This window comes from Ricinus communis, chromosome 2 (assembly GCF_019578655.1).
Source record: "Ricinus communis isolate WT05 ecotype wild-type chromosome 2, ASM1957865v1, whole genome shotgun sequence".
NCBI classification, from domain to species: Eukaryota; Viridiplantae; Streptophyta; class Magnoliopsida; order Malpighiales; family Euphorbiaceae; genus Ricinus; species Ricinus communis.
The window spans coordinates 16,151,369-16,223,457 of record NC_063257.1 but is presented as its reverse complement, the minus strand read 5'-3'; the positions used below and the strand labels follow the sequence as shown (position 1 = coordinate 16,223,457).

Below are 72,089 nucleotides of genomic sequence, written 5' to 3'. Positions count from 1 at the left end.
AGAAATGAAGAGGTGGTAAATTGGTGTAAAAATAGGCAATTTTACAATTTAATCCTCTTTCTTTCTAACTTTCCAATTTAGTCCAAACTCATTACTTTTCAATTAAATCAATATGTAACTAAATAATTTATTTATCTACTACATAATATAATAAAATAGGTCATACATAATCATGATGCAAATGAAATATTTAATGACATGCTAATGAATATTAATTATTAATAAAAATAAATAAATAAATTTGGTTGTGACAATTCCTACCCACTTAGAAAATCTTTTCCTAGAAATTAACTAATCGCCAACAGACGTGCCAAATAAGCTCGGGTATTTATCCATCATATGCTTCTCTACTTCCCAAGTTGCTTCCTTAGATGAATGTTGACTCCATTTCACCTTTACCATAGGAATTTCCTTGTTTCTTAATTTTCTAACCTGTCGGTCTAATATCTGAATCGGTTCTTCAACATATGTGAGTTTCTCAGAAACTTCAATTTCTGGTATCTTGATAACATGGCTAGGATCAGATCGATATCGTCGAAGCATAGAAACATGGAAAACATTATGTACTTGAGCTAACTCTGGGGGTAATGCAAGTCTATAGGCTAAAGGACCAACCCGCTCTAAAATCTCATACGGCCCGATAAATCGAGGACTTAGTTTACCTTGTTTACCAAATCGAAGGATACCCCTCCACGGTGATACTCTCAAGAAAACCTTATCCCCAACTTCATACTCAATTTCCCTTCTGTGTTTATCTGCATAGCTTTTTGTCTATCTTGTGCGGCCTTGATACACTGCTTCGCAACTTGTATCTTGTCTACTGTTTCTTGAAGAATTTCAGGACCTTCCAATTGTCTCAACCCTTCTACATCCCAACATAAAGGGCTTCTACATTTTCTCCCATATAATGCCTAGTATGGTGGCATACCAATACTAGAATGAAAACTATTATTATAAGTAAATTCCATAAGTGGTACCTGTTCATCCCAATTTCTGCTATACTCTAATGCACAAGCCCGTAACATGTCTTCAAAAGTTTGAATGGTTCTCTCAGATTGCCCATCTATTTGTGGATGAAAAGCAGTACTGAAATGCAATTTAGTTCCCATTGCCACTTATAAGCTCTTCTAGAAATGAGATGTAAACTGAGGATCCCTGTCTGAAACAATGGAGATAGGTACACCATGCAACCTAACAATTTCTTTCACATACAAGTTGGCTAGTGATAAGCATCATACTACACATGTTTTCATGCCCGATTGTTTACATTTTTATGCATGATTATCCCGTTTTATGCTAGAATCACCTGTCTTTTGTTTCCTTTCTCGTTTCAGGTAATTTTCGAAGGACATCATTAGTAATCGAGGTACATACATGTGATTACGGACCAAAATCCATCAAATTGGGCGAGGAGTAGCACCCAGAGGGTTGAGCATGGCCTGAACTCCGGCAATGCTGAATTGCCAAGAAGCTATCCCCAATTGTGCCATTTCAGCACCACTTCCAAAGCCACCACGGCCTCCAGCACGGCCTGTGGTGGATCAGCACAGGCTTGGGCACGGCCTGTGGTGGCTCAGCACAACTGACTCCACAGATTCAGCACAGCCTAGACTCCGGCCGTGCTGAATCATCATAGCCTGGACTCCGGCCGTGCTGAATCAACTATATAGGCGATTTTGAATTCCAATTTTAGGGGACGATTTTTGGACTCAATTCCAAGACACACACTTAATCAATTATTTCCTATACCTCAATTATAGACCTTGAGAGATCAATTTTTCATCAATTGAAGGGGGGATTCCACTTGTTCCAACATCGAATTGAAGATCAAGACAAACTTTGGGAGCACTCAAGAGGCAACTAGGGTTTGAGATTTTGAATTTGCAAATTTAGGGTTTCTCATTCAGCTTGAAAGAGAAGGGTGTACATGCCTTTAATTTATTTTTCCTTATTTTGTTCCCTAATTGCTTTAACCATGAACATGAGTAGCTAGATCTTTTGAATCCATTAGGGTTCACCTATATTGATGGATTATGCTTAATTGTTAGTTTTTATAATTGTCATTCTTGCAATCTTCTTGCTATTCAGTAATAAAAGTTTGATTCAGTTAATTTGAGACGTTGGATTAATTGTTTATTAGGTTGTTTCTTGACATTGAGAAATGCTTGTTACAACTGGACATTGAATAGTAAGGACTGGTAGTTAACACTTAGAGATAAGGTTGATTTACTCGCCGGATTAAGAACTAACAACTCTTAATAGTTTTAAATCATACTTAATGCTAATCTGTAGTAATCCAATAGGAAGAGATTCCATTAGGTTAGTGTAGGTTTAGGAATCCAGTAAGCTCGAGAGAGGAACCGGGATTCAATTCAGGATTTAGGCACGGGTAAGTGAGATCAGCAATCCATAAAATCCATCTTTAGAATTCCATCACTTAGGCTCCCTTTTGGGTTTGTTTCTCTCTTTACAATTGTCTTTTGATTGTCCATTGTTGTCCTTCATTTACTTAATTGCACTCATAACCATTAGCTGGTATGTTAGAACTTTCACACCCTATTTCAGACTAGATAACATAGCAAGCAGTAGTAACTCTAGGTTCACCCGATCTCCAGGGATACGACCTTGATACTCACTAGTGCTAGGCTGCATCGGTAGGTTCACTGCCTTAGGTGTAGGTTACATAAAGAGCCCATCAGCTAGCTTATCCAATGAATCATTCTGTTGAATAGGTAAAAAGTGTGCTGATTTTGTTAAGCTATCAACTATTACCCAAATAGCATCATTTCTCCTAAAAGTGCGAGGCAAACCAATAACAAAGTCCATAGTAATTCTTTCCCATTTCCACTCAGGTATAATTAAAGATTGTAATCTACCTGCAGGTTATTGATGTTATGCTTTCACTTGTTGACAAGTTAGGCATTTAGCTACATATTCTGCAACTTCCCTCTTCATGCCTGACCACCAATAATGTGGCTTCAAATTGTTATACATTTTTGTACTCCCTGGGTGCATTGAATAAGGAGAATTGTGAGCCTCCTAAAGAATCTTTGTTTCAATGCGGCTACATTAGGTACATATACTCTGGTTTTCATAACCCACATTCCATCATCTCGCTCAATTAGTTCATTTGTCTTACCATCTTGCACCTTCTTCTGTAACTTCTTTAAGTATGCATCACTACCTTGTGCATGTTTGATCTCATCTAGTATCTAGGGACTAGTCTTCATTGTAGTCAATAATACCCCATTCTTTATAGAAAAATGCATATCCATAGCTCTTAGTAAAATTAAGGAACTCATCTAATATGAAATCATACCTGCAACCCTTTCCAAAGTCTTCCTACTAAGTGCATCTGCCACAACATTTGCTTTTCCTGCGTGATAATCAATGGTACAGTCATAATCCTTCAACAATTCCATCATCTTTGTTGCCTGAGGTTCAACTCTTTCTGTGTAGGTATGTACTTTAAGCTTTTGTGGTCAGTGAATATTCGAAATGTCTCTCCATAAAGATAATGTCTCCAAGTTTTCAAAGCATGTATAATTGCAACCAATTCTAAATCATGTGTAGGATAATTTTGTTCATGAGGTCTAAGTTGTCTAGAAGCATAAGCAATAACCCTTCCATTCTGCATCAATACATAACCCAAACCATTAAGTGAAGCATCTGTATAGACTACATATTCCCCTCCTTGTATAGGTAATGTAAGTATAGGTGCTGTAATCAATCTATTTTTCAACTCCTCAAAACTAGCTTGACATTTATCATTCCACTGAAAAGTCACTTGTTTCTTTAACAGATTAGTCAATGGCTTTGCTAAAATGGAGAAGTTCCTCACAAATCTTTTATAGTACCCAGCCAATCCCAGAAAACTACGAACTTCTGAAATATTTCTTGGTGATTCCCACTCCTGAATAGCCTTCACCTTAGATGGGTCCGGTTGAACACCTTGTGCAGATACAATATGCCCCCAAAAATGCAATGTTATTCATCCAGAACTCACATTTACTGAACTTACCATATAACTGCTTTTCTCTCAAAGTTTATAATACTGTTCTTAAATGATGTTCATGCTCTTCAAAATTACTGGAGTATATCAGAATATCATCAATGAAGACTATCACAAATTGATCAAGATACGGTTGAAAAATATTATTCATCAAAGGCATGAATGTCGCAGGTGCATTGGTCAAACTAAATGGCATAACAACAAATTCATAATGACCATATCGTGTCCGAAATGCCATTTTAGGTATAGAAGTCTCTCTAACCTTTAATTGCCAATACCCAGATCTCAAATCAATTTTAGAGAATACAGCTGCCCCTTTGAGTTGATCAAGCAAATCATCAATGCGAGGTAAAGGATATTTGTTCTTGATAGTAACTTGGTTCAACTTCCTATAATCAATGCAAAGTCTCATACTTCCATCCTTTTTCTTCACAAACAACACTCGATCTCCCCACGGTGATATACTAGGTCGAATATAACCTTTCTCCAATAAATCCTCAAGTTGCTTTTTCAATTCCTGTAATTCTGCTGGTGCCATTCTGTAAGGTGCTATAGAAATAGGAGCAACTCCTAGAATAGTTTCAATTTCAAAATCCACTTCTCGTTGAGGTGGCAATCCAGGTAATTCTTCTAGAAATACATCTGGGAATTCTTTGACTATTGGTACCTCTGAAACCCCTGGACTAACAATTCCAAAGGTTCACCACATTCACAAGATAAGCATCACACCCAAATTTCATTAAATGAAAAGCAGTAGCAGCAGAAATCAAACATGTAGGCACAATTTTCCTGTCACCCGTGAACACTGTTTTTATTTCCCCATCTATAACCATTTTACTTCCTTCGTTAAACAGTAAACTATGACATGATTTCTAGATAACCAATCCATTCCCAATATCACATCAAAATCTCGCAAATTGATCACAATTAGGTCTACTGACATATTTGTACCACAAATCATCACAGAACAAGCCCGAACTATAGTATTCACCATTATTACTCCTCCAACAGGCATCGAAACACAAATATCATGTCCTAAAGATTCAATGGCACAATGCATTTTCAATGCAAAATCACATGAAATGAATGAACATGTAGATCTGGGGTCAACTAACACATATGCATCATGCCTACAAAAGGAATTATACCAGTTATTATCTCTAGAGAAGTAGTTGCTTCCTGCCTCGTAACAGCATACACTCTTGCCTGCAGTAAGGATTGGTTCGCATCTTCAATATGGGCATATGTCACTGCATTTCTACCTCCCCTACCTCTTCCACGACCAGTCGTTGTAGGTACTACATTATCCTCAACACTACTTTGTCCTCCTGAATGGTAGGTACTCGATGCTCCTCTACCTACTACACACTCATTGGCATAATGCCTAGGTTTCCCACATCTATAACAAACCTGCACTCTCGGTCCCTAACACTCTCCTGAATGGGTCCTTCCACAAGTGCCACAAACAGGTCTATATCCTCTACCAGTAAACCCAGAATTACCTCGCATGTTCGCTGATCCATCACTTCTACCCAAAGTTATACTACTTGGCCCTCTAAACTGATAACTGCCCCTTCCTCTAAAACCTCCTCGCTGACTTCCTGATCCTTCCCTAGGTATGAATGAGGCACCTCTAGAGAAAGATGGAGTAAATGTCCCAATTATCTTCTTTTTCTTTGCTTCTAATATATTTCTTTCTAAGAATAATTCTTCTGCTCTTGTTGCAGCTTCCAATAAAGCAATAAAGGTAGGTGGTTGCACTGCCAACTTTTCACGTATCTCCAATCTCAAACCCCTCTCAAATCTATTTCACTTCAGTTCATCAGTTGCCATTTCCTCTGGTGCATACCTAGATAACCTTGTAAATTGTAATTCATAGTCGGCAATAGACATCTCATTTTTTTTCAATTCAAGGAATTCAAGTTTCTTCCTCTCTTGATATATTGGTGGCATATACTTCATCTTGAACTCCTTTAAGAATTCTTCCCATGTCATTGTCAATGGTTGTGTCCGGCTACTTGGGACTGTCTCCCACCAGTTTCTAGCATCCTCAAGAAATACTGAGGTTGCATACCTCACTTTCATTTGGGTCGTCGGTTAGGTATTAAATTGTGTAAACACACCTTTAATAGACTTTAGCCATTCCTCTGCTACAATTGGATCAGTTGTCCCCTCAAACTCTTTCCCCCCATGCTTTCTTAGCTTTCGAAAGTTTGCATCCAATGCAGGTATGTTTAGTGGAGGTGGTGGTTGTTGTTGAGCTAATCTTCTTAACTCTTCAGCTATTTGTTGAGCATACCCTTCAGCTCTTCCTTGTGACTATTCATTTTCATGCATCTGTTCTTGTTCAATATGATGTGCATGAATTGACTCATGTGAACCTACTGGGCCAGTGGAGTGCTCATTCATGCCTATATCATTAACAAACTTTACAACAATAAATGGTTTGTGCATAATTACTATATGCTTGCATGTTATGCTCTTAATCCCCCCTATTCTCATCAATTCAATCACACAAGCATTTAACACATTGGAACATATTAAAAATTCCAACTCACTTTAACATATCACAATACATACACACCTTTATATAACATAACATAAACACAAATATAAGTACTCATACATATGTCCCAACGGTCTAATCCCCGCTCTGACACCAAAAACTGTAGCACCCAAACTCAAACATCCAATTGTATAGCAATATATATATAATTAACTTTATAAACATAATTTACTACTTAGTTACAATATACATTCATACAATTTAAGTGGCATGACATACTTAATATATATAAGGAATATTTATACATTACTTTAATTCACACAAGTACCCAAAATGCCCTAATGCTTGAGATAACTCCTCTGGCCCACCTGATAATATTGATTGATGCAAAGAGAGCAATGCACAGCTAAGGCTATCTACAACTGCACTAACCTGAAAAAAATTGCTAAGGAATGAGCTAGCAACTCAATAAGCATTTAATTTACTAAACTATAGTACATTAGGCTAGAATAATCAAGTCTTTATCAATACAGAAAATTATACCAACACTCAACTGACAATCACAAAATCAACCATTTCAATCATTCTCATAAACAAATAATTTCATCTCACATAATGCAAATAATCTCAAACTCAACCAAGTCAAATAATTCAATTCCACATTATTTCTATCAAATTAGGATCAGATGACTCATCCTCACATTTTCTCACATTTTCAAATTTCAGTAACCACTTGACAAGACTATCCGCCCGGCTCAATCTTGCCATCTCAAATACTCGGGTAGCTATCCGCCCGGCTCAGCTTTCCCGATCACACAATATCCATTCAAGAGTCATCAATCCTTAATCACAGTCAATTCATTTCACAACACATCACAATCAATTCACTTTACAACAAGCCAAAAACATAACCAATATCAACTCAGTCAACCAAGAAATTATCAAGTAATCAAACAGCAGTTCCAACTCAATATACACAAAGTTTAGTCTATTAAATACTTACAAAAATTTATAGGATAACAAAGTAATCCTATTATTTTTCTCTTACCACTTCCTTGCCTTTGGATGAACCTATTCACATATTGAATACAAATACAATTCAATCACAAGACATAAATATACATATCTTTACTATCAATAAAACATCACATTTCAACAAAATAACATATATTCTAGATATTAATATGATGTATGAGATGAATGACAACAAATCATCATATTTGTTGATGAAGGTGGCTTGTAGGTACTGACTTAGAAATTACACTAAAACTTATGTACAATTAATAAAACTCTCATCTTTTCCAGAATTACACTTTCATTTTTATAGAAACCATAGCAGAAAGAATCACTTCAAAATCATTGGTATAGAAATAGTTATGGCATTTTCTATACAGCTGTTCTAATTTCCATCTAAACAGAACAACAAAAAGTTTCCTATTAAATGACCAGTCAAAAGAATAAATTTTCTGATGAAACTCTGCAGATATAAAGTTAACATTCTAAAGTTTCTATAGACACTAATCTTACTCAATTTAGACTTCTCTAGCTCAAGTTGTTAAACACAAAATTAGCAACAAGTTTCTGAATCCTAAGTCCGATTTCTGCTTAAAACAGTTTCGAGCAGGCCATATTAAGTTCAACATATCTCAAGTTATACTCAACCAAAACTTATGAAATTTTTCAGACATATACTAGATATATAAATGAACAACTTTCATGTTTAACTCTTTGCTTGGTTCAGCCTCTAAATGCCTCAAAATGGCAGCACAAAAACCAAGTCACCTGCTGAACCAAAAACAGAGCAGCAACAAATCGAACCTTATAAGTTCATACACACTCAACGATCTGCAAAACCATTTTACAGAGATATTCCTGAAACATATACCTAGAACTTTCATGTAATTTTCGAGATTAAGCCTCTAAGGTCACGAAATCAGAGGTGAAAAATTCTGCCCAGAAATTTCAGCTTTAAGATCACAAGTAATGGCATGTTCACTCTTGATTAAACAATTCCAAAACACATAATCATCAACAATTTCATATCATTAATCCTAATTTACAGTCAAAATCAAGAAATTAAAATTACTCACCTTTGTTTCCCTTGATTAAGAAAGCCCAAACCTTTCAAACTTAAAAGAAGAATTAGATTCTCACTTACTAAAAGTTTGTAGAGTTTGATTAGGAAATCAAGGCTTGAAGAAGAAAAGGAGAAGAATGAGAGACACAAAGAAGAAGAGGAAATAGGAAATGCATGTGTAGAAATGAAGAAATGAAGAGGTGGTAAATTGGTGTAAAAATAGGTAATTTTACAATTTAATCCTCTTTCTTTCTAACTTTCCAATTTAGTCCAAACTCATTACTTTTTAATTAAATCAATATGTAACTAAATAATTTATTTATCTACCACATAATATTATAAAATAGGTCATACATAATCATGATGCAAATGACATGTTTAATAACATGCTAATGAATATTAATTATTAATAAAAATAAATAAATAAATTTGGTTGTGACAAAGAATGTCTAGTTCTTATTCCAGTAAGTTATTACACTTATCTCTAAGATGCAAATCACTTAATCACATAAGCAGTTGTCTAAACTCAATTGAATTTCTCAATTATAGAGGAGTTTTCTAATTGATTCAACAATGAAGAAGAAAAAATAGATTTTATTATACTTGAATGAAAACTACAATCATAAATCAACAATTCAATCAATTAAGCATAAAACAAGCCTAGCATACTAAAGATCAACCCCAAATGGGTTTAATAAGATTAGTTATGTATGTTCATGATTAAGCTAATACAAAAATCAAATACAAAGTAAACAAGAATCAAAAAGAACATGTACACCCTTTTCTCAAATGGTGGAAATGCTATCCCCTCTTGAATAACTCTAAATCCAATCTCTACAGCTCAAGATCTCCTTCTTCTTTCCTTTGAATTTTCAATCCAATCCTCAAGAACAGCTATATGGATGATGTTGAAGTGGAATTCATTTTCATTTTTCTCTTCTTGATCATTTGGAAGGTTGCTCTCAAAGTCTGTCTTGAATACCCCAAAGTTCTCTTTTTCTAGAACCCCCTTTCTCTTTCTTTTTCTTTTCTTTTAAATTAGGCTTTGGGATCCAACACGGCTTGGATTTGGGCCCTGCTAACTAGCACGGCCAGGATCCATGCCGTGTTGGGCTAAAATTATACATCTGGCCTTCTTTCAGCGCGGCTTGGATTTAGGTCATGCTGCTCAGCACAAGCATGCTCCTAGGTCGTGTTACTCTTAGAAACCGTATTGTAAATTATTTCTTCTCGCCATGGGTAAGGAATTTCAACATGCTCTCTGACCCTAACTGTGCTTCTCAACACGGGCATGTTGAACAATCTAACGCGCTCGATTTATCTGTTTCTTCTCGATTTTGGTCTGATTTCTCCCTAACTTTGATGGTGTACCTAGAAAAACACTTGAGACACAAAGGAAACTAAAACAGGGTGATTCTAATATAAAAACACATAATTTGCCCCAAAAATACTCAAAATCAAGCATGCAAACATGTGTAATATCAAGGATATCACATATGCCTCATAAGGGATTACTCTATGCATTCGGTGTTTAAAAGGTAGTCATCAATCCCTCAAAGAAATTATATTCAACTTACTTACCATAGGCTTTCTCATAAATCCCATCTTCACTATTGCAAACAATTAACTATCACAATCAAAGGGTCTTCACAAGGGTTGTAATGGGCTTAGGTTTAGGTATGGAAATTTGAAAGTAAGGTGTAAATAATTTCTAGACTTTTGCAATGCCTTACCCACAATTTCAGCTCAAGAAGGACTAAATGCTAAACAAAGATAATTAAATTCACTATAGTTCCCAAGTCTCTAAAACAAGATGCTCAAATATATATGGATGGCATTATATTTGGTGCTGCTAATGAATGCTTGTGTGATGAGTTTTCTAAGTGTATGCAAAGTGAGTTTAAGACAAGCATGATGGGGGAGCTTAAGTACTTTCTTGAACTTCAAATCAAGCAAAATGATGAAGGGATCTTCATCAATCAGACGAAGTACACCAAGGAGTTGCTTAAGAAGTTTGGCATGAAAGGAGCAAAGCCAAGCAAGACTCCCATGAGCACAATGATCAAACTTGACAAGGACGAAAGTGGTAAATCAATTTGTGAGAAGAAACACCAGTAGTAGATCAGATATTACGTTTGTTATGTGCTTATGTGCTCATTTTCAATCTTGTTTTAAAGAATCTCATTTGCATGTGGTGAAAAGAATTTTAAAATATCTTGTTGGCACATTGCAATTAGGTCTTTAGTATCCTATGGGAAATGCATTTGATTTCATTAGTTATTCGGATGCGGATTATGCCGATTGCATTTTAGATAGGAAAAGTACCTCCGTAACTTACCAATTCTTAGGAAATTTCCTTATTTCTTGGTTTAGCAAGAAACAAAATTTGGTTGCCTTGTCAACGGCCGAAGCTGAATATGCAGCCACCGGTTGTTGTTGCACTCAAATTTTATAGATTCAACAACTTGTAGACTTTGGAGTCTCTCTTGATCATATTCCCATCAAATGTGATAATACTAGTGCCATATTCATTATTCTAGAACCAAGCATATAGATATTAGGCATCATTTTTTGCGTGATCATGTGCAGAATGGTGATGTTGTATTAGAATTTATTGATACAACACATCAACTTGTAGATATTTTTACAAAGCCCCTCAATGAAGAGCGTATGAACTTCATGAAAAGGGAAATTGGCATTGATTGATGGAAATTTATTGTCAATTATATTTGCTCTTATTTTTTCCTTGAGTTATTTGCTTAAGATATGAATCTTAAGGGTTTGTTTATTTTTTGTATGAAGCACTCTATGTGGTATATTTTTTAGCATATATTAATTCCTAAGAAGCCTAATTTATGCTCAAATACGTTTGGAATATGTTTTGAAACTTTTAAAAAAATTTCTATTTCTGTTTGTTTCACGGTTGGGAACAATTCTTCCCACCCGTGAAAGACAACTTCACAGCCGTGAATCAAGTTTTCAACTTAAAATATCGATTTTGGCAGAAGCAGTCATGGGTAAGCGTCCCACTAGTGTATTTTAGTCTTCACAGGCACGAATGCTGTGTTTTCTACAAACAACGTTCTAACCATATTCTACTCCTAATTAATGTTCTCTTTCAGAAACTCCTTCAATTTTAACAGTTATCACTTCCAATATTCAAAACCCATTGCTATCTCTCTCTATATTCAAACCCAAATCCCTCTTTTTCTCTTTATTTTCATCTCTAAATCCCTAAATCTCAACATCTCCTCCATGGCAAGTTATGTCAAGATGTGGTCCAACAAGAAAGGAAAATCCTCCGGAAGTAGTGATTACTTGTCCTTCATCCCCAATAAAGAACATAAGAAAAGGTATGCTTACTTGAAGTCTTAGAATGTCACCTCTAGACAATTTTGTTGGGCTACCTTAGCCAAACAAGGCTTGAAAGAAAAGATGGTAGAAACACTCTCTAGGAATGGGTGGATGACCGTTGTGAACATTAAAGAGGAAACCTATAGAGAACTCACCTTAGGATTTCTTTCTTTTCTTGAACTCAAACCCAATGGAGAGATGACTTTCAAATTAGAAGTGCAAGAGAAATCTCTAATCGCTTCCCATTTTGCCACCATTTCAGCATTACCATTTGAGGGAGCACTTTATGAGAGGGAAATAGTTGAGTTTACCCTAGGTCAAGCTTGGCAATCCCTCACCGCAGGTGGGAATTGGGATGTGAAAACCGCAAAAGCCTCCTCTCTTGTTGAACCTACCCATAAAAATATCTCCATAGGTTTATATCCTATTCTATTTGTGCTAAAGGTAAAAGTAACAGTTTGATTAGAAAAACTGAATTGTTTTTCCTTTGGTGTATGGAGAATAATAAGCAAGTGGTTTATAGTAAATGGTTGGTGGATCAATTCTAATCCATTACCTAAAAGAAGGTAGGAGAAATTGGGATAGGGGGCTTCGTGACTAGAATAGCTCTTTTCCTTGAGTGCTTTCATCCGGAAGAGGGTGCCTTTCGTCCTATTAAGCTAGGTGACAATGTCTTCTTTGACCTTTCTGGTTTGGTTAAGATAGAGGTCATCAAGGAAGTGGCTCCAAATGAGTTTTAGTTTCTTAATGCAAATGGGGAGCATATTTGGGAAAAGCAAGACTCAGAGAATTTTAGGCAAAGACGTGAGGAGTCCTCTCAGAAGCGCCCCTAGAAGCCATGGAGTGGGTGATTCTTCTTCCTCTTCTTTTGGTTCTTGGGTTCAACAAATTATGTCTCATTTTGACGCCAAATTTCATGCCAAGTTTGGTGAATTTGATGCTCGGTTTGAACGCTTGGAAGGCAAATACAACTCTCTTCAAGCCGATATCAAGTTTATCAAAGACCAAATCCTTAGTCCTCCTTGACTTCTTTTTCTATCTTATTCTTTAGCACATTTCAAACTTTTTATGTTTGTAGTTTTTAGTACTCTCGGGAATATTTCTTGTGTACTTTCCTTTTTGGCCTTAGTTCTTTTTGTTGATGCTAATGGGGGAGAAGTAGTGAACATATTTTATTTTATTTTCTTTGTTATCTTTTATTCATTTCCTTGTTAATCAATGAATTATCTATTTATGCTTAAGCTATATTTTTGGGTTGATTATCATTGAATGAATGTCTTTTATTGTGATTCTTAATTGTGGTTTCATTTATCCCATGCTTAAATCGGTGAATGTAAAAATTATGGGCATAAACTCCTTTTTATTGGGGGAGAAATTAACCTTTTTAAATGATTGTTTGTCATTATTAAAAAGGAGGAGAATGTTGAATCTTTAGGGTTATTAATCATATTTTAATTGTTACTAACAATTAAAAATATTTAATTTTATGGTTGAGTGTTTATATGCACCTTTCTTACCGTGAAGAAAAGTTTCCAGCCATGAAGAATTCTGGCCTCAAATAGCAAAAAGGGCAATAGCGTTTAGGGCATCCTTTCTAGTTGTGAAAACAAGGATTCACGACCATGAAGAAATGTTCATGCCAGTGAAAAATTCCTTCCTCCCAAAACTTGAAGAAACCATAGAAGGAGTCATGGCCAGCATTCCCAGCCATGAAGATGGAAATTCACGGCCATGACCAAATCTTCCCAACCGTGAAGAAAAAGTTCACTCCCGTGAAAGATGGCAACTCTCCAAAACTTCAAGAAATCACAGTAGAGTTCGCAGCTAAAATTTCCAGCCGTGAAACTTGTGTTCCCAACGATGAACAAAAGTTTCAACCGTGAAGAATTGTTCACAGGCATGACGGGTTCTAGCTTTTCAAATCTATTTTTCGCGCTGATGCTTCATGGCTTTGAAGAATTGTTCCTCATGAAGCTGCATTTATGAAGGTTGTTGAAATGACTATTTTTACATTTAATCAGGCGTCTTTATTTCACCTAGGTCAAGCAAGAGCATTTATTTTGAGCCCCATTGTGCATTTACTCTCAACAACTTCAAATCTTCATCTTTTTTATTTTATATTAAAACTTCAAGCTTGGGATTGAATCTTTGGATAGTTATGTATTTAATTCTTGTATTCAAAGCTCAAAAAGAAAGAGTGAGTATTTAGGTAAGGGATAAAAAGCTCCTATAATTAATATTGAAAATCTTTAGAGTGGGTTAGAGTGTTAGCCTAGCAAACCACTTGGATTAGAGTGTAAGCCTTTGGAAAATAACTTGGATTTGTTCTTAGCCTTGTAAAAGAATACAAATAGAGTTAGGTTGTAATTCTATTTGATAGTGGAAATCTCAATAGGATTCTTGAGGAGTGGATATAGACAAGAGTTGGTTGAACCACTATAAATTCTTGGTGTTGTGAGTTATGCTTGATTTCCATTCTTAGTTTAATTTGTTTTTTGGTTTTTGATTCAACCAATTTACCCCTTCTTGGTTGCCACTAGAATTACAGATCCATATACCAAGTGACTTGCAAGTGTTTGTCAATCCAGTCACAACATTCTTTTAATTCCAAATGCAAGTGTTCATATACAATTTGTATAACAAATAACCATTGAATCGTAAAAACCACACTTGACTTGTATCTCAATGTTTATAAACATAATTAATAAATAATTCATCCATATAGGTATAAATGATATCCTTGATATTACACATGTTCGCATGCTTGATTTTGAGTGGTTTTTAGGGAAAATTATGTGTTTTTGTATTAGAATCACCCTATTTTAGTTTGCTTTGTGTCTCAGGTGTTTTTCTAGGTACATTATCAAAGTTAGAGAGAAATTGGACCAACATCGGAAAGAAACTGATGAATCGGACGCGTTAGATGTTTAATACGCCCGTGTTGAGAAGCACAGTTAGGGTCAGAGGGCGTGCTGAAATTCCTTACCCATGGCGAGAATAAATAATCTGCAACACGGTTCTCGAGAGTAAAACGGCCTAGGAGCATACCCGTGCTGAGTAGCACGGCCTAAATCCAAGCCGTGCTGAAGAAGGCTAGATGTACAATTTTAGCCCAACACGGCATGGATCCAAGCCGTGTTGGTCAGCATGACTCAAATCCAAGCCGTGTTGGATCCCGAAGCTTGGTTTAAAAGAAAAGAAAAAGAAAGAAAAAAGGGGATTCTAGAAAGAGAACTTTGGGGCATTCAAGACAGACTTTGAGAGAAACCTTCTAGACGATCAAGAAGAGGAAAACGGAGACGAATTCTACTTCAGCATCATCCAGATAGCTATTCTTAGGATTGGATTGAAGACTCAAAGGAAAGAAGGAGGAGATCATGAGCTGTAGAGATTGGATTCAGAGTTATTCAAGAGGGGATAGCATTTCCACCATTTGAGAAAAGGGCGTACATGTTCTTTTTTATTCTTGTTTAATTTATATTTAATTCTTATTTTAGTTTAATCATGAACATGTGTAACTAATCTTATTAAACCCATTTGGGGTTGATCTTTATCTATGCTAGGCTTATTTTATGCTTAATTGATTGAATTGTTGATTTGAAATTGTAGTTTTCATTCAAGTATAAAATCTATTGTTTCTTCTTTATTGTTGAATCAATTTGAAAACTCCTTTGTAATTGAGAAATTCAATTGAGTTTGGACAACTGCTTGTGTGATTAAGTGATTTGCATCTTAGAGTGATATGCTATTATGTAGCTACAATCTAAGGCAGTGAACCTATCGATGCAATCTAGCACTCATGGCGAGTATCAAGGTCGTATTCCTAGGGAAAGTGAAAGCCCAGAGTTACTTCTTTGTTCTCTGTTATATTAGCCTAAAATGAATGATGAATAATTTCTAAACTAACTAATAACTATAAGCTAAGTTCTAAGGGAGATGCAGGAATGAATGGATAAATGAAACAACCAAGACAAGAAAGCAAACCCAAAGGGAACCTAAACTAGTTGGGAATCAAATAAAAGATAACAGATTGATGAGTCCAATTATGCTACCCGTGGACGAATTCTTAACTGAATTCGGTTTCTCTCTCGAGCTCACTCAATTTTTAAACTCAAGAACCTAAAGTTGGAATCTCTTCCTAACAATTGATTCTTAAATTAGCATTAAGCTTTAATCCGCCTCTATTAAGCTTTGTTAATTCTTAATCCGGCTAGTTAATTATCCTTATCTCTAAGTGATTATTAACCAGTTCTTGCTATTCAAAATTCCAATCGCCAAATGGATTTCCCAATCACATAAAGCAATCTAAACATCACAATTCACAACGTCTCATGAATAATGCATCATCTTATTAATACTGAAAGCAAGAAGGATACAAAACTAAACTCAAATAATCCAACAATTTAGTACTAAGCCAACATAGTAAAGAAATCCCAATGGATTTAATCAATCTAGCTAAATATGTTCATCTTTAAAACAACTAGGAAATCAATTATAATGAAAGAATAACAAAAATGGAACATATACACCCTTTTCTCTCAAATCGGATGAACAGCTCCAAATCTGAATCAGCACTACGATCGGTCTTCCCAATTGCCTCTCGAATTGCTTCACTACTCTTTTGCATTCGAAACCTTGCGATTCTGGGATTCTTCCTCTCTGCAACTCTCTACCAAACTTAGTACTATGCAAAAACTGAACCAGCCGCCAGGGCTCTCTCCTTGCCTCTTGCTTAGCTAACCCTAAAAAAATAGTTTTCCTTATATATTTGTCTCAGCACGGCCGTGGTCAAGGCCGTGCTGAACATTCGGATCTCACCAGTTAGGGTTTCTTCATGGCCATGCCCCCGCCAGTGCTGAGCCACCATGGACCGTGCTGGAGGTCGTGGTGGCTACGGAAACCGTGCCTAAAATGCCATGTTTTGAAGAGTAAAAGCTCATGGTTGTTCACGGCCAGAGTCCAGGACGTGCTGATCAGCATGGCCTTGACCTGGGTCGTGCTCAATGTATGCACAGCGAGCTCTTGTCCGATCTTGATGAATTCCCATCCATTTTCGCATGTATTGATCTAAAATTGCTAAAATACTAATGATAGTCCTATAAATTCTCCTAAAATGCAAAAGAACACAAAACACGAGTGTTCTCGTAATAAAAGCATAATAATTTCTAAGAAAATATACAATAATATGCAAGCATATATGTGTAAAACTATGCACATCATAGAGATAAGTGTAATAACTTACTGGAATAAAAACTAGACATTCTTATTAGTGGTAATTTAGAGATTAATGCTATTCTAAAATCAATTGTTAGGAATAGATTCCAACTTTAGATCTTTAGGATTAGGAATTGGTTAACTCGAGAGAGGCCAATTCATTTAAGAAATTATCCATAGACCGCAATCCATAATCAGTTAATTCATAAATTATTATTTTTAAGCTGGCTAGCTAAAAGGATCCCCAATTGGGTTAACTCATCTCATTATCTTTTTCAAACTTTCATTCTCTTTGTTAAAATTTAGTTTTCATTTGTATTCTCAATCACTTTTAGTTAATGATCTTCATCATCTTTTGATCGGTTAGATAATAGAAATAGCGTAGTAGCAGTAGCTTCTCAGTTCCTGTGGGATACGACATTGATACTTGCCATAGCTAGATTACATTCAATAGGTGCACTTGCATGTAGATTGTTAGTTGTGTTTAGCCAGCATCAATAAATAATTATCAATTACACATCCATAACATAATCCAATCATACAAATAAATAATAGAATTCAATTTATGCTTATACTCACCTTTGATGTCAAAACATCTAATGTTTGAACTCCCTCTTGAGCTTTCTTAATGTGTTGAGGACCTAAAATATGATAAATATTTAATTAAGAATCTGCCTACAATGATAGTCCTACAACATATCTAAAATCTAGCTCAAATAACTACTAGACAATATATGGTAAGTTTTCAAAATCTACCATGTTTCTATACAACTATAACTTGAATAAGTCTTACAAAAATGACTACTGAATAAAAAGTACATATCCAATTGCAGAACTGGTTTACAAAGAGTTACATAACTAAGAAATGAACGATTTTAATGTCTCACACTTTGTCTAATTCGGCCTCTAAGGGCATGAAAATAAATGAGCAACTTCAGACTAACTGCAGACCTAGGAACATGAATCAATCCTACTCAAGGAAGAATATATCTTTATACATATCAAATTTTGCAAAACTTTTTATAAGCATATAGATAAAATTTAAATCTACAACTTTCATGTCTTGCAATTTTTCAAATTCCTTCATTAAGATTATGAAGACTGAGGTGTAAAATTATCCTTAATAATAGGTTATTAACAATCCCCAAAACCCATATTTACACCATGATCGCTTATAAAGCTAGTCACTCCATTTCTTGAAAAATCAAACTAATTATGAAGGTTTGACATGTCATAGGAGAGGAATTTTATAAGAAAATAAAATAATATCATTTACCTTTGTGAAGATTAGAAAACCCTAGAATTTCTTCTCTTCTTCCTCTTTTCTTTTCTCTCTTTCTTTGCTATCCTTTTTCTTTTTCCTAAAAATTTAGCCCTTCTTCACGTCTCTAATCCATATTTCTTTATCTTATCTATAATTCTAGAGACTTCCACTTACTTATCCCAACTAATAAGAGAAAGTTTATTTTTATCCTTCTACTTATTATTTCTTCCCTCATGTTCCCTTACTAATTCTAATGTACCCTTGAAACATTTAATACATTCTAAAACATCCTTATTTATGACATAAACTCATACATACTAAACTTGAAAATTGTTATGCAACTATACCAATACTATGTGGATATTCAAGTTCTTAAATGTAATTATAAAAAATATTATCATTTTATTAACCAAATGCACTTATGAAAATGATTATTCATAAAATGCATATGCTCATATCGAGTTTCGAGCGAATAAAGATAGGGATGTTATCTCCCCCTCTTATGAAGAATCTCATCCTCGAAAATCAATACCTGTAAATAAATATGGATATTGTTGTTTCATATTCTCTTCAGTTTCTCATGTAGCTTCTTCTTCTAAGTGATTTCTCCATAGTACCTTAATTAAAGGAATTTCTCCATAGTACCTTAATTAAAGGAATTTCTTAGTTTCGTGACTGCTTTGTCATATAGCCAATAATCTTTATCAATTCTTCTACATAACTCATATCATCAGCAATTTCTATTGCATGGTCTTTATGTATGTGCGTACGATCAAACCGATATCTTTTGAGCATACTTACATGAAATACATCATGAATTTAGGCCATCTCCTGCGGTAATGCTAACTTGTAAGCCAACATACCAATCTTTTCAAGAATTTCATATGGCCCTTTTATCGAGACTCAGTTTACCCTTTTTGCCAAATCGAATCACTCATTTCCATAGTGAAACTCGAAGGAACACTTTATCTCCCACTTCATATTCCATTTCACTCCTGTGTTGGTCTGCATAGCTCCTTTGCCTATCTTGTGTTGCTTTAAGTCTACCTCTTATTACTTTCACTTTGTCCACAGTCTCTTGCACTAATTCTGGCCATGCTAAGATATACATCCCTTCTTCATCCCAAGTGCTTCATATGGTTCCATCTATATACTATGATAGTGATTGTTATAAGCAAATTCAATCAAAGCAATATATTCATCCCACACATCTTTAAACTCTGTGACACAAGCTCGAAGCATGTCTTCAAGTGTTTGAATTGTTCTTTCTAATTATCCATCTGTCTAAGAGTGAAAAGCAATACTGAAATTCAACTTGGTACCTATGGCTGTTGTAAACTCACCCAAAATCTAGAGGTAAACCGTGGATCTCTATCTAATACAATGGACCAACACTCCATGTAATCTAACAATGTCATTCACATACTTCTTAGCTAAGTATTCAAGTGAATTACTCCATCTAATAGGCAAAAAGTGAGTTGACTTTGTTAATCGATTCATGATAACCCCTATAGCATCATTCTTTCTTAGAGTTCTTGGTAGCCCATATATAAAATCCATAGTTATTCTTTCCCATTTCCATTTCAGTATTGATAATGGTTGTAACTTCCCAGTTGGCACTTGATGCTCTATTTTGATTTATTGACATGTCAAATATTTTAAAATAGATTCTACGACCTTTTTCTTCATTCTAGGCCACCAAAAATGAGGTTGCAAAGTATTATACATTTTGGTCATTCCCAGATGTATAACATGTGGGGCAGTATGTGCCTCCTCCAAAATTTCTTTATGCAAGTTATCAACATCAAGTAAACAAATTGAAGATCTCATTTTCAATATATTATTTTGAATCTCAAACTCTATGCTTTCTCTTGTTTAACTTTCTCAATCCTTTCCTACAACTGTGCATCCCTGCCCTGTGCTTTTTTAACCCTATCATGCAACATTGGTCTAACTTGAAAAGTAACAATTGGAACTCCATTTTCTTGCACTTAACTTCACATTCATAGCTCGTAACTCGACTAAATAGGATAGTGAAGATACTTACAATGAGCTAAACTACTCCTTGACTTTCTGGTCAAAGCATCAGCTACCACATTTGCCTTTCCTGAATGATACTCAATGGTGCAGTCATAATCTTTCAAGAGTTCTAACCACCGCCTCTGCCTCATTTTTAATTCTTTCTGACTCAACAAGTACTTCGAACTATTATGATTTGTAAATATCTGAAAAGTTTCTCCATACAAGTAATGCCTCCATATTGTCAAAGAAAACCCAATAGCAGCAAGTTCTAAATCATGCACTAGATATGATAACTCATGAGGCTTCAGTTGTCTAGATGCATAAGCAATTACCTTACCATGTTGCATTAACACACAACCTAAACCTTGATGAGAGGCATCACTATGAATTACAAATCCCCTATTGTCTACAGGAATAGCTAACATTGGGGCAAATGTCAGTCTACCTTTCAGTTCATCAAAACTTTTAATGCTACATTTTTCTGAAGTAACTGTCACAGGAGTAGCTATAAGTAAAAAACCTTCAATAAATCGATAATAGTACTCGGCTAATCCTAAAAAACTTCTTACTTCTGCAATATTCTTTGGATTTTTGGACTTTACTATAGCTTCTATTTTATTTGGATCTACCACTAAGCCCTGTCTAGAAACGACATGTCCCAAAAATGCCACATGATCTAACCAATACTCACATTTGCTTAATTTAGCATATAATTGTTTTTCCCTCAAAATCTACAACACGATTCTCAATGTTATTTGTGTTCCTCTTTGCTTCTTGAATATACAAGTATCTCATCAATGAACATAATCACAAATTTATATAAAATACCTTATTCATAAGTACAATGAATACAGTGGTGCGTTGGTCAATACCTGGTTCGAAAGGCAGTCTTCGGTATATTTGCCTTAAAAATTTTAACTTGATAATAGCATGTTTCAAGTCAATCTTAGAGAACACATGTGCACCCTGCAATTGATCAAATAAATCATCTATTCTAGCAAGGGATATTTATTTTTCATAGTGGCCTGATTCAACTGCCTATAATCAATACACAACCTCATTGTCCCATCTTTCTTTTTAACAAATAATAGTGGAGCACCCTATGGTGACACACTAGGTCTAATAAATCCCTTATTAAGTAGTTCTTGCAACTGAGTCTTCAATTGTCTTAACTTAACTGGAGCCATCCTATAAGGTGGAATGGATATTGGTGCCATTCCTAGAGCTAACTCAATTGTGAATTCTACCTCCCTATCAGGTGGTAAATCCGATAAGTCATCGTGAAATACATCTTTTCATTTACTACTGGCATATTCTCAAGTGATCCATTTGTAACCCTAGTGTCTATCACATATGCCAGATAAGATTTACAACTACCTTTAACCATTCGAAAAGCCTTAACAACAAAAAATGAAACATGCATGTATAATTTATCTTTCCCCTTGAAACACAATCCTAGCCTCATTCAGAGATTCTAAAACAACCTCTTTATTAAAAAAATTGACTATCGTACGATGTTTGGTCGACCAGTCCATACCCAATATCACATTAATTTCTTGAAGTGGCAACAATATCAAATCAGCATTGAACTCGTTATATCAATGCAAATCAAACAATCACGATATACACTATCTATAACCATCGTATCTCCTAATGGAGTACTCATATTTAGATTGAAACCTAAAGGTTCATATTTACCACGCAATTGGGATGCTAAATTCTAGGATATGTGTGACAGCTTGGCCTAGAGAAGAAGTCCAATAAGGGCGGGAAGTGGACGCCGGGGCAAAGATAGGATGCCTAGACAAGGAACAGCTTATGGTAGACTTCTAGGATGGCAGCACTTTAAAGTACGGGGGTACATAAATGAATTGAATTGCACATCGAAATAGGGCAGGAAATGTTTGATAATTGATGAGCATGTGCTTATGCAACTACAACTAAGACAGTGAACCTATCGATGCAGCCTAGCACAACGACAAGTATTAAAAATATTGTATCCCTCGGGAAAGTGAAATCCTAGAGTTACTACTTCGTTCCTTGTTATCTAGCCTAATATTAATAACGGAGGTTTCTAGATTTACTAAAAACTAAATTCTAAGTATAATGCGAGAATGAATGAGTAAAGAAAATAATCAAAACAGAAAAGCAAACCCAAAGAGGACCTAGACTAGTTGGCTATCAAACAAAAGATAATAGATTGTTGAGTCCGATTATGCTACCCATGGATGGATTCTAAACTGAATTTAGTTTCCCTCTCGAGACAAACGAATCCCTAAACCTAAGAACCTAAAATTGGAATCTCTTCCTAACGATTGATTATTAACTAAGCCTTAAGCTTTAATCTACCTCTATTAAGCTTTGTTAATTAACCTTACCTCTAAGGGGGAATTAACCTGTTCTTGCAATTAAATTTCCAAACTCAATTAGAATTTCTCAATTACTAAAAGAGTTCTAAGAATAGTAATCAATACAATCAATGTAACGACAACTAGATTTATATTATTAATTGTAAAAAGAATATAAGAAAGGAAAGTCAACCAATCTCAATAATTCAGTATATAGCCAACATAGCAAGGAACCCCAATGGGTTCAACCAATCTAGCTACACATGTTCATGTCTAAAGCTAATAGGAATTCAATTACAATGAAAGAACAAAAAAATCGAAACATATACACCCTTTTCCTAGAATTGGATGAACAGCTCAAAGCCTTGATCTACACTATAGTTGATCTCTAGAATTGCTTCTTAATTTGCTCCAAAACTCCTCCTCAATCTTCAATCCAAAACCCAGATTACGAATCTGATGTTCCAAGGTGGAATCAGTTTTCTGGATGCCCCTTGAAATGCTTAACAACACGTCTAGCAAAATTATAATAGAAGATGAAGAGTCAAAATCGCCGATCCCGGACTCTCTTTTCTTTTTCTTTCTAGCTCGTTCCTTTTATTCATTGCGCAAATACAGGCGTGTTCTAGCTTGTGTCTCTCAACATGGGCCGTGTTGGACTCCAATTGATAGAATGAACTGAATCGAGCATGCCCGTGTTCTTGCCCGTGTTAGCCAACACAGGTCGTGCTCTTGGGTGTGGCTAACACGGGTCGTGCTCTTGGGTGTGGTACCCTCGGAAAACGTGCTACTTCAAAGTGCTTCAGCTACACGGGCCGTGTTGACTTTCCGAAAGTCAACCCAAGGTTAAAAGCTTCTGATTCAGTCCATTTTTGCCCAAAATTGATCTAAATGGCAACCAATCAAGTTCAGAATGATGTTCGTCTGCTAAGAGCTGCAGATGAAACCAGTAATTTCTCGGCTAGACTCGAATTTCCTCCGCAGATCAGTCAATCATCTTTAGGTCCGCCTGGACCTGTCATCCGAACCTTAGGAGGAGAAATCTTCTCAATGATTTCATACTGGAGCAAATTTTTAGTGGAAATTACACTTGGAGATGTCCACCTCTAGTCGAAAATCTTTCAGCTGCTTGGCAAAAGAAGATGGGACAAAGGCCGCCAGCACCTTTATCTCAAACTCTAATCTTCATTTCGCCTGTCACACATTATAGCCGAACTCCGACCCTAGGTCTTCCTTAGAGTCCTTAGCAGATCACCAAAGAATGTCGCCACTATGTATAATCGCCACTCAGACACTTACAAGGCAGCCTACGCTAATAAGTACCAGCCACATTCTTGCAACAACTGAGAATACTATACGCCACCGACCATACAGATTCTAAGAACAACAAATACTCAACAAAGGATAACAAATCTCGAAAGAGAAACCGAGTTAAAGATACATAAGAGGAAAGCTCTAGTTCTCAAACCCATGATTCTGCATGGATTAAGGATACCATCAATAAGAGAATTAACAATGCCTGAAGAAGTATCAAGCAGGAAGGATAATGAGAGAAGAGGTCATCTCGAAGGGCAACCCTTTATGTCCGAGCATTCTACTAGAACATTTTCTTGAGAAATTAAAGCTACTGCCTTTGGATTCTTATGATGGTTTGGGAGATCTACTAGGCCATGTTAATAATTTTAATATTAAAATGAGATTACATAATGTCTCAGATCCTATCAGGTGCAGGATCTTTCCCACAACCCTGAAAGAAAGTGCTCAAAAGTGGTATTAGAGCTTGTCGGATGGCTTTATATATGATTTTGCTATACTTGCTGAACTATTCAAAGCTTGGTTCATCATAAGCATTCCTCCGAAGAAGAGGTCAAGTGATATGAAGAAGTGTATCCAAAGGCATGATGAGAGTTTGAAGGATTTTGTGGAAAGAATTAACAAAGAAGTTGTACATGTTGAAAAACTCAACCAGGATACAGCTATCGATGCAATGACCGACAATACCTATATGAACAAGTTCAAGGACTCGCTAACTGTCGATCCACCAGAGTCATATGCCGAGCTCATGGACCGAGCTCACAGTTTTATCAGACTGGATGAGGATTAAAAAGTGGGAAGGAGATCCGATTATCATAATCGATCAAGAGGTAAATCTAATCAACCTAAGCAGGGGTCCAGAGATGATAGAAGAAAGAGTGACTCAAAGAGCAGCAGCAAAAAAGACTTTGCTCCTCTAAACACGTCAAGGACCAATATCTTGATGTGGGTTCAGAAGAATAAGGGCGACATTCGATATCTGAACCCTATGAGGGAATAAACTGCAGACTCAAGGAATAAAAACAAGTTCTGTAAGTTCCATAAGGGTCATGCTCACAATACTGAGGAATGCATTCATCTCAAAAAGGAGATTAAAAGGTTAATTGAGAGAGGCCATCTTAAGCGGTTCATTACTGGGGAGAAGGTCGGTTTGGCAGAAATAGAGGTTCTAGGAGATTCAAAGGATCAAAGGATAGAGATCACGAGAGGTCCCTAGAAAAAAAGAGACGAGAAGAGAGGATATGTGAACGTGATCTTTAGTGGAGCTATATTTGTTGCTAAAAGCTCCAAGATAAAAAGGGGCCAGGTTATGATGGCCGAACATGAGAAGCTCCCGGGTATAGTCTTCTCCGAAAAAAGATGGAGATGAGATGCCTCACTAAGATGCCTTGGAAATGCCAGGATTCGCTGAGAGATACTGGGTAAGGAGGCTATTTATTGATCATGGAAGCGCAGTCAGCATCATGACTCTGGAGTGCTACAAGGCCATTGGTAGCGAGGTAGTGAATATGAAAGCTTGCACGACACCACTTCTAGGCCTAGGTAGCCAACCAGTGCAACCTTTAGGAATTTCGTATTTGATTGTAGAGCTCGGACAGGAAACTAGAAGGGCAAACATAATAAAAGAGTTAACTAAAAAGTGGCAAATTTTGTTCATGGTAATCGACATTCCATTCACGTACAATGTAGTCTTCGAACGACCTATGCTGATGGAAACCAAAGTAGCCACGAGCATTCATTATTTAAAGCTGAAAATACCGACTTTTAGAGGGGTAATAACCATGCTAGCAATCAGAAGATGGAGAGAGAATGCTACCTTACTAGGTTAAAGGGATCATGTCAAGCACTCCTTACTGCCAAATGAACTTCTCAATCACATAAAGCAATCTAAACACCATAATTCATAACGTCTCATGAATAATGCATTATCTTATTAATACTGAAAGTAAGAAGGATACAAAACTAAACTCAAACAATGCAACAATTTAATACTAAGCCAACATAGTAAAGAAATTCCAATGGATTAAATCAATCTAGCTACACATGTTCATGTTTAAAAACAACTAGGAAATCAATTATAATGAAAGAATAACAAAAATGAAACATATACACCCTTTTCTCTCGAATTAGATGAACAGCTCCAAATCTGAATCAGCACTACGATTGATTTACCCAATTGCCTCTCGATTTGCTCCACTACTGTTTTGCACTCGGAACCTTGCGATTACGGGGTTCTCACTCTCTACAACTCTCTCCCGAACTCAGTACTCCACAAAAATCGAACCAGCTGCCAAAACTCTCCTCCTGCCTTCTTTTTTCTAGCTTAAGAAATCGCTTTCCTTATATAATTATCCCAGCACGACCGTGGTCATGGCCGTGCTGGTCAGCACGGCCGAAGTCTAGGCCGTGTTGAACCTTCGGATCTCGCAAGTTAGGTTTTCTTCCTGGTCGTGCCCCCGCCGGTGCTGAGCCACCACGGGCCGTGCTGGAGGCTGTGATAGCCTCGAAAACCGTGCCCAAAATGCCACATTTGAGGATCAAAGGCTAATGGTTGGTCACGGCCTTGACCTAGGCTGTGCTTAATGTTTGACATGCGAGCCCTTGTCCAATTTTGATGAGTTCCCTGTCCATTTTCGCACGTATTGATCTATAATTGCTCAAACATTGATGATGGTCTTATAAATTCTCTTGAAATGCAAAAGAACACAAAACATAGATGATCTTGGAATAAAAGCACAGTAATTGCTAAGAAAATACACAATAATATGCAAGCAAATATGTGTAAAACTATGCACATCAACTATTTTCAATCATATACTAATATTTAGCAATCAAATATAGGTTAGTTATAGTAATGCTTAAAAGTAAATTATATTAAAAATGAGAATTAGAACAATTGGTATATTAATAAAGGATAAAGCCTATTCAAGTAATGGATCTCCCTAATAAGTTGAATACTTCATGAAATAAATAGCAATTAAATCAAAACCAAAAGTTGAATTGGCATTCCACAAAATTAGGTAAAAACCTTTCTGAAGTGATTAAACCCATAATTCCTAAGAGGAGGGAAATGAATCTCTTCTCAAATCCACTCATTTATGTCATGCATTAAAATTGAAGAACTATTAAACTAAAGGATCTTGTAGATCTATCTCTAGAATTTCAATCAATCTGCAATCCCTAAGATGTGATCAATTCATAAATAGTCATCTTTAATCAATTTATAAAAATAAATCCCAATCAATATGTTGACTTATCAATTGAAATAGATGATTAAGTAAACAAATGAACAAAACAACTCATAGAAAAGATTTAATTGCATTAACTTTGAACCAATCCATACAATATAAATTAAGGTTCATAAAAATCCAACAAGTAAGAAGATTAATTGCTACACATTGTAATAAGGAAATAAAGATTAGAGAAAGAAGATTTCAAACTATTTATGGATGATTAAAGAAGAAAATCTTCAATCTTGGGAAACAATGATGAAAATGATACTCTTCCTTGAAAATAATCAATCAAAACCTAACAAATGAAAGTAAAACAAGTTTTCTAAGTATTTCTCTCTTTAGAAATGAAATAATGACTGAACTCCTCTAAAACAATCCTAAAAATTCCTTTAAATAGTGTATTTTAATTAACCACACGGGGAACACATGGGCATGTGACGTCCCAAATTCATCCATTGTCAAATCTTCATTTTCTAGGTAACACAAGCATGCGACCTATCCATGTGAACTTATTGTATATTCTGCCCTTTTTTATTGTGGGACACTGGAAGGCACACGGGCATGCTATCTTCCCGTGTCAAGCTCTATTATAATCTGCCATTTTTCTTGATCCACACGGTGAAGCCACACGGGCGTGTACTTCCCATGTGATGACGTCAACCCTTCATGAAAATGCATTTTTCTAAGCTCGATTACTGTGCTTTTTTATTCTAAAGACCTCTTTGCCTTGTTATATATTCCTAATTTGTAAAAGAACTAAAAACCAAGCTCTAAACAAACAATTAAACTCAATTGGAGGTAAAATCAATACAAAATATAGGTCAAAAGTAAATGTCTTTAGCACTTACCAAATTCCCCCACACTTGAGCAATTTCTTATCCTTAATAGAATCAAAAACAAAGAAATGACGAACCCTCTCTCCACTAAAAAGATATTAAATAACTTAAAAGTCAATCATTTATGAAGACAGTCTAGAACCATTAGAAAAGTATCAATCCTCGAATGATAAACCACAAACTAGAGTATTCTCTTAATAGGAGCAAGGAAAATCAAAGACTTGAAACCTAAATTTAGAGAAATGAGCATTCTTTATAAACCACTCAAAACATTGAAGAGATATAATTAAAGATTTTCCCCCTCAGTGACAAACCAAATACTTATGTTGCTCAGTACTTATTAGTATTTTGTTTAGACAAGATTAAGTTTGGGCATATTCGAAATTGTCATTCTAGCCTTTTGACGCGAGTGTGAACATTTGTGATGCCGACTCCTGGTTACTCAATTAGAGTTACAATTTCAAAATACTATACCTATTCTCAGAGTTTCCTTTTTGGTTTGTAACTTCTCTTCTTCTTTTTTATATTAGACCTTTTCTGAGAAAAGAGGAATAGAGTAGTGATACACTCATTTTATGCATAGTAATTTAGTACTTTGTATGGCTAATTATGATAATTCTATGGTGATTTCAGTGAAATTATTATGAATTTATTCACTTGGTTGAGTTATTTATAATTTCAGGTAATTTTGGTAAAAAATAGGAGTTTTTTATTTTAATTAAGCAAGTTAAGGAAGATTGGAGGGCATAGGAGCAAAAAAGAGCATATTGGAAACACTTCAACAAAGATAGAACTTCCACGAGGTAGCGCAAAGGGCATATAAAAGAAACTTACTGCCGCAAGCGCGGGGCGTGCCAATTTCAGCACTAAGAATTTTAGTCTATTTTATGTATTTTTGGGTTTTTAGGTCTTTTTAATAGCCTTGGGCTATATAAACATTAGTAGAGGTATTCTTAGGTATTCGTGGAGATATTCTAGGGTTAGGAGGCAAGTTTCTAGAATTAGAAAAAGTGGCTAAAGGCAAGGATTGAAGAAGATTCAAAGACCAAGATTGAAGGAATTCCGTCAAGATCCAAGAATTCTTTCTCCCCTTCTTATTTTACTTTATTATTCTTACATTCAATGAACTCATTTAATTTTGTTAGTTTCAATTATATTATGAGTAACTAAGTTTATTTTTTAGAATTTGGTGGAAACCCAGTAACCTTATTCTATGATTTGATTTAGTAATATTCCTTGATTCTTGGTTTAATTATTTTGACTTATTATTCTTCTACTTAATGTTATTGTGCATATAAAGATCTAATATTTGCAATTAAGTATTAAGCGAAGTAACGACAATTGAAATTTGATATTAATTTAAAGAATATTAAGCAATGACTATTAAGACTTAGACATAAAGCTTATAAGGTTCTTGAGATTTGCTTAAATTTGCCATAGAACTTAATGAATTTAAATTAATAGAATTGACCACAACAGTAAGCAAGGAATTAATGAATATGGTGGTATGATTGAAATAATATATTTGCTAATTTGGTATAAATTATCTTTAAAATAAATTAAACTAGATTTAATAAATATTTAATCAAATTATAGAAGGGTTAGTATGGTGGAAACTTAGTTCAGGTTTTTATTAACTTGATTTCTTTATTATGATTTACACTTTTAGTTTTAATTATTTTCAAACTCAGTCTAAACTATTTTGATCTAGATAGTATAAAACTATAATATATTTTGGTGTTAAATAATGTAAAAAAAAAAGTTTAAAATTTTTGTATTTAATATTTTATTTATTTTTAATATTTTATAAACTATATTATTTTTAAACTGCTTTAAAAAAAATGTTAATTTACTCGCTTTTAAAAAGTAATTTTCAAAATCAAAAAGAAATTTTTTTTAAATTGAGTATCACAGTGCATAACCTAGACTATTAACAGGGTTGCAATCTTTGGTAATCATATGATCATATCCATCAGCACATTATCAAAAACAAAAAACAAAATACAGATATATTGTAATAGTAAGGTAAAAAAAACAACAATGACATTTTCTTTTCTACACCATGTTTTTTTGCTAATGAGAAGGCCTAAGAATTAATATACAAGAAAGCACTACAGCCAAACCTTCAAGCTTACCTCATGATCCTAAGAACTTGTCAACCCTGCTATTTGCTCCCTCCGACAAAAACTTCATGCAAATGGGTGGCTTAACTCCTGCTAGAGCTAGTATCGAACTAGGCAAAGTCCATATTCCATCCCCGCAAATCAAACCGGAAGCCACTGCTGGGCCAAAGGCATCCGCCTTTGTCTTGTTGATCTTTTCCCAGACAAACAGAATGAAGCTTCCTACGCACATGTCAATGGCGAAGTATGGCCCCAAATAGAAAGGTATGGCCATTGCCATTGGGAGAGGTATGAATCTCGCCCATCTCTTACCCAATGTGTCTTTGATCACGTCTATCAGAATGGCAGCACCAAAAAACACATAACAAAGCAAGAGGCAATCCTTTGGCAGTGCTGAGAAGCCCTGTACCCCCAAAATTGCCATGTTTCTGTATATAACAGCATTAGGAGAAGGGTATTCACTTCCAGGCTGCCCAAGATCATCAAACGCTTTGTAGAAGAGCCAAAAGACACAAGGGGAAATTATGCAACCCATCGCGGTTCCAATTACTTGGCTCACAAACATTGACCGTGGTGAAGACAAGGTTAAGTAACCTGTCTTAAAATCCTGGGTTAGGTCAGAGGCTGTGGCGACGATGTTCATCATGACTCCACAAGCTGCAAGTCCAGCAATAACTCCACCATGTGAGGCCCCAGCCCATGCGCCAATTGTGAAAATAGCAAGCTTCCCATAGGTGGAGGCAAGGGACCAGTCAGTGAGTCCACACCCATAAGCATTACAAAATGCCAAGGTTGGTGCAAAGAAATAGATGACCAGTATGTAATACCATTTGAGCTGGTGAAAAATGTGCGGAAGAGTGGCAGTAGAAATGGCAGCAATTGCAACATAGCTTGCAATAGCAAACCATGTCGGAATTTGATCCTTGAGAAACAGCCGAGTCCGACGTTCATCGTCATAAGAGAAGTTACAGCTCCTGGGAGAAAGTTGGCCAGCATTAGGAAGGAAATTTCTTGCACCTCTATTTCGAAGTTGGAGAAACAAGGCAACCAGTGTCCGGGTGAGCACCTTGAAGAAGTTGTATAGACCATCACCCAAGATCATGGCGATAGCAATAAAAACCTGAGTTCAATACTTAAGCTAGTCAGTGCTAATGAAAATCCTTTGCGAAAAATATTTTGAATTGTGCAAGGCCATTCTAACACTTCAATAGAAACTTACCCTGTAACCTTGAAGGCCATGTATGTCATTTGAGCTCAGTGCTGCAGGATACCAATCACCCTTTCTAGTATCTATCAGAGGCCACATTAGACCCCAGGAAAGAACTCCTCCAAGCAAAACTGATATGTTAACAATATAAGGGCAAATCATTCCAACTCCAACATATGTTGCTGAGAAATCAAAGTAAAACCTGCATACACAAAATAATTACATATTTATAACAGAATTTGTGAAGGTAAGTTCTTTGTCTCCAGTATAATGCTTTTACATTAATTAAATTTATTTGGAAGTTAAGTAATATATTTACTTGTTTTTATATGCCTCGAGTCCAAATGTAGGGAAGCTACCAAATCCACAACCATCTCCTGCAGCATAGAACCATTGAAAGAAACCCCACAAGAAGCTGAAAGAAAAGAACTTACCCAGTGTCTTCACTTGTTTCCTACAATGGAAAAACCAAGATGGTCAGGAATATCTTACAGTTGCTACATACTCATATCCAATTAAGATAAACTGCAAGTCCGACAAGAGGTTACTTTGCTAGCTTGGCTCCTGCAGGAGTGTGGAAACTGTTGATGAGATGAGCAGTTGCAGTGCCACTTGGATATGTCAATTTGAAGTCTATGATCATGATCTGAGGCCAATCAAGGTGATTAGAGGAAGAAATCTCAAACAAAAACTGGGAGAATACATTCTAAAGGAAACAATGTTAAAAGAAGAATATTAAAAAGGTCAATTTAATTTTTGGTTGTTAGTACACTTCACATCCAATTTATAGATACTGTATTTTGTACCTTCCTGAGTGGCACCACGGAGAAAAGGCCCAGAAAGCTAACTACGAATAGGAAGCCAATCATCCAAGGTAATGAGGGATTTTTATGATCAATTTTGTCTTCTGCTGACTGTTTGGCAATAGTCTCACTCATTCCAAAGAGGTAACTCCCAAAACCTCCTAATTTTACATCAATGATAAAAACATTAAATTTTTAGCAAACCACTAAATATCAAACAATGGAACTGATTCACTCAGTACAAACTCCAAAATACAGATTCATCAATAACCGCAAATAATCATCAAGCAGGGGCATAACTTCAGAAATTTGGAAATTTCATCTCACAAATTAGCCATTTATTAAAATTGTTTGGATTCTAATCAAATAGCATAAAAAGGTCTTCTGTTGACCAATTTAAACATGAAATTGATATAATTCTTCTAAAAATAATTCAACTCTTAGGCTTATAAATAAGTTCGATAACTAAAATCAGTCCAACAGGCTATAAATAACTCAACTGGACCCACCAGTCTGAATCAGACATAATCAAGCAGCACTCCATTATTTATTCATTTCATATCAGGATTGCTTCATGAATGTTACTAAAAGACTAGGACCAAATAACTTTACTTCAATACAACTTCACAATGGTTAATGGGCATTGTCTTCATGGGATCATGCATCTCCTAATATTTATATAAGACAGCAGTATTTCCAGGAAAGAAATGTCTTCAACAACCACAAAGCACCAGAAAGTTTTTTGGGCAAGAGAAGGTAATGCAGTATGTTTTTTAGTGTAGAAAACATGGTATATTACTCAATCCCCTGAGAGTTTGCTCTAATGATTAAAAATTACTAACTGTTCAGAATGAACATTTAATATGCACAAAATTTCATATGGCATTGGACCTGACCTGTTTTTTCGACAAACATGAGAGCATAATAATATCAGCCTAAACCACATGTTGATCCATGAGTTTTAACTGTTCTGAAGAACAGCTCATAAGAATTATTTGATTTAAGTTAAAATAAAGGAGCTTATAAAACAAAGTTTTTATAAAATGATGAATAAAACTTGATGTCATTAAATAAAAGGGTAACTTAGATGAGTTTCAACTTGAGACAATGTAGTTGTTGTTAACCTACTATTAATGTCTTTTTTCTTTTTAAGAAGAAGAAGAAGAAGAAGAAGAAGAAGAAGTCAACTTTGGAGTTTAACTTCAAAGAGGTCACTTTTGGAGTTTAACTTTCTCCAATTTAGCAATAAAATAAACAATTATATCCTCCTTTTATGAACAAAACAAATGTACACCCTCCTTTATCTCTATTAAATTATATATCCTCCATCATATCCCAAAATTAATATTATAAAATCTCTAAAATCATAATCACATCCTGCTTTAGCTACACTTATAAAAGATAAAATAAAACAAAAATGACAAGAGGCTGCAACCTACTGATAGATATGTGTCTACACACTATGGGCATGTTTGGAATAGTCATTGGGTTTTAAAAAATAAGTTTAGAATTCTTTTATTTAATAAATTCATTTTTTTATAATCTGCATTCATCAAATCTCATTTTGAAACAAAATATTAATTTACTTACTTTTCTTCAGAACAGAAGTAGTATTCATAACTCAAAAAAAAAAAAGTTTTTTTAATTTTTTTAAAGCACTTTTACCAACCGCAATACTAATGGAGGCTTAGAACCTTTAAAAAAAAAGAAAAGAAAATACAACCACAAAGAACAAACAAACAACTCATATTATTTATATCTATTTAAAAGAAAGGAAAGAAAAAAAAATCTCGTCTTTCACTGGAAAGAGGATAATATTGTAACTTAGTAAGTCCTCTCTTTTTCGGCTCCTCAACCATACCATCTCTAGTTGAAGAAAAAGACAATTAAAAGAAGTAGACACTTTTATCTTTTCTACTTTGTTTGTTCTTTTTGCATATTCCTATCTTCATCTTCCATACTTGAAAAATCAACAATAAAAACATCTTTCTATGGTAATCTACTTTACCAATCAATGTTACATAAGTATCAATCTTTACAATCAGTTCAATCTTTAGTTAAAAAAAGAAAACATCACAAAGTTATGCCTTGATTTAACAAGTAATTAAATTTAAAGTAGAAAAAAATAAAAATAATAAAGGGGATCAAAAAGAAGAAGAAAGTACCACTGAAGGCGATTCCGGAGGAGGCAACAACACAAGTCTGGATAACAGTGTTCTCTTGTCTTGTAAATGGTTGGCTGAGTAACCGAAACTTGGAAAGAAAAGATGTCCAAATTTTGAGGAAAAAGAAACCCAAAAGACCAGCAGATACATTGAGTAAAGGTAAAATCCCAGTCGTTAGATTTAGCTTCATTACTATGAAGCTGAATAATATACTCAGCACAAAGCTCACCAAGAATGCCCTTACAGTCAGTTGCTTTCTCCATGATGGCACTTCCTGCTCTTCGAATATCTGCTCTACTGAATAGTACTTTCGGTGCCTTTCTTTTTCTTCTTCTTCCTCCTCTTCTGAGTTCTTGTTCTTCTTCTCCAAATCAAGACCCACTTCATTTTGCTCCATCTTTATTCAATCTGATGAATTGTTTTCTGGTGTTTTGGTTCAATCAAGTAAATGGGTAGTTGAATTTCTCACCTTTTGTGGTTGTTGAAGTGGAATCAGAAAGGGAGTCATACGCGCGAAGGGAAAAGATGGAGCAGAGATGATGGAGGTAGTGAGATTTTTTTATTTTTTTTTTACTGTTATAAGTGATGCAAAATTCATAATCAAGCTGGGTTGTCTCGGTGCTGGCTAAACAAGTCTGTTTCCAATTTGACTTTATTGAATTAAACAAACCCATTACCTGTCCTTCATTATTATGAGAGAGGACTTGAAATTATCACACTTTTTTTTTTTTTTTTTATAAAAAAGATTTCATAAACGGTATGTTGATTTTTTTTTTTAATTTCTATTATTTTAATTTCTATTATTTCAATATAATAATTATTTTTCTTTCTAATTAAATCCTCTGCGCTTATTTTCAGTAATTGTCGTTTGCTGCTATTTTGATGATAAATAGTTTTTAATTTAAATATTGAAATTGCAATTTTTATTTTTTAAGACATAATGTATGTAATTTGACTACTAATAAATTGAATATATATAGTAATATAATGAATGATATAATTGAGAATATTAAAATAGAAATTTTAAAATTCTCTTTTAATAGATTTTCATAATTTTATATTTTTTTCAAATATTATTAGCTGAAATGATAGAAGCAATAAAAAAAGGTGAATTGATCTTGAATTAAGTAAGATTTTTAAAGATTTAATTATTTTTTAAAAATTGATAAATTTTTAATAATATTTACAGAATTGATAATTTTATAAATAATTTTTATAAATTTATTTTAAAAAATACTTTTAAAGATATTATAGACTTTATGATTTTCAGAGACTATTATTTATCTATTATTAAATTATTTAAAAATAAATTTTATTATTTATTATTTATTATTTTATTCATTTTTCTTTCTACATTTATTTTAAATATTATTTCACTTAATATTATCTGCAATCTCGTATACAAGTAAGACTTTATTTTATTATTGTGTTAATTTTTAAATTTTCTATCTCAAAATATTAATGTGAGTGACGGTTTCGGGCGCACACCCAAGTGTCTTTAGCAATTACGGTATTGTAGGCATTATGGGCTTTTCAACCTAATTGGAAATACCCTAACTAGTCATTGAGACTAGCGTAGAAATGGGAGTCACCACCCGGATAATCACCGAGATACTTTTACTAATGAGTGGCGTTTCTCATATTTTATAAGGAAGCTTACGCCATAGATGGATCCGGAAGCCAACTTTCTCATTTGTGTATATTTATCTTTAATTTTATTATTTAACAAATTATTCCATATAAATGCAAGCAATTCATACACAGGCATGCCAAAACAACACACATAATACACCTAAGTCTAATATATTTTATCAAGCCCAGCCCGTGTTTAAGTTTGTTAATCTAGCTTACTAGTCAATTATGTACAAGGCCTACCTAGTCTAGCCCAATTACCAATTATGTTCTTGAATTCCAACTTTTAAACCTAATAGACTACTCGTTATGAGAAGGTCATTCATTGTGATCTTAATCCTAACTAAACTCTAACTAAACATGCCAAAGCCCGCTAGTCTACTTGGATTTTAGAGTTTCGGCCCAATTAAGATTGATTAGCCTATTAGACTACTAGATATGTCACGACCCGATCTGTGGGCTCGTGACCGGTACTAGGGAATGGGTAGGCGTAAGGCCACTGAATCTCGTAGTAAGCCTGACACTCACTGACTTAAATAAAATCATCTAATATTTTTGATGTCATGATTTCTTAACCATTACATTCCACATATTTAATTCAGTCTTCCAGAAGAATTAAGCAAGTCCCGAAAACTATAATAATTTACAACTGACAAGTCTACTATTTCTACTACGGAGAATCTAAGATTTTACAATTTAACATACCAAATCAAATACACCACCCGATGATAAAGGAGTCGGGTTACTAGATAAGGGTCGCGGGAAGACTAACAGTCACGGATCTGGAAAACAGTAAAATTGAGATTGTCAGTCTCGAGAGTGAGTTAAAATCATATATCCAAAAATAATTTCAAACACTTCAATAACACATTTATCTAATTTAGAATAAACATTGGGTCATGCTTAAATAAAATAGTTTTCACACACTACGGGACGGAATACTTCAGTAGAACCCTAATCCCAACACTAGCATCTCGGTCAATCTTAACTCTAACATCCCGACTAATCTCATTCCAACAGGACTGGCGCTCAGAGAGCGAAGCTCAACCAGGGTCCTTAACTCCAGTCTGGTCATTTAATTTTCACTATCAGCCTTAGCCTTTTGGCTCTTTTATTCCAATAAGACTGGAGCCTAGAGAGCGAAGCTTGGCCAAGGACCTTACTTCTAGTCTAGTCACTTAGGTATCCAAATAAGCTGGCGCCCAGAGAGCAATGCTCGACCAGGGACCTTTACTCCGGCAAACACACTCTACTAAGCCCAGAGAGCGATGCTGGACCAGGGCAAATCCTAAACTTTTGTTTTTAAATTTACCCATTTACCCTTTTTCCATCACTCTCGAATTTACATCGGTACACTCATTAAACCAATATGTTCTACTATTGTCCCATCCCGTGTCATCATGCAATGATAAAATCAATAATAAAGGAGAACATACATGAATAGTAATTAAAAAGCATAATACATATGAATAATAATTAAATTAATAATTAAACTTGCAATCAATTAATCACGATAACTATTTAAAATTATGCATGACACGTGCATAACAAATATATGACTTTAACTCACAGCTTTGGTGACCTCCTAGCTCTGCTCCGGTGCCTCGGGTAGAGCGAGCCGAACTGACAGATCATCTAATCACGGAAAACAATTAATCAATAACGCTGAAACAGTTGACCATTAACCCTAGATCTAGATTCCTAGGACTGACTGCCTAAGAATCTTGACTGGGGTAAATTCTACCGAAAATTCGGCAAAACCTCCCCTAAACCACGAACGTTTACCCCCCGTAAAACGGGTCCAGGACCAGAAAAACACTTCAAAAAATCAACAATTTAATACAATGGGAGTCGGGTCCCCAAGACTTCACTATTTTTCCCGACTTCCCCACACAACACAATTCATGACTATGGCAGGCAGTCTGACAAACAGTTATTTTTACACACAAATATTATCTAATACTCAACACAAATCAACAAGCATATAATAAACCAGAGAATTTCAAAATCAACAGGCCAGAGAAAAATTACCGAGACGCTTGATCGCTCGGTCGACTCGTCTCCAGCCGCCGGAGTCCGATCGACGATCCAAACACACCATCGGACTCGAAACGACGCGCTGATGATGATCCCCGCTTCCGATTTTCCGATCCGACTCCCAATCATCCGAAGAGATTTGCGGACGATCTCGGCCCTCGATTTGCAAACGGAGCCCGATCGCCACGAAACCGGTGCCATTGCAAAGCTTGAGCTGAGGGGAGTCCGGATATGCCCTTCTATCGTCCATCCACCGCCGGAGCTCGCCGGAAATGCCAAAAAATGCTGCTGTCATCACCTCACCGGAACTCCCTCCTCCTGCCACCAAAGCCGACGCCGCCGCCACCAAAAAGAAGCCCTCAACTCATCGTTTAAAACAAGACCAACCTCGCCGCCCGCCGATGACTCCCCTTTTTTTTTGTCTGCATGCATTGGACTCCCCTCTCCCACCACTGGCGTCTCGAGCGGCCTCCACCTGCCACGGACGACAGCCCCTCACTCTCCTTCCCCGACGTCTCCTTCCTCCCTCCTCTTCTCTTCCTTTCTTTTCTTTTCTTCTTTCTTTCCTTCCAATATCGACATTAGGTCCCTATATTTTTCTTTCTTACCTTTTGGTCCTTCAACTCTTTTAATTACTATCAATTTCATCCTATAAAAATTCCAATTAACCCCTAAACTTTTCTTTATCCTTTCAATTAAGCCCCTAACTATTTAATTTGGGCCAAATTAGAATTATTGAAAATACATAATTACATATATACCCCTGCCGACATATTTATTTACAAAAATATCAAACTTACAAATTTTCATTAAACTCTCATAATAATAAAATTATACTTTTAATCCTCATCCCAAAATAAATTTTCAATTTAGTCTTAACACACAATTATTTAATTAATCAATTTGCTAACTATTTTCCAACTTAAAATTTAATACCACTAGTTAATTAAAATACCAATTTCCCCAAAAATTCTTTCATAAAAGCATCCTTTACAAATTTTTTCAAAATTTTCCAATATAATTTTATTTATATATATATATATATATATATATATATATACATTTGGAGAAAATTGAATAACCAAAATATAATTTATTTCTCAAATAATTTACTTAATTAATTTCTTAAAGATATTGGGTATAGAAAAATAACTCCTTTATTTGTCTAACATTAAAATTTCACTTAATTTATTTCAATTTAGACCAAATAAAAATAAAATAAAATTAATTTAAATAAAAACTCATTTATTAATCATTATTAATATTATCTTTATTAAAGAAAAAAATTTCGGGTATTACAAGATACATGTTGGATCAGTTTCTAGCCCTAAGTCTACATGACCCATTTTAATTAATCACTCACTTAATCATGATTTTGATTAACATTAAGTAAAAAAAATTATAAACAAAATAAGACAAAAAGTAAAACCTAATTATTACAATCCGCCTACAACTACGATTGCAAAAAAAAAAGACCTAAAACTATACAGCAACTAAAAATACATCAAAAAATGGCCAAAAATAAAAAGAATGGGAGTCTGGCACGAACAGCCGATCAGCTCTATAAAAAGAGTCGATCGGCTCTAGGGTCCTTAGGCAAATTTTCATCGATTTTCCTTCAATCCTCAACATAATTTTGTATTCTAGAGCCGAATTTCACATGCACAGACATTAAAAATCAATTAAAATGGGAGAAAATAGATTGACAACGTCAAAACAAAAGTAATGGAAGCCATTTAACTAATAAAAATCCTAGATTACTAAAAAACTCTAAATATTACAAACCAACAAAAGGCAATTAGAACAAAGGAATCATTCTTTAACAGGTTCAATTACTTAATCATAATGACAAATAGATCTAGATATTGATCCTATAAAATGTTTCTAATTAAATCTAAAATCCTAATTGGAAAAACATCAGATCTTAAAACCCTAAGTTCATATTATCAAAATTAAAACCCTATTAACATGCATATTCATAAAAGACCTAATCTAATCATACTTATCATATATCAAAATCCTAGTCATGTTTCTAAGAACAAATAATATAAAATAAATAAAATAAAAGAATGAATGAAAGAACCAATTTTATGATGAATGTGGATGTATAGTGGAAGAAACCTTCGGGTTGTCACCGTGGATGTTAGATATGCGAGTCTCAAGAGATGAGGATGCAGTTAAATTGAAAATCGAGTAGGAATCCAGTGTTGGATCTGGCTTTGAGAAATCTTCTGTCGATTAAAAAAATTTCTAAAAATGATCTTTAATGATTGGTTTGCTTCCTAAAATGGTTCTTTCTTCAATGGTTTAAATCTTCTAAGGACGACTAAGAACGACAATATTTTCGTTCTTTTTTGTCTAGATTTTTTGTCTGTTCTTTCTTTTTTAGTGTTTCTCCTATATCGATTTCACTCAGGGTCGATTTTTAGTTCTTGACTCCTCCTCCAAAATCCTAAATACCTCTTTCTATTTATAGATGTAGGGTTTCAAGAAAAATTCTAAAGAAAGCGATAGATTTTAGGAACATATTAATAAATATCTAATTTATTTTTAAAATTTAAATAATTATCGTTTAAAAGGATAATTATCATTAAGAAAACCTTCTAGAATCTATATTTGGACATGAAATCTTCATAAAAAAAGACGTCGTAGTGCAAAAATCTCAATCGGCATTATGTAAAGCTGATGGGCTCTATGTACAACGGATTAGCTCTACGTATAACCAATCGACTTTACACAAGAAAATTTTATAAAAATTTGCAATTAGGTTCCTGAATTTATAAAAATTACCATTTTAACTCTCAAACTTAATTTTTTCTGACAAGTAGGTCCAAAATTGATTTCAAAAAGGTAATTCCAACTGGATTAACCTCGACCCCACCCTCGGATTCATCTATCATTCACCTCCCGAGACCTGAGAAGATAGTAACTTCCATCAATAGGGTTATCCATTTTTTCCTCGATACCTAGATCTAGAAAAGAGATGCTGACAGCTACCCCCGATTTGTCGAAATTTATGAGCATGCAAATGTGTTAAATAAATAGTGACAAATGATAGACATCAAGGATATAGTAAAAGGATATGTAAGTTGTAAAAGCCACGCCTTCTAAGCTCAAACTTCGATTGCTGATTCACTCTGGTGCCATGCCAGCTTGTCTTGAGGACTTTGCCTGCTTAGTTTGAGGACTTCGCCCTACTGGAGATCTGAGGACTTCATCTGCTTGGATTTGAGGACTTCACCTGCTTAGATTGAGGACTTTGCCTATTTTTCGGGAATTATGTCCGTTGGAATTAAGATCTATGCCCATGGAATAGGGAGCTATATCCAATGATTTGTAAACCACGCCTATCGATTTGGGAACCACGCCCGTCTGATTTGGTAGCCACGCCTGTTGATTTTGGGAACCACGTCCGTCTGATTTGGGAGCACGCCAGATGATTTGGGAACCACGCCCGTATGATTAGGAGCCATGCTCGATAATTTGGGATCCATGCCCATCGATTTAGGAACTATGCCTGATGATTTGCACTTGCAGAGACTTCCCTCTTGCTTCTTAATTACTTTCTACTTTGGTATTCAATTATGTTGTAATTTCCGCTTTGGTTGTGATTTGGTATGTACTTTACTCTCTTAGATAACTTCAATTTCAGAATGTGTCTCAATTCTTTAGAACTTAAACGGATTCTCTACTTTCAAAAAATAGGCTAGTGAACTTCCATCGATGATCTTCCATTGATTGTATTCCACTATAGGATGATGATTATTCTACTTCAGGATATAAACTGATTTTCCATTTCGAGGAAAGAGCTAATCATCTTCCGCTTAGGGCTGTAAACTTGTGAACTTCCACTTTGGAAAGTAAATTGAGTGTAGATCAACACTTATTGCAGCGAGATTCTTATTCATCGAACTTTTATTCATTTTCCTATTACAGGTTAGTGGTACATATACAAGTGTATACAGATTATATTAAGCAAAATGTAATAAGGGTTCATAATATGCATGTTATCTATGACATATAATGTATTTCTAAAAATCATCCTTCAGTCTGGACAGAGGCATTCTGGTGCCCATCAATATCAACACTTCGAGAGTTCAATCACGTGCTCTTCAGCACATAGCATGGAGCCTAATGGTCGATGGAAAGAGATTGGGACAATGATGCATATCAAAGATCTAAAAGTCATAATGACCACAAGATGCATGGTTCTAGAGATAACTCAAGCATGGAAGGACTGAATAGTTTTTCCTAGAGGCTGTATTAATACTTGTGTAATAACAGTTCGCTTCATGACAATCTCATGCAAATAGCAATAAAATCTCTTTTCTTTTCTTACTTTTACACCCTAATTTTTGCATAAGCCACCTTTTCAGGTTTTCAACTTAGCAGGCTAATGTCTTAAGTTTTGCCTAAGCTGCCCTTTCGGATTTTCAACTTAGTAAACTCTATTTTTGTTGAAGCCTCCCTTTCGGATTTTCAACTTAGCATTTTCTTTTCTTTATACTTTTCTCTATTTTCTTATTTTCTCTTTTTACAGATTTGGTTACTCGAGTACTTGTAGTCTCTTTTGTCAAGCTTGGAGATGATTTCACTAATTTTCAGGACTTTTCTTGAGACAAGATTGAAAGACTCTAGTTCTACTTATTCATTAAGCTTGATGTCACGATTGATGATGTGCTACAAATTCTTGGATTTTTCCGCAAGAAACATAAGAATAAAAGTAAAAGAAGAAATAATCTTGGTTCTATTTAAATCTCATTGATAAGGGCATAAACATGTACATTTTCTATTTCATATAATACTACTCTTTTTATCAACTAGTCCTTTACGAATTTTCTAGTCGAATATTTTTTTTCTTCCCACTTTATTTTCTTAACTTTTGTTTGACTAGTCTGTACAAGTCTTCTAGTCAGCAGGATATATCTTTCTATATTTTTCTATTTTTTCAAAAGATAGTATCTGAAACTTGTGAACTTATTGCCCCCGAGATTTGAACTCCTTCTAGCAACTTTGAGCATAATAATTTTCTTGTCTCTTTTCTTTTTTGATATGGAAGTTTCTAACTCGATTTAGATTTCTTTTTAGAGTCAAATGCAATAGGTCTTGCACTTTTCAGGGTTAGAGCACTAACCTTTAATCTCTTCTATCTTTGGAGGTCCTTGTTGTTCTCAAGGTTGTAATTAATGTAATGGAGGATGAACTCGGCCTTCTTGCTTTGCCCCTAGTGTTTTGAATAATTTTGCTACCTTGAATTCAATATATTGTATCAAATACTATCTCATTTTTCTTTCTCTTTTCTGTTTTCTTTTTCTTTTGTTCTCTCACTTTTATCTCTTCAAGAGTTATGTTATGTTCGATAGAAATGTACCTAGGATTGTATTTATGCCTAAATTAAATAAATCAATTCAAGTGGAATTAATGTCAAACATACTCATGTAATAATTATTATCATGCAAAATACCATTAGGATAAACGTTATAAAATAAGTAAAACCGAAGTTATATCACTAGTCCTAAAAGCATAATCATATTTTTATGTTAAAACAAATCAAGTGGTAAATCTTATGAAGCTTCATCATCTTCAAATGGTGGGTCTTTGATCTCTATGGCTTCAAAGTTTTCCATGGTCCAACTAGCTTTAGCATTTTCAATTTCTTCTACTTGTAAGCTATCATCGTACAAGCTTGCGAAGGTCTTGGGATTCATCATGGGCAACTTTTCCACCCAAGATAGGAGAACATTATGGACTATCATCCGAAATTGATCCTTTTTAGAAGGCTTGTTCTTCATTAGAACTACTTTGTTTCTCTATCTAGTCAAGAATTCAGAAAAGGAATCATTAGGTTTTTGCTTTGTCGATCCCAAATCCCATATAAAGACTTCTAGGTGAGCATTATAGTCATATTGCTTCATAAAAGCATCACAAAGCCTTTTCCAATCAGACTTGATGGAGCTTTCCAACCTATAGTACCAGTTCACAACTAGCCCTTCTAATGAGAGTACAAACAGCTTGATGATTTAGGTCTTAGCCAAATGAATAGTACTCATGACAGTAGCATATTACTTCAAGTGCACTTTTGGATCTCCAGTTCCATTGAACTTCTGCATTTCAAGCATACAAAATTTAGGAGGTAATTTATCCTTTCCAATCAACATCAGTTCGTTAAAATCAAAAATTAAATCTAAATCTTGATCTTTCAGCATATCTTGTATCTTGTCAAGCCTTTTAGTTGGATTCTACAAAATCTTAGATTTCGTAACAGCTTTTGCAGTAAGAGCATACTCTTTCTTAGCTTGTTCTAGCATGTAGTCATCTAAGTTCCAGAGGTGCTCACTATGTGCTTCCACATCATGAGTAGTAGTAGCAGTAATTGCAGGGGCAGTATCAGCCTTTTGGATAGTCTGTTTCCTAAAAATCTCAGCCAAAGCTTGCTGGAGTTCCTCTCGGATCATAATCCTTAGGTTAGCCATGATTGCAGTTTTGATAGCATCAATGTCTTGCTTGTGGGCTATCTTTCTTTCAACTTCTGAAGTGCTACTTCTTAGGCTCGTGTTTTGATTGCTAGTGAAATGGGCCCTCTTGATATCCATTCTTGTCTTATCCAAACTAAGGATGATAATCTAAAATGGCTTCAAAATAAAGAGTTAGTATGATACATGAGATGCATACCATGCATGATGTAGATGTAATGCACAAGGACAAAGAAGAAGAAGTTAGCAAATGCAGTAGTATACAGTTTATCCTTCCAACCTTATTACTTCCGCACATGGTTCGTGGTGAGTGTTTCTTCCTTAGAATTTTGGGTTTGGGTTTTATATCAATAGGGGATAGTAGGCTCAAAGTGCATGCCATAAGCTCTCAAAGCAAATTAAACGAAACAAGGCAATGTTTCTCAGTGTAAGCATAAAAGCCTGCATATTTTGGGCCTAAAGTCTGGTTCCACATTTCTAGGCCAAGGCCTTTTAATACTTGGGCTTAAGATACTTACAAGGACAAACATCTCATATAAGAAGCAATAGGGTACCTAGGGGAGATTACTATAGTCATTACCATGAGCTGAGTCTTGGGTAAGGATAAAAGGCTCTAACAAGCAAAAAGTGTTCTTCCATGGCCCACCTTCCCAATCAAGGGTCCATACGACGAAGGAACTTCACTCATTACTTATGAGTGATGGTAGCCAGTGTCGCAACTTTAGAACTCGAGTGGAACCAAAGAACTACTAGCCGATGCCATTGGGGCTATAGGGACCAATGTGTACAATATGTGAGAGTGTAGTGATGGAAGAATAATATGTTAAATAATAAAATTAAAGACAAACATATATTGGAATCAGCTTCTCTTATCCCCAATGGAGTAGCCACTGTGGACAGTAGTTTCAGGTACGCAACCAAGTGTCTTTAGCGACTACGAGACTGTAAGGCTTTTCAACCTAATCGGGAACACGCTAACTAGTCATTGAGACTAGCACAGAGATGGGAGTCGCCACCCAGATAATCACTAGGACACTTTTACTAATGAGTGGCGTTTCTCAATTCCATAAGGAAGCTTACGCTATAGAGTCTAGAGATGGATCCGAAAGCCAACTTCCTTGTTTGTGTATATTAGTTGTTAATTTTATTGTTTAACAAATTACTCCCTATAAATGCAAGCAATTCGTACACAGGCATGCCAAAACAACAAACATATACACCTAAGTCTAGCCCATTTTATTCAAGCCCAGCCCGTGTTTAAGTCTGTTAATCTAGCTTACTAGTCAATTATGTATAAGGCCTACCTAGTCTAGCCCATTTAACAATTATGTTCTTGAATTCCAGCTTTTAAACCTAATAGACTACTGGTTATGAGAAGTCCATTCATTGTGATCTTAACCTTAACTAAGTTCTAATTAAGCATGCTGAAGCCTGCTAGTCTACTTAGATTTTAGGGTTTCAGGCCCAATTAAGGTTGATTAGCCTATTAGACTACTAGATTCATGTTGGATCATTTTTTAGCTCTAAGTCTGTATGGCCCATTTTAATTAATTAATTATTTAATCATGTATTTTATTAACATTCAGTAAACAAAAATATAAATAAAATAAAGCAGAAAGTAAAATTTAATTATTACAATCCACCTACAACTACAATTGCGAAAAGAAAAAGATTGTACAACAACTAAGAGTACCTAAAAAATTGGCCAAAAATACAAAAAATAGGAGTCTGGCACGAACAACCGATCGGCTTTATGTGAAGAATCGATCGACTTTAGGGTCCTTAGGAAATTTTCATCGATTTTCCTTCAATCCTCAACATAATTTTGCATCCCCATGGCTGAATTTCACATGCACAAACATTAAAAATCGATTAAAATGAAAGATAGATTGAAAACATCAAAATAAAAGTAACAGAAGCCATTTAAACAATCAAAACCCTAAAATACTAAAAAACCCTAAATATTACAAACTAATAGAAGGCGATCAAAACAAAGGAATCATGCTTTAACAAGTTCAATTAGTTAATCATAATAATAAATAGATCTAGATATTGATCCTATAATATGTTTCAAATTAAATCTAAAATCCTAATTGGCAAAATATCAGATCTCAAAACTTTAAGTTCTTATTATCAAAATCAAAACCCTATTAACATGCATAGTCATAAAAAGACCTAATCTAATCATATTTATCATATATCAAAGCCCTAGTCATGTTTCTAAGAATAAATAATATAAAAAAATAAAAGAAGGAATGAAAGAACCAATTTTATGATGAATATGGATGTATGGTAAAAAGAACCCTCAGGTTGTCACCGTAAATGTTAGATCTGCGAGTCTCAAGCAATGTGGATGTAGTTGAATCGAAAACCGAGTAGGAATCCAGTACTGGATCTGGCTTTGAGAAATCTTTTATCGATTAAAAAAATATTTCAAAAATGATCTTTCATGAGTGGTTTGTTTCATAAAATATTTATTTCTTCAATGGCTTAGATCTTCTAAGGAGGACTAAGAACGATAGTGTTTTTTTTTATTTTTCATCTAGATTTTCTCTCTATTCTTTCTTTCTTAGTGTTTCTTCTATATCAATTACACTTAGGGTCGATTTTTGGTTCTTGATTCCTCCTCCAAAATCTTAAACACCTCTTTCTATTTATGAAGGTAGGGTTTCAAGGAAAATCCTAAAACAAGCGATAAATTTTAGAAATATATCAATAAATATCCAATTTATTTTTAAAATTTAAATAATTATCGATTAAAAGGATGATTATCGTTAAGGAAACCTTCTAGAATTTGTATCTGGACGTGAAATCATCACAAAAAATGATGTCAAAGTGCAAAAATCTCAATTAGCACTATGTACAGCCGATCTATGTAGAGCCGATCAACTTTACACAGGAAAAGTTTATGAAAAACTTGCAATTAGGTCCCTGAATTTGTAAAAACTGCTGTTTTGACCCTTAAGTTTAATTTTTTCTTACAATTAGGTTGAAATTGATTTCAAAAGATAATTCCAATTGGATTAACCTCGATCCTCACCTCGAATTCATTTGTCCTTCACCTCCCGAGACCCGAGAAGGCAGTAACTTTCATCATAGAATTTTTCATTTTTCTCTCGATACTTAAACTCGGAAAAGGGGTGGTGACTATGAACATAATTTTTTTATCAAGATGATAATTTTTTTAAAAATTATCATATTATAATTTGTCTCCAATTAAACCATCAAATTCATGTCATACTTGTTATATTTTGTTTATTACCTATTTGATAAATGAACAATAATCATGTTTACCAATTATTTGATAAATACACAAACTGACAACAATTGCACTTACCAACAAAAATAATTATTCAAATAAAATTCCTATCAAAACCTAGAAGTCTATATCTGGTGGGGTTGTTTGCTCAAAATAGTTCACTAAATGCTTCTTTTAAAATTAAATTAAAATTAAATTAATTTTCTTTGATATTTGTAAGTATAAGAAAATATTATTAGTAAATAATTTTTAACTTCTCAGTTTCATCCAATTTCTTATAATTTTAAGATGAAGAATATAGTGAAGAGAAATGAAGACGATACTATAAGATAACTTAAGAAAAAGAAATATGAGTTTTCAAAAAAAATATCTATTGAAGTCTTGAAAAAAAGTGAAAGAGAATTCTTGATAATTTTTATTCATAACAATGTGTAGGTGGCGATTTCGGGAGCGGACCCAAGTGTTTCTAGCAACTACGGTATTGTAAGGTTTTTCAATCTAATCGGGGACACGCTAACTAGTCACAAAGATTAGTGCAGAGGTGGAGTCACCACCTGGATAATTCTTCGGGAGACTTTCACTAATTGAGTGGCGTACTAGATTCCATAAGGAAACTTCGCCACATCTAGAGATGGATCCGGAAGCCAGCTTCCTTATTCATGTATCTTTTTCTTTAATTTTATTATTTAACAAGCTATTCCTTATAAATACGACAGTTTGTATTTACAAGCATTCATTACAGCATGTAAGGTCCTCTTAACTCTAGCTCATTTTATTAAGGCCTTATTTAATTTGTTAGCCTATGTTACTATTTAATTATGTATAAGGAGGCCCACTTAGTTTAGCCCAATTATAAAATATGGATTTGGTTCCTACCTTTAAACTTAAATGGACTACCTTTATGCTTAAGCCCAATTTAATAATCCTAAATTTAATGTCGCCCAATTAATTCATTTAAAGCATAAAAAACTCATTAAGTTTATATTAATTTTTAAATTTAGCCTAATTTACCATCTGATTAACCAAATGGACTACAATTTCAAATTAGGTCTAATTTTAACCTAAAGTCTATGCGTTCAATTTCTAATTAGGCAATCACATTACAAATATTTAGCATCCATCAAGCATAAAATAAAAAAATAAAAGTGTACAAATATAAATCTAACTATTACAATCCTCCTACAACTAAGAATGAAAGAAAAATATCACCAAAATACATTAAAATCCAAAAATAATGGCAGAAAGTTGCATAGTCGATCAGCTTAGGCATAGAGCCGATTGGCTTTAGGGCTTCGATTGGTTAGTTCTGCAATTTTCCTTCGATTTCTCACATCCAAGAGCCGATTTCACATGCATAGAAGATAGAAAATCAATTAAAACGTATAAAATAAAATAAGAAGCATACAAAAAATATAAAATTTAACTAGATCTAAAAATGATGCAAACCCTAAAAGTTATAGTAGATAGTAATCTAATAAGATATTTGAAGGCAGATTTCAAATCTCAATCATGTAACCCTAAAGAACTAATCCAATTACATAGAAATACAAATCAAATTATATTTCCCTAATTATTTAACTAATCAAATTCAAAATCTAATAAAAAAGATATTTTATCATATTCAAAACCCTACATGTTCATATTATCAGATTCAAAATCCAACATATGCCAAAAACATGTTAATTCATAATAAACCCTAATATAATAATATAAAACACATAAAACAATAGAAAAACATTCTAATCATGTTTCTAGAATCACAAGATAAAAGAACGAGTTAAAAGAGAAAAATGATGTTGATGACGGTGGATGCAAGGGGAACCCTCAAGTTGTCACTGTAGATTATTATTTTGCGAGTCTCTAGAGACGATGAAGTAGTTGAATCGAAGATTGGTTGAGAATCCAATGTTGCTTAGATTTTGGAAAATCTTCTGTCGTTCTAAAAAAAGTTTCCTAATATCAGTTCTTACTTAGTGACTTTTCTTTCTATTTTCCAAAACTCACATTGCCTTTTTTGAATATCTGTCAAATACCTAGGTTGCTAGTCTCTCTGCATAATGATTATTGCTCTAGTAATTAATGAATGTAACTAACCCTAGACCTAGGGCATATTGTTCAATTTATAACAGTAGGATTAGAAAACCCTAAAGAAGTAGATAAGTGTTAATTATTTAAAATAAAAAAACCATTAATAAACCATTAATTATCTTTTCCTTTTATTAGATTAGTATCTAATAAAATAAAATAAAAATCTTTTAGATTCAGATAATTATCACTAAGAATATTTAAAAATCCTAATAATTATCACAAATCACTTCTAGAAATTTCAATTCATTAATTTCAATGTTTTAAGTAAAAAATATGCGTAAAACAAAGTTGAATCTCGAAAAATAGTCAATCAGCAATGTATAGAGTCGACCAGCTCTGCATAAAGCTGATTCAGCCCTATATTAAGTCAACCGGCTTTATGTAGAGCCAATCAGTTGTACGCAGAGCCAATTGGCTCCAAGGGAAAAAAGCTTAAAAAAATTTTAGCGAATTAGTTCCTGTACTTGTAGAAAACTGCCGTTTCACCCTTCAAACTTAAATTTTTCTGATAATTGGGTCCAAATTAATTCTAGAAAAGTAATTTTGATTCAATTATTCTCAAAGCTAACTTGGATTCGCCCGTCCCAAATTCCTTAAGACTCGAGAAACGCAGTAATTTTCATCATATGGTTTTTCATAATTTTTTCGATATCTGGATCTATAAAATGGGTGCTGACAGTTACCCTCGATTTTTCAAAATTTATAAGCACTCATGCGATTAAATAAATTGAGACAAATCATAAATCAAGGAAAAAGACATTTTGATGAGTTGTAGACGCCATGCTCCATAAGCTCAAATTTGTATAAATTTTTTTGATTCGACGTGGGGACCACACCCGCTTGATTTTTGAGGATTATGCCTGCTTGAATTCTGAGGACTTCGCCTGCTTGAATTTTGAGGACTTCACCTACTTGGAATTTTGAATTTCTGGTTGACTCTATTGATAATTGACCCATCTAGGGACTAAAGTGTAATGTTGATAGGTTAGGAACCAAAATGGCATTTTGTTGAAAAATTCTCATCTCGGATGCAAATCAACTTGTTAGATGTCTTTTGGAGACTATATTAGTAACTGGCCCATCTGAGGACTAAAGTGTAACTTTGGAAGGTCAGAGACCAAAATAGTTTTTTTGTTTTCTTGACCAAAATATTATTTTTGCTTTTTTTAGGACACACACACACACACATAAACACACACACACACACACACACACACACACACACACACACACACACACACACACACACATATATATATATATTTGTATCCACTCATAACTCACTTTATCCATTTCTCCTTACTTTTCTCTCAAAACCCTTCTCTGCCCTTTCTTTGATTTCTCACTAATTTCTCAACTTAATTTCATAAAATCAGTCTTGAAATGGCAAACTCTTCATTTAGATTTGTTGAACGCACCCCATTCACACCAAATTGGTAGTTTTCACGATCGATTTCTTACCAAAACCATCTTGGGCTTATCAAAGGAGAGAAAATCCATCCTTTAGCAAAATTGAACATTCACCGGGCATTTTTGATCGTCAGAGAGGTAATTTTCTTGCATTAAGTCTTATTTCCTGTGATTTATACACTAGATGCAGGCGTTATTTACTCAAACTACATGAGAATTGAATGAATTTTTTGAAAAAGAATATGTGCCCTAACCTACATAGCCAATTTAGCTGTGCGCACAACTGGTAGACTCTGTGTAGTGCCGATTCAACTTTATGCTAAGTTGATCGGCTCTACGGAGTCCAAATCGACTGTGAACGGGCCAAAAACCGATTTTTAGGATATTTTGACTTAAAACAAAAATAAATAAACTATATACTTACTTCTTTCAGGTCATTATATGTGTGCATTATGTTTTCATACTTCTGTTTATGCTTTTTAGAACGATGTTGTATTAATCCGGTTCGCTGAAAATTTCTACAGTGCTCGCGAGTGGCTCGATGAGTTATCGAAACTCTACATAGGCTAGGATTGGCAACAGCAAATTCCATCAATTCATTGTTACACTAGCATCTGTTACTAGGAGGATGGACTATACCTCAGTCTATGCACTACTTGAGAGGTGGATGGACAACAATCACACTTTCTACACCCCAGTTGGTGAGTTGACCCTATCCCTACTTTGCTTTACTACCATCACAGAGATTGACTTAACAGGTATGCTCGTACCTGTCGATGATGCCATCCACGATCAACACTCTAATGTCTGGGAGCATTACATCATCGATTTACTTAGGTTCTTTCTAGCCTGTAAGAACACTCGGTGTTTGGTTATTAAAGCATTCCCCTCCATTACAGGGGCTTCATGCCTCAGAATGCTCGAGAGGTAGATTAAATGGCTCGGGCTTTTCTGTTGGACCTTTTTGGCACTACCTTGTTTAGTGACTCGAGGAACTCATTGAACTTCCATTATGTGGCCCCATTACAAGATTTGGACCAGGTTTCCTCTTTCAATTAAGGATTTGCGGCTCTTGCATGCTTGTACCATCAGATGGACATTATTGTTTGTGGGAGCAAGAGGAAATGCGGCTTTTGGCATACGATTCATGTAAGTTCTATCCGCTTTGATTTTCTCCTTTTTCTACTTTTTATATTTGCATAGCAATTGCTAACTTTTAACTTGTAAGTTTGGGCCTTGGAGCTTGGCCTTCTAGTGGGCTCATAGCCTATAAACAATGATGCACGCTATCCATACATGGCAAAGTGCACCGGTTAGATCAAGTAATATAATGATGAATAAGAATATCTTTCCATTAGGAACCTAATTGTGAGTACTACCTTCAATCATATACTAATGTTTAACAATCAAAATTTTATTTGGGTGTAGTAATATTTAAAAATAAAACAATCTTGAAAATAAAGATTTAAAATAATTAGTAAATTTATCAAGGATAAAGGCTATTTAGATAGTAAATCCCTCAAATAAGTTAAGTATTTCATGAAACAAATAATAATTAATTCAAATTGAGAGTTGAGTTGGCATTCCACAAAATTAGATTTAAACCTTTCTCAATTGATTAAACCCCTAATTTCTAAGAGGAGGGAGAGGGATCTCTTCTCAAACCCACTCACTTAGGTCATGCATTAAGATTAAGAAATTATTGAACCAAATGATCTTGTAGATCTATCTATAGTTTCCCAATCAATCCTCAATCCTTAAGATGTGATCAATTCATAAGAAGTTATCTCTAATCAGTTTATGAAAACAAATTACAATCAATATGTAGACTTATCAATTGAAATAGATAATAAAGTAATCAAAGGGATAACACAACTCATGAAAAAGATTAATTGCATTAACTTTGAATCAATGCATAATAAACAAATTAGGTTCATCAAAACCAAAATAATAAGAAAATTAGTTCCTAAACATTATAGTAAAGAAGTAAAGATTATGGGAAGAAGATCTCGAACTAATCATGGGAGAGTAGAAATAAAAGTCTTCAATCTTGAAATTCAATGAAGGAAGTGATGTTCTTCCTTGAGAGATACCAATTAAAACCCTAGAAATGAAAGAAAGATGAAGTTTCTAAGTGTTTTCTCTTTCTAGAAATGAAAATATGACCGAACTCTATAAAAAAACCCTAAAATTTTCTTTAGATAGTGTATTTTTATGGTTGACACACCACACGGGCACCGCACAGTAGTGTGACGTTCTTAGCTTTTTGTAGCTTGAATATGTGCCTCCGTCTGTTCTTTAATTTGCAGGCTATTTTAGGGCATCGTCAATATTGAATTGAGGCTTATATTCTTCACCAATGTTGTAGCTCTTGAAGATTAGCTATTTTTAGGATTTTGAAACACCTCAATCAGACCTCTATAGCTCTAGATAAGGCCCAAACATTGAAACTAATCCAAATAAAAAACGGACTGCACAACATCTGACTTCTACTGAAGTTTCTCATCCTTAGAAACCTAATATGAAGTTGATCCATTAATAAGAATTATAGCATAGGAAGTTCTCTACAAAGTTTATGAAGACTACTTTTTAATTTTGGACCTGTAAGATCACGAAAAATTGCATTGAAGCTAATGCATCAAATCTGCGTAATGCTGAAATTCACTTGTCAATCTGACACGGGAAGCACATGCCCGTGTGGGCTTCCCATGTGGATCCTTTATGCAATCTGCCATTTTTCAAAACTCATATGGGAAGGCCACATGCCCATGTGGCTTCTCATGATAGGCAGAACTTTGGATAAATATGCCTTTTCTTGGCCCGATTCTCATATTTTTCGATTCCATTTGACTCCTTGACATGTATTATCCTTAAAGTGCCTAAAAGAACTGAAAATCAAACTTGAACAAACAAATCAAACTCAATTAAAGGTAAAATTAATATAAAATAAAGCTCAAAAGTAAGTGCCTTTAGCACTTATCAAATTCCCACACAATTGAGCAATTGCTTGTCCTCAAGTAAATTGAATAGAATAAAAAAAATAAAGAAATGATAAACTCTCTCTCCAACAAATAGATATTAACTAATATAAAGGCTAATGATTCATATCATCACAATCTAGAATCGTTAGCTAATAATCAATCCTTAAACAAAATACCCAAATCTAGAGGAATCCTATAATAGGAAGCAATGAAAATTAAAACCTTGACATCTAAAGTTAGGGGAATGAGCATTCCTTCTAAACAACTCAAAATTTTAAAGAAAATAGAGATAAACATTTTCCCCCTGAGCACAAAACAAATTCTTATGAAGTGCAATTACTTATGTCTCTTTTTCTTTCAGAGATCTACGCATATTCAAAATTGTAGAAGCCTTTTGACGCGAGTGTGGACATTGGTGATGCCAACCCCCCGTTACTCAACTAGAGTCATAAGTCCAAATAACTACTCATATTCTTGGGTTTCCTTCAATTTATTTATTTTCATTTTGAGCCCTTTTGAGAATAGCGGAATAGAGCAAAAAAACTCTTAGCATTGTATTTTTTTTATGTTTGCTTTTTTTACATCTTAAAAGAATAAGAGAGTACAAAGAGGTATTAGATGTGTCTACTCGACAAAATTAAGAGAAATTTGAAAAATTAATGCTCATAAACATAACTAAAATTTCAAGGTATAAAAATAATGCGACACTATGAATAAAAAATGTTAGCATGGATACCAAGTTCAATTCATAATTCAAAACCAAATCAACTAAATCACACTTCAATAAACAACTAACCAGATTCATTATTTTGAATCTATAAATTCGAGAGAGAGAAAATCATAAAAAGTAATTAATCAAACTCAATAAGCTTATAGGAAATCAATCACAAAGGAAAAAGACAATAAAAGTCCTTTCCCCATACTTAATCGGCACATTGTCCTCAATGTGTTTGGTATATCACGTATAATAAAACAAAAGGAGGAAGTGACTTCCCTGAACTGAATGATTTTCATTTTTTCTGAATCCAAAATCCATTCTAATTCACGAGTCATCTATTTATCTATCGAAAAGTTAAGAATAAAAGTAAAGGTTATAGCATATATAGTCATCCAATAATAAGAAAAAAAAACAAAAACACCGAAAATAGAAAACTACAAATATCCTAATTAAGTACAATCATCTAAAAGTAGTATAAAAGACATAGAAACAAATCAAGTAAAAGTCCACCTAAAATGCTAGAACAAAATGGAGGTTCAGTTCTCCATACCACTATCTCCATCAACCCGCATCAAGGAGCTTAATCATCTCCACCAAAAATACATATTCTAAATGAGATGGGAACTGCTTAAGCTTCAAAGTTGGCAGGTATTTAATAGGAGGCCTCATTCTTTCTTTATTGAGCATCTCAATAGCTTTAAATGTCTGCTTCTTTATTGATTTTCCAGCCTCTAGATAGGCTAACTGCTCAACAACTTCTGATGTTCCTAGTTTTTCCTGTTTCTGCACAATACACAACTCAAGAGGATCTTTCGCAACGATAGATGAAATTAAATTGACAGTTTCCTGCTCTATCATATCATCACTAGAATTCATATCATTAAGTGCAAGTGGGTGTTTCATACCATCGGGGGTTTGAAAAGTCAATTGTTCATCCCTTGCCCTAAGAATGAGCTTACCATCATTAACATCAATAATGGCTCTAACTGTAGCAAGAAAGGGTTTACCAAGGATAAGAGAAACATCAACATCCTCATCCATATCCATGATTACAAAATCCACAGAAAAAGTAGACTCTTGAACCTTTGCCAACACATCTTCAATGATACTCCTAAGGTATGCAATAGATTTATCAACTAGCTAAACACTCGTGAGTATTGCTTTAGGTTATCCAAGTCCTAGTTTCTTGAACAAATTATAAGCCATAACACTAATGCTAGCCCCCAAGTCAGCAAGTGCATTATCAATATTTAAATTACCAATAAAGCAAGGGATAGTAAAACTCCATGGATCTTTTAGCTTCTTTGGTAATCGCCTTTGAATGATCGTCGAGCTCTTCTCCCATAGTTGCACCATTAACACTTCTGCAAGCTTTCTCTTGTTAGAGAGGAGTTCCTTTAAGAACTTAGCATACTTGGGCATCTGCCATAGAGTTCTACAAAAGGTATGTTAAATGCAATTGGTTAAAGAGTTCAAGAAACTTACCAAATTATGTATCCAATTTGTCCTTCAAAAGACGAGGTGGAAATGGTACCCTTAGTTTATACTCCTTTGCAAAAGGGGTAGGCTTTGATGTTACTTCTACTTTTTCTTTCACTTTAGCCTCTACACCCTTCTCTTCTTCAGCTACCTCTTTAACCGCATCAGATTGCTTTTCTGCTTGCTTTCTTTCTGTTCTTAATTTTTTTCTACTTCTCAAGGTAATGACCTTGAGGTGCTCTCTAGGATTTGTCTCTGTGTTGCTAGGCAAGATTCCTTGGGGCCTTTCACTCAAAAGCTTTGCAATCTGCCCCACTTGATTCTCTAAATTGTGAATCGAAGGTTGTTGGTTCCTAAGAGCAGTTTCTATAGATTAAAACCTTAATTCAGAAGTTGAGATAAATTTCTCCATCATCTCATATAAATTACTCCTTTTAGGAGGAGCCTGCTACTAGTTTTGCGGTTAAAATCCTGGTGGTGGATGTCTTTGTTGATTCTGGTTTCCCCAAGAGAAATGAGAATGATTTCTCTACCCCAGGTTATAAATATTACTGTAGGGGTTGTTCTACTACCTAAGAGCATTTCCTACATAATCAACCTGCTCCAACTTAGCGAAGGTATTGTTGTTTTGGCAATCTTGACTTTGATGACGACCCCCACACCAATCACAAGTCATAACTTATGCTTGTCTTCTAGATGAAGACATAGTCAAAGCATCCATCTTCTTGCCCATGGTCTCTAATTGTGCATTCATAGCTACCATAGGGACTACCGCATGGATTTCACTCCCTTTGCTCGCACTTGCTCTCTTGGATTCTGCCACTAGTAGTTCGTGACTGCCACGTCCTCAATAAGATCCATAGGTTGCTCAAGAGTCTTTCTGTTCAGTGATCCACCTACTGCATTTGCGTAATTCGGTCCATTAAAGAATGTCTGAATTTATAGCCATAAAGGCAAACCATGGTAGGGACAGCTCCTGAGTAAATCCTTGAAACATTCCTAGCAATTGTATAAAGTCTCATTCTCTTGTTGAAGAAATCCTGCTATATCATTCCTCAACTTGGCCATTTTAGAAGGTGAAATGTATCTCTCCAATAATTTCTCGGCCAGCTGATTCCAAGTTGTAAATGTCCTAGCTGGAAATGATTTCAACCACTTCTTTTGCTTATCCCTCGATGAGAATAGGAATAGCCTTAATCGAATAGCATCATATGATACCCCATTAATTTTGAAGGTATCGCAAATCTCCAAAAATTCATCCAAATAGGTGTTTGGATCCTCATTGGGCAAACCATCAAACATGCACTTGTTTTGTACCATCTGAATAATTTTGGGCTTGTTCTCGAATTTTTTTGCTGGAACATTCATCCTCGCAATACTCAATGAAGCCTCATTAAGAGTTGGTCGTGCATACTCTTGCATGGTTCTCTCCCTAAGTGGAGCTGCCATTCTACATTATTCCTCTTCTTAGTTTGGTTCTTCTTCTTGATTTTGATTTTGTAATCTGCCACTGTTTCAGCAAAAGCTCGTTCTCATTCTTCTCTTTGCTGCTTCCTCAAAGTTCTTTCTAACTTTGGTTCGTAAGCGAATAGTTTCGTCGAACTAGCTTGGGTCATATACAGATTCTAAATCACTAGCTTCTGAATTACTAATAATATCACAATAGAAACGAGTTCGCTACAATGGCACCAAAAGCTTGATGCGCGCTATTCGCACACGACAAAGTACATCATTCATATCAAGTAATATAATAATGAATAAGAGTATTGTTCCATAAGGGACCTAATTTTAAATATTACCTTCAATCATATACTAGTGTTTACCAATCAAAACATTGTTTAGTTGTACTAATATTTAAAAATAAAACAATCTTGGAAATAAAGATTTAAAACAATTGGTAGATTTATCAAGGATAAAGCCTACTTAGGTAGTGAATTCCCAAATAAGTTAAGTATTTCATGAAACAGACAACAATTAATTCAAATTGAGAGCTGAGTTAGCATTCGACAAAATTAGGTTTAAATCTTTTTCAAGTGATTAAACCCCTAATTCCTAAGAGGAGGGAGATGAATCTCTTCTTAAACCCACTCACTTAGATCATACATTAAGATTAAGGAATTATTGAATTAAAGACTCTTGTAGATCTATCTCTAGTATCCCAATCAATCCTCAATCTCTAAAATGTGATCCATTCATAAAAAGTTATCTCTAATAAGTTTATGCAAAAAAATACCAATAAGTATGTCGACTTATCAATTAAAATAGATAATGAAGCAATCGAAGAGACAACATAACTCATGAAAAAGATTAACTGCATTAACTTTTAACCAATCCATACAAAACAAATTAGGGTTCATTAAAATCCAAATAACAAGAAAATTAGTTCCAAGACATTACAATAAAGAAGTAAAGATTAGGGGAAGAAGATCTCGAGCTAGTCATGGGAGAGTAGAAATAAAAATCTTCGATCTTGAAAGGCAATGAAGGAAGAGATGTTCTTCCTTGAGAGATACCAGTCAAAACCCTAAAAATGAAAAAAGATGGAGTTTCTAAGTGTTTCTCTCTCTAGAAATGAAAATATGACTGAACTTTCTTAAAACAACCTTAAAAGTTCCTTTAAATAATGTAGATTTATGATTGACAAGGGGACCACACGGCCATGTGAAGTCCTTAGCTTTTTCTAGCTTGAATATGTGTCTACATCGGTTCTTCACTTTGTAGGCTATTTAGGGCATTATCGAAACCAAATTGAGGCTTACGTTCTCACCAAAGTTGTAGCTCTTGAAGAGTAGTTATTTTTAGGTTTTTTAATCACCTCAATCAGATCTCTATAGCTATAGATAAGGCCCAAACACTAAGACTGACCCAAACAGAAACGGACTGCACAACATCTGAATTGGACCCAAGCTTTCTCATCCTTAGAAACCTAATATATAGTTGAGCCATTCATAAGAATTATAGCTTAGGAAGTCCTCTATAAAGTTGATGAAGATCAATTTTTAATTCTAGACCTATAAGATGACGAAAAACTACATTGAAGCTAATGCGATCAAATCTGCATAATGCTGAAATTTGCATGTCAATCTGACATGGGAAGCACATGCCCGTATGGGCTTCCCATGTGGATCCTTCATGCAATCTGCCATTTTTCACAACTGACACAGGAAGGCCACATGCCTGGGTGGCTTCCCGTGTCATGCAGAACTTTGGATAAATATGCCTTTTCTTTACTCAATTCTCATGTTCTTTGATTCCATTTGACTCCTTAACATGTATTATCCTCAAAGTGCCTAAAAGAATTGAAAATAAAGCTTGAACAAACAAATCAAACTCAATTGAAGGTAAAATTGATATAAAATAAAGCTCAAAAGTAAGTGCCTTTAGCACTTATCAAGCACGTCCCGAGCCTTCCCGCGCTCGAGCCGTTGGGGCTCGAGTAGGACCGTCCTTCTAGAGTTGGCGCAAGTCCATGTGCATCGCTTGTGGATCAACTCCTTCACTTGGGATAAGGTAGAAAGAAAATTCATCAGTAATATTTATGTTGGGAATTGATATTAAAACATAAGAAAAGGCACAAAGGAAGTAATTTAAATTTTTTTCTCAATTTCCGCTAAGGATCTCATTGATTAAGATAGTAATAACACATAAAACAAGTAAAAGATGGAGATGGCTTACAAAGGAAGTTTTTGGCCAATCCAAGGAGTGCTTCTTCCTTTTTCTGATTCTTGATTCTTCAAGGATGATTGATGCACTTTAAAGCTACTAAAGTGACCACCCTCTTTTGGTGATCTCACAAGGTTTTAAGCAAAGATCTCACTAAACCATTTTTAGGAGATTGAGAAGAGATGTTAAAGATTGACTGCTAATTCCAAGCAAGGGGAATGAATCAATTAATCTTATTGATTGATTCACCTAGGGTATGTATCTCAAAGAAAATATTTTTCTCTCTTAGATGTGCAACCACCTTCAACCTCAACCCTTGCCGCTCCATATGCATCTCTTTCTATATATATATAACCTTTAATCAAAGTTCTTAAATGTTTAGGATTTCTACAAAACCCTAACTTATTTCAAGTTGGGCTTTATTATCCTAAATGAACTTTAATTAATATAAGAACTAATTTATGGATAATAAACCTATCATAAGTCCATTAGCTCTTAATTAATTAATATTTAATTAGACCCAGTATATATGAGCTTAAGCCCAATGCTTAATGTCTCATTTTAATCCTTATTTAAAGCCTATTTGTGTGTGACCCTAAAGGTTCCTAACATGGTGGCAATGAATATGGATTATGAATTAAACTCCTTTAATTCAATGTTAATTCTCTAATGTAACTTAATCCATATTTATAAATCAAGATTGGCATCTAGCAATGCATCATGACCACCTAAATGAGTAAGAATGATTAAAGTGCTCTAATCAACCTTTATAGTGAACAATCTTACAATGTAATTCAACCCTTTCATTGTACTTTTATCTCAATTTATCTATAGAGCATGGATACAAGTGTCATATCTATAATTGAACTAGTCATATTTGTTCTTGATAATTGCATATAACATCTTGAATGTGATCTATAAAACACTTCTCATAATCTTCATTCATACGGTATTGGCCAAGGATTTCCATGTTAAAGCATATCAATAATCAACAAGATAAGGTACCATAACATATTACCTTAGGAAATGAACTTTTTATTAATAACTTATTATCTTTATATGACTCTTACTATACCCAATGACTATCCTTTGAGTGCTCTATGGATATTAGAACATAAGATAGAATCAAAGTATAGTAATCCTCCTATAAGATAATACATTGTTATCTCAAGTCTAAGGATCAGGTCTTACATGATTGTCACAAGAGTATTATCCATAGACACTTGGGGGTAAATTCCATATGGACTGCTCAATGGGATCATGTTCAATGAACTTGTTCTTATAACAAGCATCCATATGCTTATCTTGGAATCCCTATTCCTCAACCTTATGAGACATATTGATTAATTTATAAGTAAGTGATAATACATTATGGTAGTCTCGAGCTTTTGATCAATATCCAACGATCAATATCTATTTCTTGATCAAACATCGACTATGAACAAAGTTTAGGAAGGTATGTAATGAGAATCTCATCATTATGAACTTGCTTTATAATTTCTCTTACATTTGTGTTTACATTCCATAGTGTTCATCTCTTATGGTTTGAATTATTTCTTGATAATATTCGAGTAGTCGTACCATTAGAATTGAACTATGCCTAAAGTATAATTATATGCAATCAATATGATGTATAAATTAACACAAATCATCTGACAACTCTTTGTCTTAGGGCATACTCTAATAATTTGTAGTTTAAAAGTCTTAGTTACTTATCTTTGTAATATGCAGATCCATAATGACTATCTTGATGAGTGCCATCATTGGGACCTCTCCATGCTCTCGCTGTAGAACTCGATAATAGGTGGGTCAATGTAGATGATTCTATGCATATTTATTGACTATTTATCAGTCGTTTATTCGTGTATTTGAGTCTTATTTATTCTTGTTTGATCGCACTTTGGTATGTTTATGAGTTTTTCAGGTTTTCGGACTCCTTGATGGGAAATTGATTGATTTCCAGGCATAAACCAAGCTATGTGGATGATTTATGCATATTAGATGTTTGTCGGATTCGATTCCTTGTTGGCACGCAATTCAAGGCTTTTGCACGGCCCGTTGTACGAGCCGTGGCATGGGCCATGGCACGGGCTAGGCCACTTCTGCCTATAAGTAGGCGCACGCAAAATGAGACAGGGTTCTGCTTCTGATTTCTAAACTTCTCTACGCGCGCGACCCCTCACTTCTACACCTCTGTTCTTGACATTTTGGGAGACCAACGTCATTTCAGAGGATTGATTTAGAACTTGGAGACCCAAATTGGCCAAATCTCTAAGATGTTGTCTGAGAGGCAACAAGGAGCGCTCCCTAGCACCACTGTGTCTAACCCGAGGGAGCACGTAAACGCATCACTTTGTGTTCAGGTAAGTTAGTTTCAGCTCCTTCTAAGCCTATTTTTTATGACTCCATTATTGATGTGCAGGTTGAGGCGAGCAGTAAGCTTAAGGAACCTGAGGGACAAAAGGAGAAATCAATAACAGTCAGGGAATATCAACCTAAGATTCCTTATCCTGCTAGAGTCAAACAAGCAGAAGCGCAAGAGCAGTTCAGTAAGTTTTTGGATATTTTTAGACAACTGCATATTAACTTGCCTTTTATTGATGCATTGAAGCAGATGCTGAAGTGTGCCAAGTTCTTAAAGGACATACTTAGCAGAAAAAGGAAGTTGGAGGAGGTAGCCTATGTTAAGCTTAATGAAGAGTGCTTAACAGTGTTTCAGAGCAAGTTGCCAGAGAAACGTCATAATCTGTGTGTTGATGATGCATTAGCTGATTTGGGGGCTAGTATAAATGTCATGCCCCCTAGTTTGTTCAATAAGCTAGGTTTAGGGGAGGCAGAACCCACTAGGATGTGCATTCAATTAGCTGACCGTTCTGTTAAGCTTCCTAGGGGGATTGTAGAGAATGTGCTAGTCAAGGTAGATAAGTTCATTTTCCTGTGGACTTTGTGATTATAAATATGGATAATGAGCATGGTGTACCGTTGACTTTGGGGAGACCTTTCCTTGCCACAGCTAGAGCTAAAATAGACGTATTTGAGGGAAAGTTAGAACTTATTATAGGGGATGACGGTGTTACTTTTAGTTTACCCCCATTTGATAGTTCTCCCACCGACCATGTTCATGCCATTTGTAGTATTGATGGAATTGGTCCTGCACGTAATAAGCAACCACAGGATTTACAAATGGATGATGCTATACATGTTTCTCTCCCTGTTGATATGTGTTATTCATCTGAAGAAAACAGCTTATATCAATTTGAAACTTTGTGCTATGATACACCCGAGAAGGGTAGTTGCAAGTTTGTTTATGACAGGTCACTTAGCCAGGATTTGGAGTGGATGAATGGGAATCCCAACTCGGTGCAGAGAGCACCTCCTTGGTCATCTACTGCACACATTGGACCTCCTCTTTGCGCTTATATGCCTCAAGCCCCAACTTACATTGAGCCCACCTTCTCAATTTGCCCGTGATGCAGGAATGTTGCTACACAGTCCAGCTAGACGACTCGAATAAAAAGAAGCACCTTCGGGAGACATTCCCGAACCTATTTATGCTTTTTGAGATTTTGGACATCTGTTATTTATTTCTTTTTTTTAGTTAGATATTTCAGTTTATTTTTAGTTTATTTTATTTTGAGAAGATTTTATTTTATTGAACCTTTTACTAAATGCTGCTTGGGATGTGTTTATTCTTGAGTTTTGCAGGAGTTAGCCTACTCGATGCTCATACGTAATTTTGAGGACTAACATATTTTGGAGTGTTAAAGCACACATCAAGGGCAGTATCCAGTAGACTATATCTAGTTTTTATCTCTTTCTGTTGTCTTGTTTTCTTTTAGTTTTCTAGTTTATTTTTGTGGACTCCCATAATTTGCTTCTTTGTGCGTATTTTATCTTTCTTTTTGGAGTGCCTACCTTATTTCACACTGAGGACAGTGTTTCTCTCAAGTGTGGGGTAGGTGCCTTAGTTTTGTGCAGGTACCAATTTTGTTTCTACTGTTTTTATTTTGCTTTCATTTTCCTTATTGATTGAGTCGGTTCATTCTTACTATCCTTATCGTGAGTTTTGTTTTAATCAAGTAGTTAATGATTTTTCTCTTTTGAATGGATACCCTTATAGTCTTTTTCGAATCTTGTTGAAAGAAGGCAATGAACGAATCTCTTAATTTCAATCAAGCCAGGTAAAACTAGTGTTTTTCCTTAATTTTTTTTCATTTTACTTTATCTTGGATATAGAACACTGTTAATATTGATGCTTATTAGATTGTTTGATTGTTTACACTTTGGTTTGAGAATTCATGCAATTTTAGTCCACTCAAATAATGAGGTTTTTATGCTCATTTTGTTTTTGATTAGTGAGCATTGTACAAAATATTTGTTTTGTGATGACTTTTGAGATTACATGAATTTTTGATAGTCATGAGATGATTTGGGCACCTAGGAATTACACAATTTGGCCAAAAGCTTAACCCTGTTTTTCCTTTAGTGAACCAATTTTGAGCCTCAACCTTTTTTTTTTCATTGTAATTTACCTTTGACACTCATTTTATCACACTTCTATTCATTCTACCATTCTTTCTACCATTGTTGCTGGAAATTATGTACGTTTATGCTGCATTTCATTTTGGATCAATTTGCATATATTCACTAAGTTGCTAGATTTTTCGTAGATGCTCCCTTCAATCCAAATGGTACATATCGTTTTACTACTTTTGATTGAGCATTGTATTACTTCATCCTGCGTTATCTGTTGTTGCAGGAGTAGTAAAAAAAGAAAATATAATAATAATAATAATAATAAAAATAATACATATGTGTATAATTTTCTTATAGTTCATTGCGAGCATCATCTTATTATTGGAGCAACTTAGTGTTCAATTTTGGTACAGCTTTGATCCTTGGCTATATTCTTGCATTACCTGCATAATTTTCCAGCAACTTTTAGCTTACTTCCCATATTTCTCCATACCCTAACTTAACCTTATTATAACCTGGCTTAAGACCCTTTGATCATGTTTATTGATTATTTCACAGTAGTGGAGATTGGATCTATGAGCAAGCTTATGGTAAGCACTTTTTTCTGTATTTTTGCGTTGAGAGCTTGGCGATATTCTTTCACTTATATACACTTGTGTGTTTTGAGTGACATCTTGTAAGGCATGGTTCTCAAATTCTCAGTTTGGATGGTTTATCATTTTAATTTTAGCAGCTTTATTAACTTTGTTCTCTCTCTTAAGGATTTAGTGATTTGGGGATTTTGAGGAAATTTGTCATGGAGTTTTGAGACTTGTTTTGAGCTATCCTCCTGCAAAGTATTTGATTGAGTTATTTGGTATCTGTTTGAGGAGTGAGTCGTTGATTGCTTGAGGACAAGCAAACGCTTAAGTATGGGGTAGTTTGATGTAGATGATTCTATGCATATTTATTGACTATTTATCAATCGTTTATTCATGTAGTTGAGTCATATTTATTCCTATTTGATCGCACTTTGGTATGTTTCTGAGTTTTTCAGGTTTTCGGACTCCTTGATGGGAAATTGATTGATTTTCGGCCAGAAACCAAGCTATGTAGATGATTTACGCATATTAGATGTTTGTCGGATTCGATTCCTTGTTGGCGCATGATGTGCGTAAAATACACACATCTAAATAGGGTTTTTAAGATTGATTTTATGGACATTTGGATGTGAATTGGTCCCAACACTCACCCTATGCGTCTGTTTGTGTGCATTAGGTCCAAAAGAAGTAAAAGGATGATAAAGGGAAGAATTGGAGCATAATTGGACGCCGAAGCTGCCAAAATAAGCTAAGTATGAGCATGAGGAAGCTGAACATGGCCATGTTGGTTTCAACACTGGCTGTGTTCCCAATACAGGCACCAACACGGCCGTGTTGGGTGCATCAAACATCAAAGAAAAAGTAGTTCTTAGGGAGCACGGCCACAGAGAGTAACACGGAGATTGGGCGAGGTTTGTTGATTGGTTTTCAAATCGAGCAAGAGGAATTGGGGGTGTTTACTCTCATCCAAGGGTGTAATCGGGTTTCCTCTACCTTTACTCTTTGTTGTAATTGTATTCTTGTGCATTTTGATAATGAACATGATTAGCTAGATTGATCAAATCCATTGGGATTTCTTTACTATGTTGGCTTAGTATTATATTGTTGGATTGTTTGGGTTAGTTTTGTATTCTTCTTGCTTTAAGTATTAATAAGATAATGCATTGTTCATGAGACGTTGTGAATTGTGGTGTTTAGATTGCTTTATGTGATTGAGAAGTCCATTTGGCAATTGGAATTTTGAATAGCAAGAACTGGTTAATAATCACTTAGAGATAAGGATAATTAACTAGCCGAATTAAGAATTAACAAAGCTTAATAGAGGCGGATTAAAGCTTAATGCTAATTTAGGAATCAATCGTTAGGAAGAGATTCCAACTTTAGGTTATTAGATTTAGGAATTCGGTTATCTCGAGAGGGAAACCGAATTCGGTTAAGAATTCGTCCACTGGTAGCATAATTAGACTCACCAATCCTTTATCTTTTGTTTGATTGCCAACTAGTTTAGGTTCCCTTTGGGGTTTGCTTTCTTGTCTTGGTTAATTTAGTTATCAATTACTCTTGCATCTCCCTTAGAATTTAGCTTGTAGTTATTAGTTAGTTTAGAAGTTATTCATCACTCATTTTAGGTTAATATGACAAAGAACAAAGGAGTAACTCTGGGCTTTCACTTTCTCGAGGAATACGACCTTGATACTCGCCATTAGTGCTAGACTGCATCGATAGGTACATTGCCTTAGATTGTAGCTAACACAAGTAGCACACATCGAGTTTTTGGCGCCATTGCTGAGGAATTGTTTGAAAACTAGAGTGAAATTTGCTATTTGTTAATTTAGCCTTTTTTTTATTATTTTATGATTTTTATTTTTATTTATTTATCCAACCTCTCCGGAACCATTTTTGGCCGGCTCATCCTCGGAATCCGAAAAGAAAACAGAGACAGAACGGATTGTTTCAGATACAAAATTATCTATTTTTGAGACAGGAATTAATCCTTTTTGCACAAACAAAACAAAGAAAGAGCTTCTGTTCGTAGAATTTGTGAAAAATGCCATTGATTCATTTCTAGATCAAGTATCCTATGGCGTTCCTCTTCTTGTGCCCCTGAATCCAGCTAACCCCTAATTCCCAGCTAAAAGATTACGCTATTATCGGTATAGAGAGAATGGGGCAAAGGCAGAAGGATTTCATTACTCTGGCTGCCGAATTATTTTATTTTATTTGTACATATTTATTTAGTTTAAGTTTATGATTCAGATAGTGAATGATAAAGAGGTTCAATGCTAAACTCAAACTCTTTGTATGACGCATTGGAAAATGGGATTAGGAACCAAGAGAGTGCTAAAAATTGGGATACCCGTGCATCTTTAGAAGCTCGAGTGGAATAGTTTTGCAGGGCTATCGATCAACTCTCCACTCATATCCTTTCATCTCAAGTTTTTTGTGAATTTTGTTGTGGTTTACATTTGAGTAATGATTGTCCATTATATAGTGATTTTGCTCATTGTTCTTATAACTATGAACAGGTGAATGATACAGGAAGTTGGCCAAATGACTCGTATGGAAGCACCTATAATCAAGAGTTGAGCATTCATTCACCCTTTGGATGGAGCTTAGATAGCCAAGAACCACCAGAATTTCAGCAGCTTAATCTTGCACCATCAACTCAAGGTGAAGAGTTAGTTTCAGAGGAGCTGATGAGGAGGTTTATTGCAAGTCTTAAGGATAGATTCCAACAAACAGAGAGGATACTTGAAGATCAACAAGCCTCGATTAAGAACATAGAGCATCAAGTAGGCTTAATCTTCAAGTTACTAGCTGAAGAGCAATTGGGAACTCCATCAAACGCTACTAAATCCGAGGAACACTTGAGTGCCGTCACTTTGCGTTCAGGTGAGAAATTTTCTGGTTTATCTATTATGTTTGACGATGATGCTCATGTGCAGGACAACTCTTTGAACATGGAGATAGAACCAGAAAAGGAAGAGGCAAACATGATCCCTCTGAAAGACTATCAACAGGAACATACAGTTGATGATGCTGAGTTACAGTTAGAGGAATTTTTGGTGGATTTTCCACAAGTCCCTTCGATGATGGAAGATGAGCACGAGTTATCCAATGAAGAAGTCATGGAGGAGCTCGAGTTTCTTCTAACAAATGAACCAAGCCAAGGACTAGAGAAAACGATTGATGTTCATGAAGAAATTGCCCAACCATCGATCCTTCCAATTGGTGAAACTTCAGCTTTCAAATTAGAAGAGCCCCTAGAGCATCACGACTACGTGCAATTATACGAGGAGCGAGTTTTGCCCATCATACTGGCAGCTTGCTTGATAGTCGGGAAGAGGAAATTGACAATTATCCCTCTAAGCGGATACTTGAAGCCATTTGCTTGGAAGAAGGATGAATGGTCGTCGATCACGCCCATTTGCTTTTCACTATGAGTCCAGCTGAGAAGACTCATCACATCAAAAAGAAGCGCTTTTGGGAGGCACCCCAATTTTTATCTTTAATCTCTAATATTTTAACCTTTTGTTTTGGAACATTTTATTAGTTTTAGTTTTCATATTTTATTTAATTTTTCTTTCAGTTTCGATTTTAATTCCTTATTTTATTATTTGCAGCCACTCCTCTACCACAGCCTAGCCAACGCCCTGATATACCTGCTGATGCACCTCTTTTCACTCCGGAGCTATAGTCAGGGTAGTATTAGTTTTTTTTCGTTTTTGATTTCTTATATTTTGTACACTGGGGACAGTGTGTCCTTCAAGTGTGGGGTGGGTGACATTTATCCCATCTCAGTTATTTGTTTATTTTTTATGCAATTTTTTGTAAAATTTTGAAAACTTTTCACTTTATTTCAATGCTCTTACTGTTGACTTGCTTTTGAAATCCTATTTATGTCCATGTGATCGGGTAAAACCGATAGTGTTGAGTTTTGCAGAAGAATGTAAGATAATTAGTTTGACTTTTTCACTAAGTTGCTTTGGTTTATTTAATTCTGTTTTGATGATTTTTGTTTGGAACCTACTCAAAAGCACACTTGTGAGAAATTGAGCCTAAATTGTAAGCATACACTTTATATGCTTGTATTTATTTCTTGTTGAGAGTGCCAATTCATCGCCTTTACTTTTAGAACTTGCTCTAGAATGCTTATGAGGGCCACAAGGAGAGTTTAACACTTTGGTATGATAGAGGCACTTAGGTTTTTCATTCTAGCCAAATAGCCTTCATTCCTTTATTGATTCTGTAGATAACCCTCTCTTTTACCATTTTTTATCATATTTCATTGCCACTTAGTTTTATTCTGCTTTGGGTTATGATTCTGCACATGAGTTGTTTTCATTGGGAATTTTTATCTTGGGAATAGTGTGGAATCTTATAGCAGCTTTCTTTAATCCAAAAGAAATTCACTCTATTATGTGAATGTTCTTCCCTTATGAAAAAAAAAGAAAAAAAAAGAAAAAAAGAAATAGAAGAATAAGAGGGAAAGGTAATGAAAAGAAAGAAAGTAAGTGAGCTAAATATTTTGACTTAATTCCTATTTCCCACCTTGGACTACTGTCCATTATTTACCCCTTGTGATCATTGTGACTTATGTGTAGGTCATGTATTTCATTGCAGAACACCATAGGTTCAACTCTGACCAAATTTACCTACCCTTACCTAATCCCCATTACAACCCTTATAAAGACGTATTGACATGGTTGTTGACTCTCCATAAGTGTAGGAGTAGGATTTAAGAGTAAGCATATAGTAAGGCAGTATTTGATGCATTGAGAGATTTAATACTATCCTTTAAACACTTTAAGTGATTTAGAGTGAATCTGGTGAGGAGTTGGTTCTGAATAATTTTGTTGAGACAGTATTTTGCGAATTATTGGCATCTTGGTTGTGATACTTGAATTGATTGCTTTATTTCTTTTTGTTTGACTTACGCTTGTTAAGGATATGTGCAGGAGCTCTCTAGTTTGTCTGTCAGTTTAAGTGTTGTTCCTTAGTGGTTTATTTTTCTTATTTTACTTTTGATTGCTTGAGGACAAGCAATGAGCTAAGTGTGGGGTTATTGGCACGCAATTCAAGGCTTTTGCACGGGCAGTTGCACGGCCTTGCATTTTTGCACGGCCCATAGCACGGCCTCTCTTGCCTGTTGCACGGGCCGTGGCACGGGCCATAGCATGGGCTAGGGCACTTCTGCCTATAAGTAGGCGCACGCAAAATGAGACAGGGTTCCGCTTCTGATTTCTAAACTTCTTTACGCGCGCGACCCTTCACTTCTACATCTCTGTTCTTGACATTTTGGGAGACCAACGTCATTTCAGAGGATTGATTTGGGAGATTCAAGCAAAGATTGAAGGTTTTAGACGATTGATCGAGACATCCGAGATCCATACTTGAGGCTGGTTTCAGAGTTGGTGCTTGCGGCGTTTCCACTCCGATTCGAGGGAAGAGGGGTTACATGTTCCATCTCCTTTTCTATTGTTTATTTCCTTTTGTATTTGTTTCTTTCATTATGAGTAGCTAGGGCTTTCGAACCCATTGGGGTTCACCTTTGTTGATGGATTGTGCTTAGTTATTAGATTTTTAATTGCAATTCTTGTAATCTTCTTGTTGTTTAGTAATAAAGTTTGATTCAGTTAATTTGAGACGTTGAATTAATTGTCTTTAGGTTGTTTCTTGACATTGAGAAATGCTTGTTACAACTGGAATTTGAACAGTAAGAACTGGTGTTAACACTTAGAGATAAGGTTAATTTACTCGCCGGATTAAGAATTAACAACTTTTAATAGTTCTAAATCACGTTTAACGCTAATCCGTAATAATCTGATAGGAAGAGATTCCATTAAGTTAGTGCAGGTTTAGGAACTCGTTGAGCTCGAGAGAGGAATCGAGTTTGATTCAGGATTTAGGTACGGGTAAGCAAGATTGGTAATTTATAAAATCAACCTTAGAATTCCATCACTTAGGTCCCCTTTAGGTTTGTTTCTCTTATTGCGGTTGTCTTTCGATTGTTAGTTGCTGTTCATTCATTTATTTGCATTCATAGTCATTAGTTAATTAATTTAGACTTCTCACACCTTATTTTAGACTAGATAACATAGCGAACAGTAGTAACTTTAGGTTCACTCGATCTCCAGGGATACGACCTTGATACTCACTAGTGCTAGGCCACATCAATAGATTCACTGCCTTAGGTGTAGGTTGCATCAGTAGCCCATCATGGGTCCTCTTGGCTAGTCCCGCTTGCTGGGCCTGATTTTTAAGCGAGAGGTTTCATAGTTGGGAGAGGGGGCTCAGCAGATGCTAGGTTCCTTTCTCTCCTCCTCTCTCCATGTTTTGGATGATTGACCTTGTCATTGAGGAGCTGGCTAGGAGCTTAGAAGGATATGATGACTACAAGGACCTCATCATCTAGTCTCGGAGGATAGACTATTCTTCCTTCATCCTCCAGCTACTACGGCCCGTGCCCTTTGATGATGATACCATGGCTCATGCTTATTCTTGAATTTGTTGAGTTTTCACTTTCTCTTTTTTTTTTTGCTCGATTGCTCATTTAACTGTTTTGCCATAGTTCATCCGCAGTGTGCCTCTCGCTCCTGAGCCGACAGAGGGGTAATCCACTCACCGCTCTAGGCCTTCTCATATCTCGGGCTCCTTTGCGGGTGCTACATCTGAGGCACCTCCTACGATGATGTTAGATGTGGTGCCTGGGAGCATTGCATTTCTCGTAGATCCGATGGTATTATATTGGAGTCCCATTGGTGCCATAGACCATTAACTTGCCATAGAGCACTGGCTCCATTCGGAGTTCACT

The 72,089-nt window shown here is 35.0% G+C and overlaps 2 protein-coding genes across 2 annotated transcripts; both read right to left on the bottom strand.

The window, feature by feature from the left end:
• Nucleotides 1–30,166: 30,166 nt before the first annotated feature.
• LOC8280534 (probable metal-nicotianamine transporter YSL8) lies at nucleotides 30,167–35,258 on the bottom strand. Its single transcript, XM_002520048.4, has 6 exons — nucleotides 34,479–35,258; nucleotides 32,317–32,474; nucleotides 32,059–32,156; nucleotides 31,830–31,964; nucleotides 31,523–31,712; nucleotides 30,167–31,423 (listed from the first exon to the last, which is right to left on the bottom strand). Exons 1-6 carry the CDS (start codon nucleotides 34,873–34,875, stop codon nucleotides 30,317–30,319), a joined length of 2,085 nt encoding a protein of 694 aa, XP_002520094.1. The 5' UTR covers nucleotides 34,876–35,258; the 3' UTR covers nucleotides 30,167–30,316.
• Nucleotides 35,259–55,637: 20,379 nt separating this feature from the next.
• Nucleotides 55,638–57,231, bottom strand: LOC125369276. The gene is made up of 4 exons (XM_048371289.1): nucleotides 57,128–57,231; nucleotides 56,611–56,908; nucleotides 56,269–56,498; nucleotides 55,638–56,187 (listed from the first exon to the last, which is right to left on the bottom strand). Exons 1-4 carry the CDS (start codon nucleotides 57,229–57,231, stop codon nucleotides 55,638–55,640), a joined length of 1,182 nt encoding a protein of 393 aa, XP_048227246.1.
• Between the last annotated feature and the right edge of the window lie 14,858 nt (nucleotides 57,232–72,089).

Excerpts from the sequence above, each read along its gene's own strand:
- LOC125369276 (XM_048371289.1), bottom strand. The coding sequence starts at position 57,231 with ATGACTTGTGATTGGTGTGGGGGTCGTCATCAAAGTCAAGATTGCCAA. Across the intron at positions 56,499-56,610 it reads CAAAGGAGTATAAACTAAGG|ATGCCCAAGTATGCTAAGTT; the intron begins GTACCATTTCCA and ends ACTCTATGGCAG. Across the intron at positions 56,188-56,268 it reads AGTGTTATGGCTTATAATTT|GAGTATCATTGAAGATGTGT; the intron begins GTTCAAGAAACT and ends TGCATACCTTAG.
- LOC8280534 (XM_002520048.4), bottom strand. The coding sequence starts at position 34,875 with ATGGAGCAAAATGAAGTGGGTCTTGATTTGGAGAAGAAGAACAAGAAC. Across the intron at positions 32,475-34,478 it reads CTCCGGAATCGCCTTCAGTG|GAGGTTTTGGGAGTTACCTC; the intron begins GTACTTTCTTCT and ends ATGTAAAATTAG. Across the intron at positions 32,157-32,316 it reads CCGTGGTGCCACTCAGGAAG|ATCATGATCATAGACTTCAA; the intron begins GTACAAAATACA and ends GATTGGCCTCAG.